Genomic DNA, 72089 nt, shown 5'->3' on the forward strand with positions numbered 1-72089 from the left:
CAAGGGTAATTGAAAAGGGTAGGCTTAATTTGGATGAGTGAGTTTAAACAAATAATGGCCTCAATTATGTGCAAGCATGTAGATATAATAAATATTGGATATATAAGATAAAACAAAATATGGATTACAATTATAGAGAAGTATACACACAAGAATGAAATAATTATGGTTAAATAATGTAACCATTCATAAAGGCTCAAATCTTCCACAGGTTGTGTGTTCTTTAACTCAAATATCATGTTCCAAATACAACTCAAGCAAATTTATCATAAAAATTTTGAAAAATTAGTGAAATTTTATTCTAAAGATAGATTTTTAACCCGATCTATATGCGGAGGGGGGTGAGACGAGGTGTAGCGCAGTCTGGTCAGCGCATCTGTTTTGGGTACAGAGGGCCATAGGTTTAAATCCTGTCACCTTGATGTGAGGTAGTAAACACCTAAAGAGCACCCATCCACCTGTAAACTTTCGCTCTTTTAGAAAGAAAAAAATAGACCGCCCTTGGAAGAGGTAGGGGGCACAATAACCCAGCAGGGTGCAGTTGAGAGGACTTGGCGCGCTGACAAACCAAATCAATCGACAACAAAAGGAGTCACTCGTGGCACACTGACTCCTCAATTCTGACACATAATCGTAATCAGGGTGAGCTTTGCCTTGTCCTTGTGGCTGCTCCATGTCCAGTACCGGTTGGACGTCATTACTGGGGAGCACCTCGCAGGAACCGTCGGTCGTCCCTTCGCCCTCGGGCGGGTGGATGCATTTTGAGCATGCTGCGAACTCCCCCGGGAGTAGCACATCAGTCAATCATTGTCTTTTCAATCAAGTAGAACATGCATGCAACTATCCTAACCTATGCAATTTATTCTATTCTATAAAGGAAGGAAAAATCTAACTAAAATATCCTAATTATTGGTGCCAGAGAAGAGAATTTACCTCCAGAAGTCAGGTACTGACCGACCTCCCCACACTTAAGGCTCTGCACCGTCCTCGGTGCCATCTGTCAGGAACAGGGGTGGGCTGGTGGCAATATCTCCACAGTCGAAACCATCATGGCTCCCTGTGCTAGTAAAGGAAGTGGAGTCTGGGGTGTCTGAGTCTCTGAAGCGTCCCTTGAGTAGCTCCTTGAGGTGTTTGAATCGGCGCTCGTTACGGCGCTCTCTCATCTTTGCTTTCTGTTCTTGCCGATCCAACCGTTCGATTATCTACTGGAGCAATTTCTCAGTTGTAGATGCTTGTGGTGTTGAAGAAGGATTATCTTCAACTGGAGCAGTAGGAAGGCTTGTAGTGGCTGCTGAGAGTCTGAGGTATTTCCCGTTAGGGACATATTGATCATCCCGTGGAAGCATGGCTTTGGTGTCCCCAGCTCTGTAGGAGACTCCGGCTGCTGAGACAAGATCTGAGACCAAGGCGGGGACAGGTAAGTTGCTCGCAATTTGTACGTGTTCCATAGCATTCCGGATATGTCTTGAGAGATTCAGAGGTTGGTCTGTAAGGATGCACCATAGTAGAACAGCCATGTCTGCAGTGAAGGAGGACTCATGAGTGCTCGGAAAGACGTAATGGGACATGATTGTGCCCATACGCGAGCCTCCAAGGTAAGTGCAGAAGCCAAGATTCCCTTAGGGCGGGTACGGTGGTATCCGTAGATCCAACAGCTGCCAGGTAATGCGATGACTCCGAGAACGGAGTCCCAGTCAAATTGGTATCTCTGGCACTGAAGGGTGGCTTCTTGAAAAGCGTCCATTGCTGCTGGAAAAGGGGGAAGACTCAGAGCTTGCTGGATGGCCTCTTCTGTGATGGGGACTTGCTTCTGCCTGACATAAACAGACTGCAGGGTCGGCATGTAGAAGTTGGAGTAGAACTCAACTACCCAAGAAAGATTGACCTGCCTTGGCTGTTTTCATAGAAAACCCCATTGTCTTCGCTCAATTTGCGGCTCAACAAAGGTGGCAATATTGGACGGGAGGATAAGAAGGTATTCATTGTTATAGTTCCTTTCTGCCAGGATAGGGAACATCTGCTCACAGTAGCGATTAGAAAATCGCGCAGCGTCCTTTGCTGGAAAGGCTTTCTCCTTTTCGTCAACCTTTATTATCCTCTTGACTCGTTTTTGAGGGCTTGACTGCGGTTGAAGAAGGCTCTGCCACTAATGCTCTTTTAGTTCCTCTTCTTGCTGGTGGTTTGGAAGTAGCTTTCTCTTTTCCTTTATTGGTGGCCATCCTGAAAGAAGGGAAGAGAAAGAAAATTAAATTTAAAGAGAGATACAGCAAGGAAGGAAACGGAAAAGAGGGTGAATGATGCACAGTAAAATGTAGATGACATTAACACATGCTCTCGAGTACATATGAAAAGCCATCAATGGAGAATAGCTAGTGCATAAAAAGACAAGTGAATGCAAGGTGTTTATTGGCATGCTGGCAAAGGGCATGAGTAGTATAGACCAAGCATTACTTTGTAACAAACCATCACGTTTGTATTGACAATTGAATTCAATTAATAAAATAATAAGGAAAAGTTGTGAAAAGCAAGCATTGAATAGTATAGTAACATAGAGAAGTGCATAATGCCACATGGGCTTTTTCACAAACACATGGCATGCATGTTAAACAAGAGATAAAAAGTATGAAATTGAACATGCAAGCAATCCCTTAAAAATAATAATAATTGTCAAATAAATTGTAACAAGTCACAAGCATATAATGAGGGATAATGACTCAAAAAATTTCTAACACCATGTAAAAAGGGAAAAGAAGAATAAAGAAAATAGGAATAATTAAAAGAAGAAGAAAAGAAAAAGAAAATACATGTAGAACAATAAAAAGAATGATAGAAAAAGAAAGAAGGAAGAAGAAGGTAAAACCTTGTTAATGGAGGAGAGAGAGAGAGAGAGTGTGTGAGGTGAGATAGAAAGGGGAATGGAGAAGGAAGAAAGAAGGAGGGAAAAGAAAAATTAGGATTTGGAGGAAAGAAAGATAAGATAATTTGGCAATTTAGGTTGAGCTGTGTGGCGCATGCGACGCGGCCGGTGGGGCACGCGTTCGCGCGGGTGCGCATCAGGTAAGAAGACGCGATCACGTCAGTCACGCGGTCGCGTGACCCGTGTTGCGCTGCTGGCGCGAGTGCAGCCTCGCTCCAGCACAACTCTCTATTCAATTTATTTTAATAGCCAAAATTGGGTGACGTGATCGCGTGGGTCACGCGATCGCATGAGTGTGCGTTATAAAATGGGTGACGCAGCCGCGTCAGCGACGCGGTCGCGTGACAAGGATTGTGCTTTCAGCACCAATCCAGCATCACTCTCGCACAGAATGTGACTGTGCACCCTTTTACGTCGAAAACTCAGGGCACGCGGCCGCGTGGGGCATGCTGTCGCGTGGGGTAATTTGTGCCATTGGCACGACTCCAGCGCTCCTCCTGCGTAACTTTCTGTTCATTTTTATTTTTCTTTACTCCCCCTGCCACGCGGACGCGTCGCTGGTGCGATCGCGTCGCGCGGCGAAATTTTTTTTTTTTAAAAGAAATATAAGGACATGTAGGTGTAAAAACATGAAAGTATTAATGAAGAGAAGAGTTATTGAAGAAAAGAACGATCATACCGCGGTGGGTTATCTTCCACCAAGCACTTTGCTTTAACGTCCGTAAGTTGGACGCTCCACTAGCTCAATCTGCTGCTATGTGGGGATCTTCCAAGTGGAGGATCTCAAGCTCCTTGCTTTTCTACACCTTTTCACCATGGTACAGCTTCAGGCGGTGTCCATTAACCTTAATAAGTTCAGAGCTTGAAGGATGGCTTAGGTGGTAAACTCCGTACGGTTCAGCCTTCTCTACTCTGTATGGACCTTCCCATTTTGATCTTAACTTACCGGGCATTAGCCTTAGTCGAGATTTGTAAAGGAGGACGAAATCTCCAGGTTGAAATTCTTTCTTCTTGATGTTTTGATCATGCACAGCTTTCATCCTTTCCTTGCAAATTCTGGAGTTCTCATAAGCTTCTAGGCGAAGGTTCACCAGTTCCTGGAGTTGTAACTTCCTTTCAGCTCCAGCCTTCTCAATTTCCATGTTGCACTCTTTAACTGCCCAGAAGGCTCTGTGTTCGATTTCAACTGGAAGATGGCAAGCTTTTCCATAAACTAAGCGAAAGGGATTCATCCCAATAGGTGTCTTGTATGCTGTTCTATATGCCCACAGTGCATCTTGTAGTCTGGTGCTCTAGTCTTTTCTATGAGGCTTCACTATCTTCTGCAAGATACGCTTAATTTCTCTGTTTGACACCTCGGCTTGCCCATTAGTTTAGGGATGGTAAGCTGTTGCAACTTTATGGATTATCCCATGCTTCTTCATCAATCCTGTTAGTCTCCTGTTACAAAAATGGGTGCCTTGATCGCTCACAATCGCTCATGGTGATCCAAAGCAGCATATAATATGGTTTCTCACAAAGGAAACAACAGTGTTAGCATCATCAGTGCGGGTAGGAATTGCTTCCACCCATTTGGAAACATAATCCACAGCTAACAATATATAAAAATATCCACTAGAATTTGGAAATGGACCCATGAAGTCAATGCCCCAAACATCAAAAATTTCATAGAAAAGCATATATTGTTGAGGCATCTCATCCCTCTTGGATATATTACCAAATTTCTGGCATGGGTGACAAGATTTACAAAACTCAGCAGCATCTCTAAAAAGAGTAGGCCACCAGAATCCACAGTCTAAGATCTTTCTAGCTGTTCGTTGAGGGCCAAAATGTCCTCCACTCTTAGATGAATGACAGGCCTCTAAAATGGACTGGAATTCTGATTGAGGTACACAACGTCTAATTATCTTGTCAGCGCCACATCTCCATAAATATGGGTCATCCCATATATAATATTTAGACTCACTTTTCAGCTTATCTCTTTGATGTTTAGAAAAATGTGGAGGAAATGTGCGTCTAACTAAATAATTAGCAACAGGTGCATACCAAGGGACTACCTCAGATACTGCTTGTAGGTTATCAAAAGGAAAATTATCATCTATAGGAGTAGAATCATCCTTAATATGTTCAAGGTGACTCAAGTGGTCTGCTACTAAATTTTGATTACCACTCCTATCCTTTATTTCTAAATCAAATTCTTGTAACAGCAGTATCCAACGTATAAGTCTTGGTTTGGATTCCTTTTTAGCTAATAGATACTTTAGAGCTGCATGGTCTGAATACACTACTACTCTAGTACCAAGTAAATAAGCCCGGAATTTATCCAGAGCAAAAACAATAGCAAGTAGCTCTTTCTCAGTAGTAGTATAATTGGACTAGGCAGTGTCTAAAGTCTTAGATGCATAGGCAATAACAAAAGGATCCTTACCTTCACGCTGAGCCAGCGCTGCTCCTACTGCATGGTTGGAAGCATCGCACATGATTTCAAACGGCTGGCTCCAGTCGGGTCCTCTCACAATTGGGGCTTGAGTTAGAGCAGTCTTCAACTTATCAAATGCTTGTTTGCAATCGTCACTGAACTCAAACTCAATGTCCTTCTGCAGTAATCTGGATAAGGGAAGTGCCACCTTACTAAAGTCCTTAATAAATCTCCTGTAGAAACCTGCATGGCCAAGGAACGAACGGACTTCCCTCACAGAAGAGGGGTAAGGTAAACTAGAAATAACATTAACCTTTGCTGGGTATATAGAAATGCCATTATTAGATACCACATGTCCTAATACAATCCTTTGCTTTACCATAAAGTGGCATTTTTCGAAATTCAATACAAGGTTTGTATTAACACATCTATCTAATACTCTAGATAATCCATCTAAGCAAAGGTTAAAAGAATCACCATAAACACTAAAATTGTCCATAAAAACTTCCATACAGTCCTCAATAAGATTAGAGAAAAGACTCATCATGCACTTTTGGAAAGTAGCTGGTGCATTGCACAAGCCAAAGGGCATTCTCTTATAAGCGTAAGTCCCAAAAGGACATGTAAAAGTAGTCTTTTCCTGATCCTCAGGAGCTATATGGATCTGGAAATAACCTGTGTAACCATCTAGAAAGCAATAGTGTGATTTACCTAACAGGCGATCCAGCATTTGATCAATGAATGGAAGTGGGTAGTGATCCTTACGGGTAGCTTGGTTGAGATGCCTGTAATCAATGCAGACTCTCCAAGCATTCTGAACTCTAGTTGCTATGAGCTCTCCATGCTCATTCTTCACGGTAGTGACTCCGGACTTCTTGGGCACCACTTGTACTGGGCTTACCCATTCACTGTCTGAAATGGGATATATGATACCTGCTTCCAATAGTCTGGTCACTTCTTTTTTGACAACTTCCAAGATGGTGGGATTCAATCTTCTTTGTGGTTGACGGACAAGTCTTGCTCCCTCTTCTAAAAATATTCTGTGCTCGCATACTTGAGGGTTGATTCCCACTATGTCTGCCAAACTCCACCCAATTGCCTTCTTATGCTTCCTTAGCACATCAAGTAACTGCTCTTCTTGTTGAGAAGTCAGTTCTCTTGCAATAATAACCGGAAGCTTCTGCTCATCCTCGAGATAAGCATATTTGAGATGTGGAGGGAGAGGTTTCAATTCTAACTTTTGATCATGGGCAGGCTCTGGATTATCTGGGGCTTGTGAAAATGGCAAAGTGTCCTCATTGTCAGTTAAGAGGGTCCCCACACTTGGACCTTGTCCAGTGTGCCTTTCTTTAAACTCTTCTTTTTGAACTTCAGCCACACTTTCGTCTATGACATCACACTGGAAGATAGAACGATCTTCTGGGGGGTTGTCAATGACTCCATTCAGATTGAAGATTACTATGCGGCCATCTATTTCAAAGGAGTATGTTCCTGAAAAAGCATCCAATTTGAATTTTGATGTTTTCAGGAATGGTCTTCCAAGTAGGATTGATGATAGCTTATCTGAATCATTATGGGGCATCTCCAAGATATAAAAATCAGTGGGAAATGTGAGCCCTTTAATGTTTACCAAAATATCTTCAGCAACTCCAGCCACTGTAATAATGCTTTTATCTGCTAACACAAAACGAGCTGCCGACCTTTTTAAGGGAGGGAGCCTTAAAACATCATATATAGACAAAGGCATTATACTGACACATGCTCCTAAATCACACATGCAATCGTAAATTACTACATCACCAATAGTACAACTAACTATACAAGGACCTGGATCACTACATTTTTCAGGTAATCCTCCCATTAAAGCAGATATAGAACTACCTAAAGGAATAGTTTCTAATTCATTAATTTTGTCTTTATGGATACATAAGTCTTTTAGAAACTTTGCATATTTAGGTACCTGCTGAATAACATCAAAAAGGGGGACAGTTACCTCAACCTTTTTGAATATTTCTACCATTTTAGGATCAGGTTCCAGTTGCTTCCTGGGCTTCCTTGCAAGTTGTAGAAATGGAATGGGAGTAGTGTTTTCTGTGGTGCCTGTGCCTTTTTGTGCTTCTTCCTGTGGTTGAGCTATCTCTTCTTCAGCTATGTCCTGTATATCCTCTTCCTCTTCAACATCTTCGACTTCTACCACCTCTTCAGCTGAGGTGTATTCTGGTGAGCTTGGTTCCTCCTGATTTCTCTCCTGCAGTGTAGTTCCGGACCTCAGGGTGATGGCATTAATGCCTCCCTTTGGATTGGGTAATGGTTGAGAGGGGATTCCAGTGGTGCTTGAAGGTTGATTACTGGAATTTTGTGCTGAACCAAGCTGTGTCATAAAAGCTTGCAGAGTAGAGGTGAGACCATTCAGACTGGCGTTAATAGTGTTCACGATGGTACTTTCCATGGCCAGTTGTCTTTTCTCAAAAGCTTGTAATAAATCTTCATTAGAAGATACAGAAGAATGAGTAAATTGAGATGGTTGCTGCTGATTGTTCGGTGGTCCTTGGTTTTGCCTCAGGTGAGGTACTCGGTAAGGTTGATTTTGCTGCCTGTTGTTGTTATTATTCCACCTCTGATTTCCCTGATTATCTCTGCCTCCCCTGTTATTGTTGTCCCTCCAATTCTGGTTTGAATTGTCCTGCCATCCATGGTTATTATTTCCACTTTGATTGTACCCTTGGTTGGGGCGGTCATAGAAGTTGTGAGTGGATGCCACCATGTTGTCTTCTTGTTGGAGCTACGGGCATTCATCAGTGTAATGGCTGTAATCAGCACAAATTCCGCAAATTCTTTGTGGGACTAGTTGTTGGTTTTGTTGCGGTTGAGTTTGCTGAGCTTGTTGATTCAACTGCATTTGCTTCAGCAGGTTGGTCATCTTACAGATGCTTTGATTTAGAGCAGCAGTCTCTATGCCAGAAGATACTTCTGCAACGGCTTTTGAATGGCCTTGCTTCTGTCTGTGGTTCCGAGTCGATTCAGCTAAATCACTGATCAATTGCTAAGCTTCATCAGTGGTCTTGTACTTCTTCATAGACCCATTGCTGGCACTTTCCAATGTGGTCTTATCTTGGGGCCTCATACCTTGTGTGATATAGCTGAGTAGCACGATCTTGTCAATCATGTGGGAGGGGCATGCTTCCAGAAGATTATTGAAGCACTCCCAGTATTCAAAGAGGGTCTCGTTGTCATCCTGAACAATCGTAGAGATATCCTTCCTCAGTTTATCAGTAACCTCAGATGGGAAGAATTTCTCCAGAAACTCCTTTGTGAGTGTATCCCAGTTGGATACATTTGCTATAGGTTGAGTGTAGTACCACTCTCTTGCTTTTCCCTCAAGAGAGAACGGAAAAGCTTTCAGCAGAATTGAAGTTTCATCAGTGCCATCACGCCTGACAGTAGAACAGGCTGCCTGGAAATCTCTCAAGTGCTTGATAGGCTCTTGAGCAGGTAGGCCATGAAACTTGGGCATCAAATTTAGCAGTGCGGTCTTTATTTCAAAATTCGTAGCTACCGCTGGATGATGCGCTTGAAACGGTTGCATTGTAAAATCAGGAGCTCCTTCCTCCTGAATGGTAACTCTTCTAGATGCCATGTTTTCTGCATGTAAAACAACCGAATCAGTAGAACGGGGGCTGGTTTCTTCCTCAGATTCACTTTCAGATCCGCCCTCAGAGCGGGCTAACCTACGCTGTTCTCGCCTTATTCGTGAAATTGTTCTTTCAATTTCAGGATCGAATATTAGCAAGCGCGGATCAGGAAGTGAACGTGTCATTTGGCGGAAGAAACATGCAGCTCATAGTAGCAAAATTAAATAAAATGCAAATAAATAAATTCTAATTAATAAAATTAGCACTCTATTGCAACTCCCCGACAACGACGCCAAAAATTGATGGGAAGCAGAAGCTGGTAAATTAAAAATTTATTAAAATGGTTACGTTACAAGTATAGTTCTTAACTCACTGAAAATCTGCCTATCAATTTAGAAATATGTCACAGAGAGTTTAAATTAAAATTACTGGGAGTTTTAAGTCCCAGGTCGTCTCCCAACGAGTTGCAGAAAAGTGTGCTGTTTTATTAATCAGATGTTCCAAGAAGTTGAGCTAAGTAAATTGGAATTTAAATTGAGGAATTTTAATTAATATAAATAAAAGCCTTGACTGGGAATTGATTAGTTAGAATCTCTATCATTGATGGAGTGATTTTTAAGATTGATTTATAATTAATGGTTACTCTGTTTGGTTATCCTTTACTAGGTAAGGGAAAGTCAAACAAGTTGGAATGCCAGATCTGTTCACGAGTTACAACCCACTTAATTCAAAGGGATTGGCGTTGGTGACAGGATAGCAATCCAACATTTAACCCAACTACAAATTTTTCCTTCAATCCTTCCAATTCAAGAGTTCCTTTTAATCAACTCCCCATCAAGTAATGAAACTACTCACGCATTGTAACTAAAGAATCCATGGTACATGAAAGGGAATTAAAAGAAGACATGATTATTGGAATTGAAATTGAATTAAAAAGAAATAATCCTTGCATCAATTAATCATAAAAGTATCTGAATGACAAAATTGAACATAACAAAGAACATTGAAGAATAAAACCAAGTTAAGAGAACAAACTAGAATGATGAAGTCTTGATGAGGAAATAACTCTTCTCAATGTTCCAATGCTAAGACCAATTGAAAATCCAAATTCTAAAAACTAGAGAGAAAAACCTAAGAGTGTGAAAAACTAGATCTAAAACTACTGAATGAATATGTGTGTTGTTTCTGCATATTCTCTGACTCTAGTCTGCTGTTCCGGGCCGAAAACTGGGCCGAAATAAGGTCCAAAATCGCCCCTATCGAATTCTGCAGATTATACAGATCGCGCATGTCACGCGATCGCGTCATCCATGCGGACGCGTCGCTTGCGCTTTTTCCTCTCCACGCGTTCGCGTCGTCCATGCTACCGCGTCGCTTGCGCTTTCCAAACCGCGCGGCCGCGCAAGCCATGCGGCCGCGTCACTGCGATTTGCGCTTCTTCGCGCGGTCGCGTGAGCCATGCGACCGCGTCACTTCTCGTTGGTTATCTCCTCAAATTCTTGTGTTCCTTCCATTTTTGCTCGCTTCCTCTCCAATCTCCATCTCATTCATGCCCTATAAAGCCTGAAACACTTGACACACAGATCACGGCATGGAATGGAATAAAGGAGAATTAAAATTAAATAATTAAAGTCTCTAGGAAGCAATTTTCAAACATGTACTAAATTTAGGAAGGAAATCTAAATGCATGCTAAATTGATGAATAAGTGGGTAAGGATCATGACAAAACCACACAATTAAACACAATATAAACTATAAAATAGTGGTTTATCAGTCCTCCTGTTTGGTATTTGTTGTTTACTTTTTGATTGAAAAAGGGCTTTTCTTTGCTGAGAGTTTTGTTGGGATGTTAGTCTCATAGATTTTTTCTGAGTCCTTACTCTGTCACTGCCTCCAAAGGATGCCCCTAGACCTTGTCTTGGGGTTTTCCTTTTACTTGTTTGTATGCTTGAGTCATGCTCTGCTTATGAGTTGATTTTGACTTTTGCCCAAGGTGTTTTTGGTTGGTAATCTATTTTCTTCTTTCTTGCTGTAGGACTAGTTGACCTCATGTCTTCTCGCAAAAATATTGTTGAGACATCTTCCCATGTTCCTGAGGGCATGGCCAATTGGGTGGATTCTATGGTTCTTCTGTGTGTTTCTTTGGTCGACTCCGAGTTTTGTCAGCAGCTTAGGCAATTTCATAGGATTTGTAGTAATGGTAGTGATGAAAAGAATTATGAGCTTGTATCCCCTAACTCTGAAGAAAGGGTTTGTTTTTCTACCCGAATTGTTGGAGAACGTCCCTTTTTCTATGTATACGACTTCTTTTTTAGTCAAATGAATATTACTCTTCCTTTTACCCCCTTTGAGACCAACCTATTGTGGTCTTGTAATGTAGCTCCATCTCAGCTTCACCCCAACTCCTGGAGTTTTATAAAAATCTTTCAATTGCTGTGTCACGAACTAGGTATCCCTACTTCGCAGTCCCTCTTCTTTTATCTCTTTGTTTTGACAAAGCTTGGGGTGGTTAAGAAGAAGGCCGCCTAGGTTTCTTTCCGAGCTTCCCAGGGGAAGAAGGTTTTTTCCATGTTTGATGAATCTTTTCGTGACTTTAAGAATTACTTTTTAAGGGTCCAAGCTATTGAGGGAGCTCGGCCCTTTTTTTTGGATGAAAATGACGAGCCTTCCTTTCCTTTAGAATGGAAAAAGAATGTAATGGTGTCTAAATATACGTGGGAGATGTTAGATGAGGCTGAGCAAGCCTTTGTGACTGTGTTGGAAGAAAACTGGGGGCAGCCTTCCTATCTTGATACAAAGAAATTCCTAGGAAATTCCTCTCTTCTCCGAGCTGAGCTAGGTAGTGGTCGATTTCTCTTTTGTGTTTTTGCTTATTTTGTTGAGTTTATTTCTTTTCTCTTCTTTGATTCATAACCTGGTCTTTCACTGTGATGTTTGTTTGCAGAGATGATTAAAAATAAAGAATCTATGAAGGCCTTTAAGAAGGCGAGGAAAGCTACTGCAGTTCAGAACATCTCGGCCAAGATGGCTGGGGAGGGGTCTTCTCAGGTTCAGTCAAAGCCATCTGTACCAAGCTCTCCTGGACCGACGAGGATAATTCCTACTCCTCGGGTTCATTTGGTTGATCCTCCACAGGCTTCTGTCGTTGCCTCTGGCACTCCTCCGCCGAAAAAGCAAAAAACCGCTGAGCCCTTTAAGTCTTTAACCTTGATGCCCCTGATTTTGATGCTGTTGAGTTTGTGGACCAGCAAATTGGTCCTTATGGCACCATTCCTACTGACGATATTTCTCTCCTTCGCCATTTGGACTTTATTACTCGGAGCAGCGTAAAACTGGCACATATGGGTGTGACTTTATATCGGACTACTCAAGATCTTCCCATTTACGCTACAAAGGCTTTTATGGAGGAGGCTAAGTTGGAGTTCGACCAAATGAAGGGTTTGAAGGAGGAATTTGAGGTAAGGGTGACTAAGTTGGAGAAAGAGTTGGAGGGTGAAAAGGCCAGTTCTATTGCCTTGGCGGCTTCTGCGAAGTTGGCTGAAGACACGGCGTTGAAGTACAAGGAGAGTTATATCACGACTTATACGAAGATGATGGATCTCAAGGATGATTTAGAGTCTGCCCGAGTTGATTACACCGAGCTCCAGGGTCACCTTGTAGGTAGTATAACTGCTGCTTATGAGAACCTGAAGGAGCAGGTCCGGGTTCTTGCACCCAAGCTCGACCTTACTCTCTTCAGCTTGGATAACGTCGTAAAAGATGGTAAGATTGTCCCTGATGATCCTGATGATGATGATGTCGACCCTCCTTCAGTGCCTGCCTCAAAAGCTTCCGTTGTGCCTACTTCTTCAGCTCCTTCATCTGAGGCTGGTCATCCCGAGTCAGAGTCTGATTGTCAAATCTTGATCCGGGATGATGGGACCGTGGATGCGGTGCCTCTTCAGACTCGACCTCCTTCATTCCATGTTGATGCTGCCGAGAAGCCTTCGGATCGTCAATGATTTTTTCTAGATATTTGTGTGAATAGCCCGGCTTGTGGGCTTTTGAACTTTATGTTTTGTAAATGGTGATTCTGACTTTTTGCTACTTCCTGAGTTGCTTGTTTAGCAACTTCATTTTGAAAAACAAAGTAGTTTCCAAGCTCTTGGGGCTAATTTTGGTAGCCTCTTGAGTTTGTTATTATTATAACTTGTGTTTTTTGTAACATATCTGTCTGCATCTTGTCTTGGTACCTTTTTAGGTTTTTTGGGAGTGTTGGAACTTTGTTGTCCGACCTCTTTGGATTGCCTTTGCATTTCATACTTGTGGCTTGATTCCTTTGAGGTTGTGGATGTTTGGATCCACCTTGTATGTTGGCTTCCTCACTTTGGCCTGAATTTATTTCTAGTAATCCGTTTTGTTTGGACCTTGTTCAGGTCTCTGTTAGGAATTTCTTTTTATAACGTCAAGGTTTTTAGGAGGCTGACTTCGTCATGTCGGGATCTTCTAAGTTATTTTAGTAATCCTCTTTCTTGGACCTTGTTCAGGTCTCTTTCAGGGATTACTTTTATAACTTTATGTTTTAGGCCGACCTTATTATGTCGGTCCCTTCTAAGTTATTTTAGTAATCCTCTTTTTTGGACCTTGTTCAGGTCTCTTTCAGGGATTACTTTTATAACATTATGTTTTGGGCTGACCTCCTTATGTCGGGCCCTTCTAAGTTATTTTAGTAATCCTCTTTGTTGGACCTTGTTCAGGTCTCTTTCAGGGATTACTTTTATAACTTTATGTTTTGGGCCAACCTCATTATGTCGGGCCCTTCTAAGTTATTTTAGTAATCCTCTTTCTTGGATCTTGTTCAGGTCTCTTTCAGGGATTACTTTTATAACTTTCTGTTTTGGGCCGACCTCATTATGTCGGGCCCTTTAAGTTATTTTAGTAATCCTCTTTCTTGGACCTTGTTCAGGTCTCTTTCAGGGATTACTTTTATAATTTTCTGTTTCGGGCCGACCTCATTATGTCGGGCCCTTCTAAGTTATTTTAGTAATCCTCTTTTATAGGGCTGGCCAGACCTCTTTCCAGAGATTTACTTTTTATAACTTTGGTTTTGTGACTGATCCGACTTTTTTATGTTGGCCAGTCTTTAAGTTATTTTTTAGCAATCCATTTTATTAAGACTTCGTCAGGTCCTTTCTATGGATCACTTTCGATAACTTCTTGTATTATTCTGTTTTTATCTTTGCCAATTTTGTAGAAATTGGGTTTAATCCCCGTTTGGTCGACCTTTTGACGAATTTTGGTTTTCATCGTTGTTGGTCTTTATCATGATCGTGTAGTGAATTTGGTTTTCACTTTCTGCCGATCTGTAGCTGTATAATCGGAGGATGAGCGTTTCAGATTAATGCGTCTTGAGAATTTGTAGAAGATCTAAACAAATTTTATTCAAAAGAAAATGCAAATATATACATGTGGGAGTTTTATCCCTCTAAGTCGGGCAATTTGTAGGTCTTTGGCTTGGTACCTTATTAAAAAACCTTTTTAGGAAAAAGAGTGTTCCTTGTCCTAAGATCCTTTATCACCCCTAACTATAGGGACACCCGAAGAGGGGTGTAATTGTGATATTTTTTTATTTTTTCCCCATGTTGATCTTCTTTCTTTTTGGATTCTTTATCCTTATCTCGGGAGGAGTAGTTGAATTCGGATTTTGAGGTCTCTCCTAGTCGAGAGGTTTCCTCCATGTTGATGTACTTCTCTGCTCGTTCTTGCACTTTGTTCGGAGATGTGGGGTGTTTTTTCGATATAGATTGGCTAAAAGGTCCTTCTCGTAAGCCATTGATGAGACCCATAATGGCGGCCTCTATTGGTAGGCTTTGTATGTCCAGACATGCTTTGTTGAATCTTTCCATGTAGCTGCGGAGACTTTCCCGATCTCCTTGTTTGATTCCTAATAGACTTGGGGCATGCTTAGCTTTATCTTTTTGGATGGAGAATCTGGCCAGGAACTTCTTGGCTAAGTCGTCGAAGCTTGAGATGGATCTAGGAGGTAGATTGTCGAACCATCTAATTGCTGTCTTTGTTAAAGTAGTCGGGAAGGCTTTGCAGCGAACTGCATCTGAGGCGTCGGTGAGGTACATTCTACTTCTGAAGTTACTGAGATGATGGCCGGGATCTGCTGTGCCATCGTATAAAATCATGTCAGGAAGTTTGAAGTCCTTTGGAATTTTGGTCCTCATAATCTCTTTGGTGAATGGGTCTTGGTCCTTACGGGAGTCGTCTTTGTGACCGGATCGAGTAATCTTGGTCTTGAGATCTGTTTTGAGTTTTAGGAGCTTGTCCTCTAACTCGCGGCGTCGTATAACTTCCCTTCGTAGGTCTCTCTCAGCTTCTCGTTGATGCTCCACATCTTTTTCGAGTTGCTTTAAGCAATCTTGAAGTGCCTCCATGGCTCCCACATTTGGTGAATCGTTGTTTTTGTTAGGTTAAGGGGTATCTTTTGGTGTAGTGTCCGTGTTCTTGTACGACGTTCTATCTTCTAGATCTGAATCATGGTCGTTGTCATGGTCGTCCGCCATGGTGGTGGGATGACTTCCAGATTCCCCGGCAACGGCGCCAATGTTCCGAGGGTTACCTGAAACTGTAGGTTGATCTCAGACGAGATCTTCTGTACTAATCGGCGATGACGTGTCCGGCGTGTGGGTGGTGGCCAGAGCAGTCGCGTCCAACTGGTAATGCTGCTGATCCTCTATCACCAGAGGGTAGTGGTACCTGCAAGGGACTCTGATGCTTAAGTTAGCAAGGGTATTAAGCAGGTTTTTAGTAGAATGAGAGTATGAGTTATACTTGGGTGCTCTAGTGTATTTATAATGGTGAGAAGTGACCTTTTTTAGATAAGATAAGTTAGTTATCTTTATCTTATCTTATCTTTGAGCGAGGTTATCTTATCTTCAAGGGAACCGCCCTTATCTCTATAGGCTTGGACTGCCTTATGATTTGGGTCGTGTTCTTCTATTTGGGCCCTTTATTGGGCTTTCTTGGCAATTTGGCCGAGCTCTTTGAGAAGAGGTCGGATGGTCTGACCTGAAGAGGTCGGCGCTTTGTCGCTAAACATCCCGGATCGGACAGTTCGACCCAGAGTATGAACAGAATCCAAAGGGTACTTCTTCTTCTTCTTCTCCTTCATTTCCTTCTGAGCTTTTTGGTTCAAAAGAGTCTCAACCATCACCTTCTTCTGGAATTTTTGGCTCTATATTTTCTCCTCAGTCACCTAAGGTCAATGAATTTTCCTTCATTTTTCCTTTTTCATTCTTATTTATTTAATTCATTTTGTTTCTATCTTTCTGCATTTCATGCTTAGGTTGATGATGATTTCTCCTATGTAACAGATTTTCTTTTACTTTTGCATTTGCTCTTTGAATCATTATAACAAAGTTTTCATTGCATATATTTAGACTCATATTAATAAGCATCTTTTAGTGTTTTTTTTTAATTTTATTTATTTATTTATTTGTGTTGAGTCAGGTATTAGGCAGAGAATCTCTGAGTCATATTAATAAGTTTTATTTATTTATTTTATTTAGTTACTATGATACATTTTTGAAGAATTACAGAGACCTTGCAAATACACGGAATTGGATTCAACCATTACTTGGTAAGCATTTTGATGGGAAAATTTATGGAAAAACGAATTTCTCCAAAACACCCAAAACTAACCGGCAAGTATACCGGGTCGCATCAAGTAATAAAACTCACGGGAGTGAGGTCGATCCCACAGGGATTGATGGATCAAGCAACTTTAGTGGGTGATTAGTTTAGTCAAGCTAACATTTAAGTGAGATTGGGTGAAATTGTAGCCAATAGAAAGTAAATGACAATGAATTTAAAGTTGCAGAGTGTAAATTGGCGAGTAACTTAAAGAGCAAGAAATGTAAATTGCAAGAATCTTAAATTAAAAGAAAAGTAAAATTGCATTAAATGTAAAGGGGAGTGGGTGCTGGAAATTAAAGAGAGCAATAGATCAAAGCTTAGAGAAAATTTAACTTGCAGGAAAAGTAAATCAGATCATGAACCGAAATGTAAAATGCAGAGCACTTGCAGAAGAATTAAATTGCTTGAAAGTAAATTGAATTCAGTGAGAACAGAAAGCAATGAGAACCAAAGATCAAAATCAAGCTCAATGTAAATTAAATTGTAAACTTGCAGCAAAGGAACTTGTAGTAGAGAAGAAATTAAAATTTCAGAAGAAGAACAAGAGAAATCTTAGACCGAGAGGGAAACAGAATTCCTTCTCCCCTCAATCCAAGATTCAAATTCAAAGAAAGAAAAACTAGAAGAGGGAAAGCTCTCCAATCCTAATGCTCCCTAGTGGAGCCAACCTCCTTAATAAAAATGAAACAGATGCCTATTTATAGGCATTTTTACAAAATAAAAATGAAATTCAAAACAAATTACAATTAAAATGAAATTTCTATTCTAACTATCTCTTGTGCCTTTGAGTGGTGTCAATTGGGCCCTTGCTCTTGATGGAATTGGGTTGACAAAAGCCTCTGTTGATTGCTCTTGGAGTTGGAGAGAAACCCATTGTGAACCGGGCCATGAATCATAAAAGTTTGAGTAAAAGTTTGAGGCAAACTTTTACTCAAACTTTTTATACCAGCTGCCCTTATTTGCTGCTACCAACGTTTGGGCTAAAGTTTGAGGTCAAACTTTTAGCCAAACCTTGGGCCTTCTTGCATGCATGTTGGGGTACTACTTTGTCTGCTTGTCAACGTTGCAAATTTCATGCCCACTATAGACTATTATATATGGTTAGAAAGCTCTGAATGTCAGCTTTCTAACCCAATTAGAGTCACCTCAATTGGACATCTACAACTCAAGTTATGCTCATTTGAAGAGGACAAGGTCGCTGGCCTTGTGGCAGCGTTTGAGATAAAGTTTGCCTCAAATGTGGTCGAAAACGCCAGTTCTGGAGGCTCAAACATATTGTCCACCCCATACTATTATACATTGTTGGAAAGCCCGGAATGTCTACTTTCCAATGCCTTTGAAAGCGCATCAATTGGAGCTCCACAGCTCGAGTTATACTCCGTCGAAGATGCAGAGGTCAGTTGGCCTCACTGCAGGTTGCCACCATGCTCGTTTATGCACATTGCGGGGCAGTTTTCTTCCTCAATTTTAGTGTCCACCATGCAGTGCCATATATTCTTGGAAAGATCTCGATTCCTACTTTCCATTGCTTTTGGAATCACCTCATTTGGAGCTCTGTAGCTCAAGTTATTCTTGTTGGAAGTATACCCCTTCAGGCTGTGAGGTGTGTGGCGCCAACGTTTGCCAAAAAGCTTGAGGCAAACGTTGGCGCAAGCTTTTGCTCCCTCCAGGGTGTAGTCAAGCTTTAGCTCAAGCTTTTTTGTCCTCTTTTGCTCTTTGTTTTGAGCCACGCTTTTCTTCCTTTGGGCCACGCTTCTCTTCCTTGATTTGGTCATGGGTCACGCTTTTAGAAGCGTGTCCTAAGCCTCCAAAGTGTGCTCCAACTTCAAAGTGTGCCCAAAATTCCTCTTTTCTTCTTTTTAGCTTATTTTGTGCTCTTTTTGCTTCTTTTTCTTCTTATTTCCTACAAAGTTTATCAAATCAAAAGATCAAAGAAATATACCATTTAAGCACCAAAGAATGCAATATTTAAGCACTAATCATAAATTTCTTGTATGAAAAAGCATAGAAAAACATGACATGGTGACATGTCATCACAACACCAAACTTAAAACTTGCTTGTCCCCAAGCAAGAAAAGAATCATGCAATAAAGATTGACAAACTAAGGTGAGAAGAATAGCAACTCAATGTTCATGGTAAGCTAGTTTTCTAAGCATGCTACAATCACAAAAGAAATGTAAATGATTGATGCTTCCATCTAGCTCAATTTATGAAATCTTTCTCTTATATTTCTTCCTTGAAACAAGCTTCTGATTTTTTTATTAGCTTCTCTTTTTGGGTGCTTTGCCCCCTGAGTTGATAACAAAGCTACGACTTCTAAATGCTTTGTTTTCAAGTATTACCACTTGATATATAAGCACCACAAGCATTTCATTAGAGGACTTCATTAAGCTCATTTTTTTCTTTTCTTTTCTTGACTCTCTAATCATTGATGCTCAGAGCCTTGAGCTTTGAGGGAGTGCTTTTGCACTTGAGCCTAGCCTTGACTTCTAAGTGTTTTGTTTTCAAGCATTTGGCTTGATACATAAACACCACAAGTACTTAACAAATAAATTGCCATTGGTACTCAGAGCCTTCGGCTTTCTCATTCTTTCCCTTTTTCTTTTCTTGCTTTAATTGTATTTGCCTCTTCAAGGTTTTCATGATTTTCAAAAGATTTCACAAAATGTCCTAGATGAAAACTTCAATTAAATAAAATCCAATGCAATTAGGCAACAATCAAACATACTAGCTTTCCAATACTTTTATGCACATGCTAAATTCTTCTTTAATTCCTTGTTTGTTTATGATCATGATACTTTATTGCTTTTGAATTCACAAAACTCAAGTTGGTAATCATAATGACACAGCACCATGTTGCAATTTAGAAATCAAACTATGCCTTTTCATACACACATGCATACAGAGAAGGTAAAGACAATCATGCAGTTTATAGTGCTTGAAACAAATGAGAGGAAAAGGAACTTTACAACCTTGTAGTTCATCTTCTCTATTGTTGTCATTTTCCTCCCATTCTTCCCCTTCCCTTGCCAAACTCAGAATGCTTGCTCATCCTCAAGCAACAATTAGAACAATGGCTATGGGGCTAAGATGGATCATGAATGTCTTACACAGTGAATTATTAGTAGCACATGTGTTTTAAGCAAGCAAAATTAAAGATAATAATCAAGGCACAAGAAACAGAGACATTGTGATTGCAAACTTAAGAAGGTGAGCACAATACATTGCATAAAAGATAAGTGGCACACCAAACTTAGTGTGACACTTTCACTTGGAATCAATGCAAGTATCCAGTAAAGATTTGAAGCAATTTGTGTTGCATAGCAACACCAAACTTAGAATGCAATCCTATGTCCATTTATCTGAAATAAAACTAAATGAAAGAAACTGTTATATGTTAAATACAATCACCAAGTAAAGAACATGTCATGAATAAGGGTCTCTTGGTGATGTATTAACAAAAACAGTTAATAAAAGAAAGCACTAAAAGCAAGTAAATGAATAGAGCAGAGAGAAAAACTAAATTATCCAAAATGACACTGCAAGGGGCATTATGATTAAGCAGACAAGTAGTGTTGCTTGAATGAATTGCATAGAAAATAAGTGGCACACCAAATTTAGAATCTTGGTGTGTCACTTTCATTTTTTTGATTTGATGCAATCATCCAAAAAAGATTGAAAACAATTTGTTGCAAGGCAACACCAAACTTAGAATGTAACCATATGCCAATTTATTGAAATTTAAACAAAGCAAGGAGAAGAAATGTACCTACTGTCTACCCGTTCTTTACTTTCTTCCTCTTCTTCCAATTTGTTAAGAGAAATGACTTCAAAGGAGGAGAAGTTTTAGCTACTGTCCCTTGCCTTGGCCTTTCCTCAGCAAGCTTCCTTTTGCAAATGGCTTGATTGATCTTGCTTGCTGGATTAGGGACAGAATTGGTGTTCTTGCTAGTTGCCTTCACTTCTTTGGATTCAAGACTTGGTTGCTGTGTGACTATTGGAGTTTTGTATTCATCCAGAGCCTTTTGAACTGGTGGTTCCATGAACTCCTCCTTCATGTACTTTTCTGCCTCACTTGAGTTTGGAATGATTTCCTCACTTTCTTGCTCCTCCACTTCCTCTTTTACACTCAACATTTGTTTTAATAGCTCTTTCATGGAGGAGGTTTGTTGATCTTCCCAACATTTCTTCATCTCCTCTTCATATCTTTTAATCTCAGATTCAATTGTTGAGACTTTTTGGTCCAGGGGGGTTTGAGGAGGTTGTGAGTGTTCAGGTTCTTTTGTCACCTCAAGTGCAGTTTCATTTTCAGCTATTTCCACCACCTCTTTCTTTTTCACTAAGAATTCACTTGACTCAGTAGCCTCTTCCTCTTGTTTTTCCTTCTTCTTCATTGCACTTAACAATTTGCCTAACTGTACTTCCATGTTTTTGATGGAGTTCTCTTGTTCTTTCTGGTATTTCTCTTTCTCCTCCGCAAGTCTTTTGAGCATGGACTCAAGATTTGAGAGTCTTTGGTTCATGAAAGTTTGTGTGGGTGGTGAGTTTTGGCAAGGATTTTGTGTGGAGATAAAGTCCAGTGATGAAGAGTTTTCAGATGAAAAACTAGATGGTGAGGTTGGAAAATTTTGTATAAGTGAATTGATAGTACGTTCGAGTGAAGATGGCTCTTGATAAGTGAAATATGGGCTCTCAACTGTTTTCTGGTTTTGCTCCCCCCAGCCATCATTAGAATAGCAACTTGCATCATTTTGTGGTGGAGGAAGATATCCCATATGATTTTCTTACTCATCTTGTGTCTCTGAAGCAAATCTCCATGAATTGGAGTGCTCAGAATTAGTATTCTCTTGGTGATATTCCCAGCCACCATTAGAGATTGGTGATGGTGGGTCATATCCCATGAAATTAATTTGATCATAAGATGAGTTGAACTCCATTTGAATTTTGGAAAACACAACACCAAGGAAAATTGAAATTCATATCTCAGAGATGAATTTCTTAGTGAGGCAATAACTCAAACACCTTGTTTTCAGCTTAGAATAGAGAACAAAAGTAAAGAAAATGCTTGATCTAGACTTCTCACCCACTTAATCATTGTTGATCTAAATCAATCCCCAGCAACGGCGCCAAAAACTTGATGGGAAAATTTATGGAAAAACGAATTTCTCCAAAACACCCAAAACTAACCGGCAAGTATACCGGGTCGCATCAAGTAATAAAACTCACGGGAGTGAGGTCGATCCCACAGGGATTGATGGATCAAGCAACTTTAGTGGGTGATTAGTTTAGTCAAGCTAACATTTAAGTGAGATTGGGTGAAATTGTAGCCAACAGAAAGTAAATGACAATGAATTTAAAGTTACAGAGTGTAAATTGGCGAGTAACTTAAAGAGCAAGAAATGTAAATTGCAAGAATCTTAAATTGCAAGAAAAGTAAAATTGCATTAAATGTAAAGGGGAGTGGGTACTGGAAATTAAAGAGAGCAATAGATCAAAGCTTAGAGAAAATTTAACTTGCAGGAAAAGTAAATCAGATCATGAACCGAAATGTAAAATGCAGAGCACTTGCAGAAGAATTAAATTGCTTGAAAGTAAATTGAATTCAGTGAGAACAGAAAGCAATGAGAACCAAAGATCAAAATCAAGCTCAATGTAAATTAAATTGTAAACTTGCAGCAAAGGAACTTGTAGTAGAGAAGAAATTAAAATTTCAGAAGAAGAACAAGAGAAATCTTAGACCGAGAGGGAAACAGAATTCCTTCTCCCCTCAATCCAAGATTCAAATTCAAAGAAAGAAAAACTAGAAGAGGGAAAGCTCTCCAATCCTAATGCTCCCTAGTGGAGCCAGCCTCCTTAATAAAAATGAAACAGATGCCTATTTATAGGCAATTTTACAAAATGAAAATGAAATTCAAAACAAATTATAATTAAAATGAAATTTCTATTCTAACTATCTCTTGTGCCTTTGAGTGGTGTCAATTGGGCCCTTGCTCTTGATGGAATTAGGTTGACAAAAGCCTCTGTTGATTGCTCTTGGAGTTGGAGAGAAACCTATTGTGAACCGGGCCATGAATCATAAAAGTTTGAGTAAAAGTTTGAGGCAAACTTTTACTCAAACTTTTTATACCAGCTGCCCTTATTTGCTGCTACCAACGTTTGGGCTAAAGTTTGAGGTCAAACTTTTAGCCAAACGTTGGGCCTTCTTGCATGCATATTGGGGTACTACTTTGTCTGCTTGTCAACATTGCAAATTTCATGCCCACTATAGACTATTATATATGGTTAGAAAGCTCTGAATTTCAGCTTTCTAACCCAATTGGAATCACCTCAATTGGACATCTACAACTCAAGTTATGCTCATTTGAAGAGGACAAGATCGCTGGCCTTGGTGTGCAGCGTTTGAGGTAAAGTTTGCCTCAAACGTGGTCGAAAACGCCAGTTCTGGAGGCTCAAACATATTGTCCACCCCATACTATTATACATTGTTGGAAAGCCCGGAATGTCTACTTTCCAATGCCTTTGAAAGCGCATCAATTGGAGCTCCACAGCTCGAGTTATACTCCGTCGAAGGTGCAGAGGTCAGTTGGCGTCACTGCAGGTTGCCACCATGTTCGTTTATGCACATTGCGGGGCAGTTTTCTCCCTTAATTTTAGTGTCCACCATGCAGTGCCATATATGCTTGGAAAGCTCTTGATTCCTACTTTCCATTGCTTTTGGAATCACCTCATTTGGAGCTCTGTAGCTCAAGTTATTCTTGTTGGAAGTATACCCCTTCAGGCTGTGAGGTGTGTGGCGCCAACGTTTGCCAAAAAGCTTGAGGCAAACGTTGGCGCAAGCTTTTGCTCCCTCCAGGGTGTAGTCAAGCTCCTCCAAAAGTTTGAGGCAAACTTTAGCTCAAGCTTTTTTGTCCTCTTTTGCTCTTTGTTTTGAGCCACGCTTTTCTTCCTTTTGGCCACGCTTCTCTTCCTTGATTTGGTCATGGGTCACGCTTTTAGAAGCGTGGCCTAAGCCTCCAAAGTGTGCTCCAACTTCAAAGTGTGCCCAAAATTCCTCTTTTCTTCTTTTTAGCTTATTTTGTGCTCTTTTTGCTTCTTTTTCTTCTTATTTCCTACAAAGTTTATCAAATCAAAAGATCAAAGAAATATACCATTTAAGCACCAAAGAATGCAATATTTAAGCACTAATCATAAATTTCTTGTATGAAAAAGCATAGAAAAACATGACATGGTGACATGTCATCACATTTATTCCTCCTAAGATGACATATTTTTCTTTGAACCAAATCAAGTCTGCATTAATATCTATCTTTATCAAACAGTGTAACATTATCTTGCTTATGGTTGAACTGGTTTTGGTTTGATTTATAGTAACAATTTGTGGATTATTTATGCAGTTTAAAATTTAAGTGGGTTTGCTAAAAATAGTCAGTTGTGTATTATGCTTTTCTATATTTGTGTGTTTGATAGGTTTTGTGCTGGGATATCTTTGTTTTTTACTTTAAAATTTGAATTTTGTAAAACCACTACTTTGGATCTGAGAGAGCTGAAGTTTGTGTTTGGTGCAATTTGCTTTTGTGCTGTAGGTGGATCCATCAGGTTCTTACTTTTCTTGGAAAGCTTCTGCTTTGGGCAAAAATGTTTCTAATGCAAAGACTTTTCTTGAGAAGAGGAATGGTCACTTTGACTTTGACATCAATGACAATGTTAAGTGCAAAACTTATATCCATAGCATCAGAAAGTATAATGGGATGTGTGCTGGTGTTGAACTATTGATAGCTGTTAAGATACTCGACTATCATCTAAAGCAAACTTGCAAATTCTTTAAATATGTCCAGGCTCAAGTGGACTTGAGGACTTGAAATGGCTAAAATTGATGCATTCAGAATGCATACTTTGAAAAATTTTACATTATAAATATATACCATGTTTATTCTATGAGTTTAAAGTGGCATTTTTCTTTCCCCCCAAAGATTTGCTTTTGGTTTATGTTTCTTTGATGTCCATATCAGAGTCATTCTTTTATCCCCATTTCATTTCAGTGGTTCTTTTCATTCTCCACTTGCAGGTATACTGATGACATGGAACTTGATGATGCGGTGCACACGGCAATATTGACACTGAAGGAAGGGTAGGGTCATGTCCTTTCAAGTTTATGCACTAAATAAAATCATTAACCATCTGACTACCAAGAATCCCAAAATAAGTTTTGTCCACTTTCTTTCAGAGTTACGAATTTGTAGAAGGAAAAGAAATTAATAGTATAGTACAATATTAAGGCTTCCTACATAGGCATTCACTTAGATAGTATTATTATTATCTTTGCTAGGTTCTGTTGGTATAAGGGGCTTTGTATAATCTGAAACAGTTAATTTTTCATTGGTAGTTTACAGGTTTGAGGGACAGATCTTGGGAAAGAACATTGAAATTGGCATAATTGGATTTGGCAAAAAGTTCAGGTGGAAATCTCTTTCTGCAATATTTATAATAATTCGTGTGCTTTGCTTCTTATCTAGTCTGAATGACTTTCTGTTTTGCTTTCTTCAAAACATTACACTACATGAACCTTGCTTTTGATTTTTGATTCTGTTGGATTGTACTTTCTGAATTAAAATAGGAATTCTTAAAAAATACAAAACAGTAAAAAATATTGTTCCTGTGGAACTTGGACACGAAGACTGATTAAGCACAACTGCACAAGCTACCTCAAATCATGCTTACATGTAAATGGGTGACTTAATAGGTTATTAATTTCAAATCATGCTTACAGCTAGATGGTTCATTCTTTAGTTGGTATGAACGTTTTCAGTGCTACTGCCACTTAGGCTGCGTTTGGTTGATGTCTTGAAATAATAAAGACATAGACACAAATACACATGAGTACATAGACATAAAAGACACTCAATTTTTTTTATCTTATTTGGTAACTTAGACACAATAGAATATACAACTCAAAATTTTACTAAAATGTCAATTTTATCCCCATCATTCTTCTCTATCACTATTTTTGTCCAATCCCTTCTTTCAAAGTTATCATCAACATCAATACCACTATAATCGTCAACCAAATACAAAAGCAACAATATGCCAATCTAAATTAAATTTAATAAAATCAAAAAAAATTTTAATTTGTTGCATATCTGTAAAATAAAATATACAGATAATTTTTTTAATAAAGGAATAATAGAAGAGGAAAAGATCAGAGACGTTCTTTCTGAAAAGGATGAACGACGTTGGTAGAGAGAGGATGTGGAGGGAAGCGCCGTCGAAGCTTGAAGTCGCCGGCGAATCTGGATGACGATGGATCTGGACTCCCGTAGCCCGAACCCTTCGAGAGAGAAGGAGGAGCAAAAGCAGCGGTTCTTGATGGAGGAGCAATGGCAATCAACAACAAAAAAAAATGAACACAGAACATTCATCTACATAATAAAATTAATTGCAAAACCAGAACATTCATCTACATAATCCTATAACAAAACAAGATTTACAATATATATTCTGAAAAAATTTAAAAATAAAAATAAAGAAGCACAAGAAGATAGAAATAAAACAATGGTAGTATAATGATACTCACATTAACATTAATCAAATTACAACAAATTTAGTATCAAAATTTAACAGTCAAACTAAACTCAAATAACCAAATCTGTGTTCAAATATTATTATCTAAAAAAGAAAAAGCCTTTGAGATAAAGTTGAAATAGATAGAACAACGGGCACTTGCAGCACCCACATTGATGGCGAGTCCGAAACGGTGAGGCAGGGGCGATGCGGTGAGACCCGTGACAAGGAGGGAAGGAGGCACGGCGAGATACAGAAGCGCAGAGGCAAGAGGCAGAAGGGAGACAACACAATGGTGAGAGGAGAGGTTGAGTCGGCAGAGTTCCAAGTGAGGGATGCGGCTAGTAATGGCGGCAAGGAGATTAAGGAAGGCCGGAGGTGAAACAGTGGTCTAACTTTTAAGAGAGAGAAGAAGAAGAAAAAAAAGAAGAAAGAAAGAAAGAAGGAAGAAGATCTGGAAAGAAGAAGAAGGGGGTTGAGGCACTGACGGAGGAGAAGAGAAGGGCCAAATGGTATGGATAAATCTGGAATTTTAAAAAAATACTAAGGATAAATTTGTCCAAAATTTTAGTTTAATTTGTGTCTCAGGATGAAAATTCGTGTCTCATGATTTGGGAAAGACACAAAATACACATATTTTATGTACTCTTGTGTGTAACGTGTTTCTCTCTTTTTTGTGTCTTACAAAACAAACAACACACATGTACTCCCGTGTCCATGTCTTTGATGGACCGGAACACTAAACAAACACTACCTTAATGCACGGAATTGTGAGTTCTTGTCATAGCCATTTATCAAATTTTCGATTATGCTCCTAATAAGGAATGTGCTTATTAGCAAATGCGCTCTTGTTATGAATAATGAACAATGTTTGGATCCTTGTTGTAACTTGAATATGCAGGTAAACAACAGCAAATCAAGCAGAATCCTTAAATTCAATAGAAGAGAAATCTGTTGGGAAGTCGGAGAGCATCTCCTTCCAAAATTGGAATCAGAGATCATTATTAAGCAAATCTTTCCTTTGCATTGTGTTTTTTCACTTACATATCCATTAATTTTTACTTTAGACATTAACTTGCATTCTCCTCATCCAATTTTCGAATGATCAACTACAGATTGCAATCTATTTTGCTTTTCTTGGAATGTATACACAGTGGCTGCTCTTCCCTGCTGTGGTTGGGCTTATTGTGTACTTCATAGATTATGGGTAAGCCAATATGAATAGTTGGTTTGATAGTTTCTGTTATGATGCACCAGCATGGCGAGGGACATTAGGACACACCAACTTCAAAATTTTGCTGGACTTGAACATGACACAAAACACATACTTGAATGATTAATGACTTTAGACTTCCTTATAACATTTAGGTAAGTGGATTTAGTAGTGCTCCCTGCTTTCTTCATTGCGGTCATACTATGGGCTATTATGTTTTCTCAGTTCTGGAAACGGAAAAATGCTGCACTTTTCTCTGTGGTCTAGTGTTGCAGGTGGCCTATTACCTATGGAAATGCAGTTGATGAAGAATACAAGGTTGTTGGCATGAAGGGTAATGCTCAACCCCGACAGAATCCAATGGACCTCATAAAATTACTCGAGGCTGATAGAGTGAAAGGAAAGAAAGTGTTCACGAAATATAAGTGGTTTAATCATCTCTTGCGAATCAGGAACGATGCACTCAATATCATCAGCATAATATGCCTCCAGTTACCATTTGAGTTGGCATATGCTCATCTTTATGAAGTTCTTAATAAAGATATAATTAAGTAATAATCCATGTCGTTCTTTTCATGCTTCTACTTTTTAGTGTTAATCTATTATTCTCTTATTCAACTTCTTAATTCTTTCTTTGAGTTGTTCTATATTACTTCAATAATTCTTGGTTGTTCCCTTATAACTACTAAGATGACTCTCTTGTCAAATGCTGTGGTTCAGGTTTGGGCTCACTGCTATTTATCTTGCTACCATTCAGTACATTACTAAGCTTGGTGGCAAGGTTTCTGTTAAACTTATCATGTTTGAACACAATGAAAACCCGAAAACACGAGCTGATAGCTTGGTCTACAAGGTAAAAATGGGAAATTAAAAGGTTCCGTGTGCCTTACATTCCTTAGTACTACTAGACATGGAACTTAAGGGATTACTCTCCTCTGCAGGTTTTTGGTCTATACTTTATGCAGACATACGTTGGAATCTTTTATCACGCGTTGTTGCACCGAAACTTTGGTACTCTTCGCAAAGTTCTGATTCAGCAGCTCCTAATTTCTGAGGTTCCATAGAATAATTTCCTTTTGTTATCCTTCTCTTTGATTACCTATTTTTCTTCTACTTCAGTTTGAGGTTTTCCATTTTAGCTTATTTGAACAAAAGAAAACATTTTTCAGGTGGTTCAAAATTTGATAGAAACTTCATTGCCTTATATCAACTACAACTATAAAAAATATGCTGTTCGGTAAGAGCTTTTGTTGCTTTAGACATGGATCATGCAATGTTTACTTTGTTTATGAGATTGCCACTGTGCAGTAGCTAATTACTGTTCATTGTTAAGACAAAATAAGGAGAAGGAGGAGAAAGGATCAGCTGGAACATTCCAGTTTACTTCTAGAGTAGAGAAAGAATTCCTTAAGGCTTCTTACACTGCCAGCACTGGCAAGGAGCTTGAGGATGGGTTATTTGACGGTACTTCTGAATCCACTAGTCTTTCAAATTGCACATAAATACGTAGTTCTTGGTTAATTTCATTTTGGATGATCAAATGTATGCACCAGTAAGAACTCAAAAGCATCACAAGATAAACATTTTGTGTGTATATATATTGGGTTTACAACAGTAACATTGTTCAATGGATTTAACTAGAACATCCTTGTTTGATTGCAGATTTTTTGGAGTTGGCACTGCAGTTTGGAATGATTTTGATGTTTGCTTGCGCATTCCCACCTGCATTCACTATGTCTGCTCTGGTATAAATGCTTTTGTCTACCTTCCTTTTGTATTCTCTTTTCATTTAAATCTCTTTTCATTTAAATGGCCCTTAGTTTAACTATCTTTTATTAAACATTGTTATTGACAACTTAATTCCTACATATTCAGAACAACATTATGGAAATCAGGACAGATGCTTTGAAGCTACTAGCAATGATGAAGCGGCCTGTCCCTCGTGCGTCTGCAACAGTAGGAGTGGTGCACGAAATCGTGATCGTTCATTCCTTGGTAACGGTGCTAAAAACTTAATACGCACGTTCATAATCTTAATTCTTTGTCACAACTTCGCACAGCTAATCAGCAAGTGCACTGGGTCGTCCAAGTAATAAACCTTACGTGAGTAAGGGTTGATCCCACGGAGATTGTCGGCTTGAAGCAAGCTATGGTCACCTTGTAAATCTCAGTCAGGTGGATTCAAATGGTTATAGAGTTTTAATAATTAAAATGTAGAGTAAAGTATCATTTTTGTCCCCAACGTTTGGGGTAAGTTCTATTTGTGTCCCTAACGTTTAAATCGTCCTAGTTGTATCCTTAACGTTTATAAAAGTGATTCAATGTTATCCTACTATCAATTATACTAACAAATCAGATTATATTTCTCAATTATTCTCACTTGGATGTATTCATTCTCAAATATGTCTCATTTGGATGTGTTCGATTTTAATATTATACCCACTATTTGTGTTTAGATTCAATTATGTCCCTAGAAAAGTGAATTATGTAAATGTTGTAGGAATTAGTTTCAACTTTTGATGAGCTATTTTTCGGAGTGGATTATCGATTCTATCCCAGACATTTGTATTCTAACTTCAAGAAGAGATTTTTAAAACTCAAACTAAAGCGTTCATGATGTGTAATTTAGGGCAGGATAACATTGAATCACTTTTACAAACGTTAAGGATATAAATAGGACGATTTAAACGTTAGGGACACAAATAGGATTTACCCCAAACATTGGGGACAAAAACGATACTTTACTCTTAAAATGTAATTAAAATATAAAATAGGATAGAAATACTTATGTAATTCATTGTTGAGAATTTCAGATAAGCGTATGGAGATGCTTTAATTCCTTCTGAACCTCTGCTTTCCTACTGCTTTCATCCAATCCTTCATACTCCTTTCTATGGCAAGCTGTATGTTGGGCATCACCGTTGTCAATGGCTACTTCCCGTCCTCTCAGTGAAAATGGTCCAAAATGCGTTGTCACCACACGGCTAATCATCTGTCCGTTCTCGATCATGCTGGAATAGGATTCAGTAATCCTTTTGCGTCTGTCACTACGCCCAGCACTCGCGAGTTTGAAGCTCGTCACAGCCATCCCTTCCCAGATCCTACTCGGAATACCACAGACAAGGTTTAGACTTTCCGGATCTCAAGAATGTCCGCCGATAATTCTAGCCTATACCATGAAGACTCTGATCGTAAATCAGGAGGCTAAGAGATATGCATTCAAGCTTGCTTTCATGTAGAACGGAAGTGTTTGTCAGGCACGCGTTCATAAGTGAGAATGGTGATGAGCGTCACATAATCATCACATTCATCATGTTCTTGTGTGCGAATCAATATCTTGGAGAAGAAATAGGCTTGAATTGAATAGAAAAACAATAGTACTTTGCATTAATTCATGAGGAACAACAGAGCTCCACACCTTAATCTATGGTGTGTAGAAACTCTACCGTTGAAAATACATAAGTGAAGATAGGGTAGACATGGCTGAATGGCCAGCCTCCCATGGAGGTCTCAGAACATAAAATTTACATAATGTGTTCCAGAGATGATCAAAAGATGATAGTAAAAAGTTCTATTTATACTAAACTAGTTACTAGGGTTTACAGAGATAAGTAAATGATGCAGAAATCCACTTCCGGGCCCACTTGGTGTGTGCTTGGATTGAGCATTGAAGCTTTCATGTGTAGAGGTCTTCCTTGGAGTTAAACGCCATTTTGTAACCTATTTCTGGCATTTAACTCTGCTTTGCAACCTAGTTTTGGCGTTTAACTCCAGAATAGGGCAGAAAGCTGGTTTTGAACGCCTATTTACGTCGTCTAAACTCGAGCAAAGTATGGACTATTATATATATCTGGAAATCCCTGGATGTCTACTTTCCAACGCAATTGAGAGCACATCATTTGGACTTCTGTAGCTCCAGAAAATCTACTTTGAGTGCAGGGAGGTCAGAATCCAACAGCATCTGCAGTCCTTCTTCAGCCTCTGAATCAGATTTTTGCTCAAGTCCCTCAATTTCAGCCAGAAAATACCTGAAATCACAGAAAAACATACAAACTCATAGTAAAGTCCAGAAATGTGATTTTTACTTAAAAACTAATAAAAATATAATAAAAACTAACTAAATCATACTAAAAACTATGTAAAAACAATGCCAAAAAACGTATAAATTATCCGCTCATCACAACACCAAACTTAAATTGTTGCTTGTCCCCAAGCAACTGAAAATCAAATAGGATAAAAGAAGAGAATATATTATAAATTCCAAAATATCAATGAAACTTAGCTCCAATCAGATGAGCGGGACTAGTAGCTTTTTGCCTCTGAACAGTTTTGGCATCTCACTTTATCCCTTGAAGTTCAGAATGATTGGCATCTATGGGAACTCAGAATTCAGATCTTGTTATTGATTCTCCTAGTTCAATATGTTGATTCTTGAATACAGCTGCTTTATGAGTCTTGGCCGTGACCCTAAGCACTTTGTTTTCGAGTATTACCTCCGGATACATAAATGCCACAGACACATAATTGGGTGAACCTTTTCAGATTGTGACTCAGCTTTGCTAAAGTTCCCAATTAGAGGTGTCCAGGGTTCTTAAGCACACTTTTTTCTTTTTTTTGCTTTGGACCTCGACTTTAACCGCTCATTCTCAAGCTTTTGGCTTGACACCTTCACGCCACAAGCACATGGTTAGGGATAGCTTGGTTTAGCCGCATAGGCCAGGATTTTATTCCTTTGGGCCCTCCTATCCACTGATGCTCAAAGCCTTGGATCCTTTTTATTACCCTTGCCTTTTGGTTTAAAGGGTTACTAGCTTTGTGCTCTTGCCTTTTGGTTTAAAGAGCTATTGGCTTTTTCGGCTTGCTTTTTCTTTTTCTTTCTTTTATATATTTTTTTTTGCCAATTTTCTTTTCTTTTTTTTTTCGCAAGCTTCTGTATTCACTGCTTTTTCTTGCTTCAAGAATCAATTTTATGATTTTTCAGATTATCAAATAACATTTCTCCTTTTTCATCATTCTTCAAGAGCCAACAATTTTAACATTCATAAATAACAATTTCAAAAGATATATGCACTGTTCAAACATTCATTCAGAAAACAAAAAGCATTGTCACCACATCAAAATAATTAAACTAATTTCAAGGATGAATTCGAAATCATGTACTTCTTGTTCTTTTGTGATTAAAAGCATTTTTCATTTAAGCGAGGTGATGGATTCATAGGACATTCATGGCTTTAAGACATATACACTTAAATACTAATGATCATATAGTAAAGACACAAACATAAATAAAACATAATGCTCAAAAACCGAAAAACAGGAAAATAAGAACAAGGAGATTAAGGAACGAGTCCACCTTAGTGAGGGTGGCGTCTTCCTCTTCTTGAAGAACCAATGGTGCTCTTGAGCTCCTCTATGTCTCTTCCTTGCCTTTGTTGCTTCATCCCTAGTGATTTTGGTGCTCCTATCCTTAGTTGCTACCAATAGTTGTGTGGAGGAAAATGTATCCCTTGAGGTATCTCAGGGATTTCTTGGTGAAAGAATTCCTCATGCTCTTGTTGAGGTCCATGAGTGGGCTCTCTTGTTGTGCAGTCAAATGCTCTACTACTGAGCTATGGACCCTTGAGATGAATCTCTCCATCTCCTATGACTCGGAGGTGGAAGCTTTTGTCTTCCCTTTCATCTTTCTAGAGGTTTCTCCGGCCTTAGGTGCCATAAATGGTTATGGAAAAACAAAAAGCAATGCTTTTACCACACCAAACTTAAAAGGTTTGCTCGTCCTTGAGCAAAAGAAGAAAGAAAGAAGGGGAAGAAGAAGAAGAAAATAGATGAGATAGAGAGGTGTGAGTGGTTCGGTCAAGGGGGGTTTTAGGTGGTTATAATGTGTGAAAAGGAAGGAGTGATAGTTTGAATTTGAATTTTGGAGGTAAGTGGGGTTTCTGGGGAAGAGTGGATGGATGTGAGTGGTTAAGGGTATTTGGGAAAGAGGTAATAAGAAGGTGTGAAGAGGAGAGAAGAAGAGGTGTGGTAGGTTGGGATCCTGTGGGGTCCACAAATCCTGAGGGGTCCAGGACTTAGCATCCCTGCTCCAAGTAGGCGTGCAAAACGCCCTTAGAATGCTTGTCTGGCGTTAAACGCCAACTTGCTGCTTGTTTCTGGCGTTTAACGCCAATTCCATGCTCTGTTCTGGCATTAAACGCCAGTCTGGTGCTTGTTTCTGGCGTTTAATGCCAGCTTGATGCTTTTTTCTGGCGTTAAACACCAGTTTGATGCTTCTTACTGGCGTTTAAACGCCAGTAAGCCCTTCCTCCAGGGTGAGCTGTTTTTACTGCTATTTTTCATTCTATTTTTGATTTTTCAATAGTTTTTGTGACTTCACATGATCATCAACCTAAAAAAAACATAAAATAATAATAGAAAATAAATAGATATAATTAAATAACATTGAGTTGCCTCCCAACAAGCGCTTCTTTAAAGTCAATAGCTTGATAGTGAGCTCTCATGGAGCCTCACAGATGTTCAGAGCACTGTTGGGATCTCCCAACACCAAACTTAGAGTTTGAATGTGGGGGTTCAACACCAAACTTAGAGTTTGGTTGTGGCCTCCCAACACCAAACTTAGAGTTTGACTATGGGGGCTTTGGTTGACTCTGTAGTGAGAGAAGCTTTTCATGCTTCCTCTCCATGGTTACAGAAGGAGAACCTTGAGTTTTAAATACAAGGTAGTCCTTATTCAGTTGAAGGACCAACTCTCCTCTGTCCACATCAATCACAGCTCTTGCTGTGGCTAGGAAGGGTCTTCCAAGGATGATGGACTCATCCTCATCCTTCCCATTGTCTAGGATTATGAAATCAGCAGGGATGTAAAGGCCTTCAACCATTACTAGCACGTCCTCTACTAGTCCATAAGCCTATTTTCTTGAGTTGTCTGCCATCTCTAATGAGATTCTGGTAGCTTGCACCTCAAAGATCCCAAGTTTCTCCATTACAGAGAGTGGCATAAGGTTAATGGCTGACCCCAGGTCACACAGAGCCTTCTCAAAGGTCATCGTGCCTATGGTACAGGGTATTAAGAATTTATCAGGATCCTATTTCTTTTGAGGTAATTTCTGCCTATCCAATGCATTCAGTTCATTGGTGAGCAAAGGAGGTTCATCTTCCCAAGTCTCATTACCAAATAATTTGGCATTCAGCTTCATGATTGTACCAAGGTGCTTAGCAACTTGCTCTTCAGTAATGTCTTCATCCTCTTCAGAGGATGAATAGTCATCAGAGCTCATGAATGATAAAAGGAGGTTCAATGGAATCTCTATGGTCTCTAGATGAGCCTCAGATTCCTTTGGTTCCTCAAAGGGAAACTCTTTATTGGTCAGTGAACGTCCCAGGAGGTCTTCCTCACTAGGATTCACGTCCTCCTCCTCCTCTTTGGGTTCGGCCACACCAAGCAAGGTAATGGCCTTGCACTCTTTTTTTTTTGGATTCTCTTCTGTATTGCCTGGGAGAGTACTAGGAGGAGTTTCAGTGACTCTTTTACTCAGCTGGCCCACTTGTGCCTCCAAATTTCTAATGGAGGACCTTATCTCATTCATGAAACTTAAAGTGGCCTTAGATAGATCAGAGACTATATTTGCTAAGCTAGATGGACTCTGCTCAAAATTCTCTGTCTGTTGTTGAGTGGATGATGGAAAAGGCTTGCTATTGCTAAACCTGTTTCTTCCACCATTATTAAAGCCTTGTTAAGGCTTTTGTTGATCCTTCCATGAGAAATTTGGATGATTTCTCCAAGAGGGATTATAGGTGTTTCCATAGGGTTCACCCATGTAATTCACCTCTGCTATTGCAGGGTTCTCATGATCATAAGCTTCTTCTTCAGAAGATGCCTCTTTAGTACTGTTGGATGCAGCTTGCAATCCATTCAGACTCTGAGGAATCATATTGACTTGCTGAGTCAATATTTTGTTCTGAGCCAATATGGCATTCAGAGTATCAATTTCAAGAACTCCCTTCCTCTGAGGCGTCCCATTACTCACAATTCCTTTCAGAAGTGTATATGAACTGGTTATTTGCAACCATGTCAATGAGTTCCTGAGCTTCTGCAGGTGTTTTCTTTAGGTGAATGGATCCACCTGCAGAATGGTCCAATGACATCTTTGATAATTCAGAGAGACCATCATAGAATATATCCAGGATGGCCCATTCTGAAAGCATGTCAGAAGGACACTTTTTGGTCAGTTGCTTGTATCTCTCCCAAGCTTCATAGAGGGATTTATCTTCTTTCTGTTTGAAGGTTTGAATATCCACTCTAAGCTTGCTAAGCTTTTGAGGAGGAAAGAACTTGGCTAAGAAAGCCGTTGATGCACGGAAACTTGTCTCTCAACAATTTCCCTCGGCAAGTATACCGAATTGTCGTCAAGTAAAAACTCACAATAGAGTGAGGTTGATTCCCACAGGGATTGATTGGTTAAGAAACTTTAATTGGGTGAATGTTCTAGTTGAGCTAAGCAGAATTTGATATGAGAATTGCAGGAAATTAAATGGCGAGAAAGTAAATGGCAGAAAATGTAAATACTGGAAATAAAGAGCTGAATATAAATGACGGAAAGTAAATTACAGAATCTTAAATGGGGAATGGGGAATTTAGCATGAAAGTAAATGGCAGAAAATAAAGAGAATGGGTAAGATCAGAAATGGGGAATTCATTGGGCTTAGGAGATGTTGCATTCTCCGGATCAAGTTCATTCTCATCTCTTCCTCAATCAATGCATTCATTGATCTCCTTGGCAATCTTAAGTGATTGAATTCCAATTCCTTGGTAACTCAATCTATCAAATCTTGATCAATAGCCAATTCCTTGGTCTAATTGCTCATGAGAAGAGATGAGGTGCAGTCACTGATTATACCACATGTATTTCCAAATCAAAGTATTGGGAGAATTATATGTCACCAGATCCGCCCAAACCCCAATTTGGTCCAACATGAGAAAGCATTTCTAGCATGATCTCTTCATTCCTCTTCCAAGGTTCAGAAGAGATCCAAGTATGAATAGTTTCTTTTCCAAGAAAACTATCCAATTGGATGAAGATTGAAAGATTTCAAGTAAAATCAAGAGAAAAGAAAGAAGAAGAATAATGAAAACTATTATTGATCCATCAAATTACAATAGAGCTCCCTAACCCAATGAAAGGGGTTTAGTTGTTCATGGCTCTGGGAATGGAAAGCAAAGATGGAGAGTACATTCTGAAGTAAAACTAGAAGTTGCAGAGAAAGTAAAAATTATACAGAGAGAGTAGTCCTCTCAATCCAAAAGCTCATCTCTAGTTCAAAACTATCCCTATATATACTACTCTTCTGATCTTCCAGTTGGCTCTTCAAGTCTTGGATATGGGCCTTTGGATCTTGAGTTGAAGCAGTTTGGGATCTTCAATGGGCTCAGCTTTACTTGCAGAGAAAGTGTGAAGTAGGCATGGACTTTGTCTAGGACTTTAGTGGCGTTAACGTTAAGTAAAAATGTGGGTTCGAGAACGTTAGTGACAATCACCTTTTCACTAACGTTCCTAGCTCAAGATGAGTTACGTTAACTTCAACGTTAGTGGCACTAACGTGACTACTAACGTTGCCTCTTGATCCATCGCGAGCGTTATTGGCGTTTACCTTTGCCAATAACGTTGCCCTTGGCCCCTTCTTCCCTACGTTAGAGTTCACGTTAGTGTAGCTAACGTGACTCTTAACGTGGGTATGCCTCAACTTCGAGAGCGTTAGTGACACTTACCTTTGTCACTAACGCTCCAAACACCCTTCTTCCCACGTTAGAGTTCACGTTACTTAGGTTAACGTGACTTCTAATGTGGTAGTGATAGCCATCTCCAACGTTAGTGACAAAGGTGAGTGTCACTAACGTTGGCTCATAGAGGCTTAGCCCAACGTTAGTGACAAAGGTGAGTGTCACTAACGTTGGCTCTTCATTGCTTCTCCCACGTTAGAGTTCACGTTAATGTAGTTAACATGATTCTTAACGTGGCTAGGTGTGCCCCTCTCCCCAACGTTAGTGGCATTCACTTTTACCACTAACGTTGGAGCTTTACTTTTCTTCCACGTTAGCTTCCACGTTAACGTAGTTAACGTGGACACTAACGTGGGCTATGATGGCTCACGAAAGCGTTATTGGTGTTCACTTTTCTCGTTAACGTTGTAAGCTAGCCTCCTTTCCACGTTAATGGTCACGTTAGTTGGACTAACGTGGCTATTAACGTGGCATCTTCCTTGCTTCCTTTGTCCTGAAATCAAGCAAATAAAGTGCATCAAAGCTAGGTTCTAACCCATGAGATCATGCATCATTCAATTTATCATTCAATTCATGCATAATTCTCATGAAATCATATAAAATTCACAATGTTTGCTTAAATCAAGATGTAAATGATTATTTACCCAAAACTTACTTATTTCCTAAGAAAGTGCATGAAACTACCCTAAAACCATAAAGAAAAGGTCAGTGAAACTGGCCAAAATGCCCTGGCATCACAACACCAAACTTAAAGCTTGCTTGTCCCTAAGCAAGTACTGGAACAGGAGAATGATGAATGAAATGATAAGAGAAATGAATCATTATTGTGGAAGTCATGTCCTTGGTTTTATGGGGTTTCATACATAGCAACTTAGGTTCATTCCTTTATTGGCTTTCATACCTTTATCATGCCCTGGAATACTCACTTGATTGCACCCTTTGAGACTTTTATTTATTGATCCCTTTGTCTTTCCACGATTTATTGCATCCTTAGGCTAAGTGTTCTGTGAGGGGGCGACTCTTTAAGATAAGCTTTCGGCCAACACTCCCGAACCAGTTGGTTCAAGGTGCTAGGTGTTGAAACACCCTTAAGGACTTACTCCCTGAAGTCTCTCTCCCCCATACATACACACCACAGGCACATGGTTTGTTATTTTCTTTCCTTGAGGCCTTGGTGTCCAGCACCTCTTTGGGTTACTAAATGTTCTGTAGCAAAGTTGCTCTTGATAGTGGATTTTCAGTTGATAATCTCGGGTTAGTTAACCCAAGTTACCAAGTGATGAAGCACTCCTAAGAACTTATTCATCCAAGCAGATACTTGGTACAAGAGCACCACAGACATATCCCTCAAGATTCAAGCCCTTGGTGCCTAGCCTTATTTCTTATTACTTTTCTTTCTTTTTCAACTCTTATTATTCTTTTCATTTTTCTTATTAGGATCTTGTTATTTAGCTAGTCTCATGGAGTGTGTTTCAAGCATATGATTCAGGACAGATAGTTGCCTTCCTACCTTGTTGGTGAACCAACTTAGCTAAGTGATTACTACACCACAAATTTAAGGACCTACTCCGCAACTTGAACATCACTCTGGTCTTTCATACCATCTCCTCTTATTTGGTTTAAAAGGACAAACATACAATAAGCAAGATGCAGATTAAAACAGGTAACTTGAACCAGCACACATATGACAAAAGCAAGGAAAATACTAAAGACAGAATTGAAAATCCTAAACTACCATGGAAGCATGTTCTATTTCATACATGATTTTCCTTATTTAAAACTTGAAAAAGATGGGACAATAAGGGAACTCCACCACCTTTTACTCATGGGGTTGCTCATGCCCTCCCTCTTGTTTGTCCTCTTTGTGTTTTTCTTGAGTGCTTGAACTCCCACTTCCCTTGCTTTCTCCAATCAACTTTTTCCAGAAGCCAGCATCTTCCATCTTCTTTTTCAATGTTTCCTTCTGCTGTTTCACCTTCCTTTCCTCTTGTTCTGTTAGCTCTCTTTGGACTTTATCATACCTAGGGATTGCAGAATGCAGATTATGCATATGACCAGACATATAGTTCAACTTGGCTTGAGTGTTTATGTTGAACTCCTTCCTATGTAGTTGCCGTCCTTCATTCAGTACGCTGAACTCATTGAATGCCTTCGTCTGAGCTAGCTGTCGTTGGTTGAGTTCTTGAAGGCATTTGTCTTGACGCTCTTGCCTTTCAGTCACTTGATTTATGGCTTGAGTGAGCTGGGAGTAATGTTCCATTTGCTATTTCTACCACTCCTCTTGTTGATTTATCCAAGTAGAAAGTAGTTCTTCTTGATGATCCATCCTTTGGGCTTGAATGTGCAGTTGTTGTTCTTGTCCCTCCATATAACTCCTTGCTAGCTCCTCAATGGCTCCATGAATGTGATTCAGGTTGATGTTGGTTGGATCATAGTACTCCTCTTGCTGGTATTCTTCTTGATGAGATTCTTCTCGGTGAGGTCCCTCTTGTGCTGTTCTTTTCCCTATTTGAGGCCTTCTTTGTTGTTGGGCGGGTGCCACATAAGTTATTCGCTGTAGCGTGACTGACCTTCCAGGGTTCACCCAACTTGGATTGTTGTCCTCGAAGACTACCTTGGCTTTCGTGCACAGTCTAAGGATGGTGCTGGGGTACCAAAGTCTAGCACCTGGATCATTCTTCTCGGCTGACTCTTGAATCCCCTCAGCTATAATCTCGTGCACATTGATACCTCCACCCTTTATTAAGCAATGTACCATAGTAGCTCGAGTAGTGTAAACCTCCAAATTATTTGCAGCGGGGAGGATAGATCTCTTCACGAGCTCAAACCATCCCTTGGCTTCCGGGATGAGGTCTCCTCTCCTGATGAACCGGGGTCTCCTATCCGAATACCTTTCCCACTCAGATCCTATAACACACATATCGTTCACAATTTCTTCAAGTTCATCATTGTCGGGGCCATTACTTATCCTTACATGATAATTGGGCTCATCAAAATGTGGTAATTTCAGCTGAAGGGTCCTTGTTATGGCATTGGGGCTGAAGTCCACCTCTGTTCCTCTTACATAACTTTTAAAGGTGGGGGCCTTGGTTTTGTCTTCTCTGACCACATTTTCATAGAACTTTTTGATGAGGTTTGCATTTATCTTTACTTCTGGGTTCGTGAGCCTTTGCCAACCCCTTTGTTCAATCTTTTCTTGAATCTGTGGGCACTCATCCTCGTTGAACTGGAATGTTAACTCAGGCAATATCTTTTTGAGCTTTATCCGTTTAAATTCGAGTTCATGGAATGCAGTTTTGAATCTTCCTTCATCGAAAGGGATGCTCTCCACCGGTTCCTTCCTCTTTTGCCTCTTGGAGCTTGATGACGCCATAAGTGACTCTTGAGATGTGAATGTGTTGAGAATTATTGGTTAATAATGGGATTCGTCCGGTTAAGGTGGGGTGTAGTGAAGGGAGTGAGTGAGAGTGTTTTTGATAGGGTAAGAGGTATTGGGTTCCGAGAGTTAGAAGTACAAAGAATGAGAATTTGGAATGTGGAAGGGTATGGAATAAGAACCACTTATATAGGGAAGTGGGGAGTGAATGAAAAGTGTGGATTGATGGAGTGGGTGTATGATGAATGGATGGGGTTTAGCATGGAATGGGCACAAAGATCATCACTTTTATGAAGGGTGGTTGGTTTGATTTCCAAGCGTGTCATTCTTCCAATGTTGCATGGCAACATTTCCCAATGCAATCCCCTTGAAGACACGTGCATAGTCCTCTCTTTTTGTGGTGGCCGAACCCTCCTTTAATTGTCCCATCAATTTTCCTACAAAATAAAAGAAATGTGATTAATAAAATTGTGGAGAGTGGCGGCAAAATTTAAAAAGTGGGGTAACTACTTTTTAAAGATTTTTGTTTCTAATTACTAAGTGCTATTCATGAGTGCAAACCAACTAACCAGCCAAATATCCATGTATGCAACATTGGTGACACCAAACTTAGTTTGGGGCTATGTGGTGTAAATGACTTGTTCAAGGCTCTAAGAGTGACATGATAGGAGTTACATTTATGTTCTCTTAGTGTGCCTTGAACACCAAACTTGTTCTTCACTATATGTTGCATAAAAGGATTCATTCAAGTGCATGTCAAAGTTGATTTGAAATTCATGAACCTTTCTTTATTAATTACTTTAAAAGCATGTAAAACATGGGTTGCCTCCCATGAAGCGCTTCTTTAGCGTCACTAGCTTGACGTTCTGCCTTTGTCAGGGTGGTTGGTAATATTTCAGATCTTCCCCTCTTGCAGTAAACCTATATCCATTGGCTTCATCAAGGATCTCCACATGTTCTAGGGAGAGAACTTTGTTGATGGTGAAAACCTTAGGTAACTGAGATGGGATGGTGGGGAGATGAGGTGGAATGTCTAGGAAGTAGGCTGAGATCACTTTATCCCCTGGAGAGAAATCCTCTGTAGGGATCTTCTTGTTCCTCCATCTCCTTGGTGCCTTCTTCTTTGTTTCTTTTGTTGTTGCCTTGCTCTTTGTGGTGTCTTTTCCTAGGGAGACTTTGTTGCTGGTCTCATATGATTCTGGTGATTTTGGCTCCACTTGAGTTTCCTTTAGCTGTGGTAACTGCTGACTGTCTTGTTCATTAACCAAAGGAATTCCATGTGCTTCAATGCTTGTTTCTTCCACCAGTGCTTTGTCGTGCTATTTCCTTGGTTCCTTGTTTTCCTGATCTCCCTCTTGTGAGGGTTTGAAGACATTGAATGCGAGTTGTTCATCATGTATCCTCAGTATTAGCTCTCCTCGCTCCACATCTATGAGCGCTCTGGCTGTAGCTAGGAACGGTCTTCCCAATATGATTGGGTGGATGTGACTTTCTTCCATTTCCAATATGACAAAGTCTGTAGGAAGGAAGTAGTTCCCAACCTTTACTAACACGTTTTCAACCACTCCCACTGCTTGTTTTTGAGTTTTGTCAGCTAGCCTGATGACTACGTCTGTAGGTATTAGCTCATTGATCTGCAGCTTCTTCATGAGAGATAAAAGCATTAAGTTGATGCTTGCTCCCAGATCACAGAGTCCTTTGTCAAACGTTGTTTCTCCTATGGCACAGGGGATGTGAAAACTCCCTGGGTCCCTCCTTTTTGTAGGCAACTCTGGTTGAATGAGAGCACTGCACTCCTTATTCATCACTATTGTTTGCCCTCCTTTGAGTGAGCTTTTCCTGGTCAGCAGCTCTTTCATATACTTAATGTATGAGGGCATTTATTGGAGAGCCTTGATGAATGGTATGTTTACATGGAGAGATGCAAACATATCAAGGAACTTTGAGTATATTCTTTTTTCTACACCACCCTTGAGTCTTTGGGGAAAAGGTGCATAGAGTTTCAGTAGCTCCTTTTGTGTAAGTGTGGTTTCTTGGTGATCCTCTTCTTGTGTCTCTACTGAGGTATCTCCAGGTTGTTTTAAATGTTTGTTCAGCTCTTCCTCAGTACCCTTATCACTTATAGTGACCATCTTGCAATCTTCCCATCTGACCTTCTTTGCTTCACCTCTCGGGTTCTTCTCTGTGTCACTTGGGAAGCTATCAGTAGGTTTAGGAATCTTCTCAGAGAGGTATCCCACTTGAAACTCCAGCCTCTTGATGGTGTCTCCTTGGTTTTTGATATTGGCTCGCACCTCCTCCTTGAACACCTTGTTATCTTGGATTTCCTTACATATGCCTTCAAGTAGAGTCTCAATCCTTGTTAGTCTTTCTTCCGATGATGGAGAGTTGAGATTGGAGGGATGAAGGGCCATTTTGGCTTTGGTATGGATGTTGAGATGTGTTGTTAGGTGAGTGCTGATATGATCTCTGTGTGGGATGTTGGTGAGCTGCATTGTTGTTGGGATTGTGGCGTCTCTGATCTTGGCCTTGGTCTCATTGATTTCCCCACCCAAAGTTTGGGTGGTTCCTCTAGCCAGGATTATACGTTTTGGAGTATGGGTCATGGTTCTGCCTAGGTGAATTTTCAATGTAGTTGGCTTGCTCCTGACTACCCTCTGCTGCTTCATTCACTCCTTCTTGAGTTGCTGCTGAAGTGGTGATTACTGCTACTTGATTCCTCTCCATCTTCTTAGTGAGGTCAACCAATTGCTTGGTAATCATCTTGTTTTGAGCTAGCAGTGCATCCACATTGTTTAGCTCCATCACTCCTCTAGTGTTGCCTCTTTCAGAAGCATAGAAGTAGTCATTCTCAGCTATAGTCTCAATGACATCTATGGCTTCTTCAATGGTCTTCTTCTTGTTCAGAGATCCCCCGGATGAGTGGTCTACTGCCTTCTTTGATTCATAAGAAAGACCTTCATAGAAAATGTGCAGCTGCACCCATTCATTGAACATATCTGGCGGGTATCTTCTTGTCAAGTCTTTGAATCTCTCCCATGCTTCATATAGAGTCTCACCATCTTGCTGCCTGAAAGTTTGAACCTCAGCTCTCGACCTGTTGATTCTTTGAGGAGTATAGAATCTTGCCAAGAATTTGTTTACCACATCTTCCTAGGTTGTTAAGCTCTCCTTCAGGAAGGATTCCAGCCATTTAGATGCCTTGTCCTTGAGTGAGAAGGGGAGTAGAAATAGTCTGTAGGTGTCAGGATGAACACTATTAGACTTCACAGTGTCACATATCCTCAGAAAGGTGGTTAGATGTTGATTGGAATCTTCTTGAACACTTCCTCCGAATGAACAATTGTTCTGAACAAGGGTGATGAGCTGTGGCTTTAGTTCAAAGTTGTTGGCATATATGGTTGGCTTTTGGATGCAATTTCCACAGTTTCCTGGGTTTGGATTGATGTAGGATCCTAGAACTCTTCTCTCTTGCCCAGCATGATGCGCTGGACCTTCTCTGCCATGGTTGTGAGCCTCTTCTTCATGATGGTTCTCCATATTCTCATCCATGTCTAGTTCAAAGTACTCTTCCTCTTCCTCAGCACCAACTACTCTCTTTCCTCTTGCTTCCCTCCTTAATCTAAGAAAGGTCCTCTCAGGTTCAGAATCAAAGGAAGTTGAAGCCTCGCTTCTTCTACCTGTCATACAACCAACAAGGCAAAAGCAAGAAGGGTAGATGCAGACAGTATTTTCTACAGAAATGCTGTTAGTGTGAGTGATGCAATATATCAAACAGTTAGTGGGTCAGTGGACCAAATAGTAAAAAAAAAATGATATGCAGATAGCACCACAAATGGCTGAGAGGTAAAGGGAAGGAAATAACTAAAACTGAAAGTAAATTACTCAGGTGGAATTAAATCAAACAAAAGAAAAGTGCTCAATCTAGTTATCCACCAATTTAATCATTGTTGATACAAAATCAATCCCCGGCAACGGCACCATAAACTTGATGCACAGAAACTTGTCTCTCAACTCCCTCGGTAAGTATACCAAATTGTCGTCAAGTAAAAACACACAATAGAGTGAGGTCGAATCCCACAGGGATTGATTGGTCAAGCAACTTTAATTGGGTGAATGTTCTAGTTGAGCTAAGCAGAATTTGATATGAGAATTGCAGGAAATTAAATGGCGGGAAAGTAAATGGCAGAAAATGTAAATACTGGAAATAAAGAGCTGAATATAAATGACGGAAAGTAAATTGCAGAATCTTAAAGGGGGAATGGGGAATTTAGCATGAAAGTAAATGGCAGCAACTAAAGAGAATGGGTAAGATCAGAAATGGGGAATTCATTGGGCTTAGGAGATGTTGCATTCTCCGGATCAAGTTCATTCTCATCTCTTCCTCAATCAATGCATTTATTGATCTCCTTGGTAATCTTAAGTGATTGAATTCCAATTTCTTGGTAACTCAATCTCTCAAATCTTGATCAATAGCCAATTCTTTGGTCTAATTGCTCATAAGAAGAGATGAGGTGCGGTCACTGATTATACCACATATATTTCCAAATCAAAGTATTGGGAGAATTATATGTCACCATATCCGCCCAAACACCAATTTGGTCCAATATGAGAAAGCATTTCTAGCATGATCTCTTCATTCCTCTTCCAAGGTTCAGAAGAGATCCAAGTATGAATAGTTTCTTTTCCAAGACAACTATCTAATTAGATGAAGATTTAAAGCTTTCAAGTAAAATCAAGAGAAAAGAAAGAAGAAGAATAATGAAAACTATTATTGATCTATCAAATTACAACAGAGCTCCCTAACCCAATGAAATGGGTTTAGTTGTTCATGGCTCTGGGAATGGAAAGAAAAGATGGAGAGTACATTCTGAAGTAAAACTAGAAGTTGCAGAGAAAGTAAAAATTATACAGAGAGTAGTCCTCTCAATCCAAAAGCTCCTCTCTAGTTCAAAACTATCCCTATATATACTACTTTTCTGATCTTCCAGTTGGCTCTTCAAGTCTTGGATATGGGCCTTTGGATCTTGAGTTGAAGCAGTTTGGAATCTCAATGGGCTCAACTTTACTTGCAGAGAAAGTGTAAAGTAGGGATGGACTTTAGCTAGGACGTTAGTGGCGTTAACGTTAAGTGAAAATGTGGGTTCGAGAACATTAGTGACAATCACCTTTTGCCCTAACGTTCCTAGCCCAAGATGAGTTACGTTAACTTCAACGTTAGTGGCACTAATGTGACCACTAACGTTGCCTCTTGATCCATCGCGAGTGTTATTGGCGTTTACCTTTGCCAATAACGTTGCCCTTGGCCCCTTCTTCCCTACGTTAGAGTTCACGTTAGTGTAGCTAACGTGACTCTTAACGTGGGTATGCCTCAACTTTGAGAGCGTTAGTGACACTTACCTTTGTCACTAACGCTCCAAACACCCTTCTTCCCACGTTAGAGTTCACGTTACTTAGGTTAACGTGACTTCTAACATGGTAGTGATAGCCATCTCCAATGTTAGTGACAAAGGTGAGTGTCACTAACGTTAGCTCATCATTCCTTTCCTCCACGTTAATGCAATTAACGTGGCTAATAGAGGCTTAGCCCAACATTAGTGACAAAGGTGAGTGTCACTAATGTTGGCTCTTCATTGCTTCTCCCACGTTAGAGTTCACGTTAATGTAGTTAACGTGACTCTTAACGTGGCTAAGTGTGCCCCTCTCCCCAACGTTAGTGGCATTCACTTTTACCACTAACGTTGGAGCTTTACTTTTCTTCCACGTTAGCTTCCACGTTAACGTAGTTAACTTGGACACTAATGTGGGCTATGATGGCTCACGAAAGCGTTATTGGTGTTCACTTTTCTCATTAACGTTGTAAGCTAGCCTCCTTTCCACGTTAATGGTCACGTTAGTTGGACTAACGTGGCTATTAATGCGGCATCTTCCTTGCTTCCTTTGTCCTGAAATCAAGCAAATAAAGTGCATCAAAGCTAGGTTCTAACCCATGAGATCATGCTTCATTCAATTTATCATTCAATTCATGCATAATTCTCATGAAATCATATAAAATTCATAATGTTTGCTTGAATCAAGATGTAAATGATTATTTACCAAAAACTTGCTTATTTCCTAAGAAAGTGCATGAAACTACCCTAAAACCATAAAGAAAAGGTCAGTAAAACTGGCCAAAATGCCCTGGCATCAGCCGTGACCAGATTATCCCAAGAGTTCAGGCTATCTTTAGGTTGAGAGTCCAACCATATTCTAGCTTTGTCTCATACAGCAAACGGGAAAAGCATGAGCCTGTAGACCTCGGGATCAACCCCATTGGTCTTAACAGTATCACAGATTTGCAAGAATTCAGTTAAGAACTGAAAAGGATCTTCTGATGGAAGTCCATGAAACTTGCAATTCTGTTGTATTAGAGAAACTAATTGAGGCTTTAGCTCAAAATTGTTTGCTCCAATGTTAAGGATTGAGTTGCTTCTTCCATGTAAGTTGGAATTTGGTGCAGTAAAGTCACCAAGCATCTTCCTTGCATCTCCACCATTGTTATTAGTTTCGACCATATCTCCTTCTTTTTCAAAAATTATTGTCAGGTCCTCTCCAGAGGGTTGTGCCTTAGCTTCTCTTAGCTTCCTCTTTAGAGTCCTTTTAGGTTCCAGATCGGCTTCAACAAGAATGTTCTTGTCCCTGTTCCTGTTCATATGAAAAAGAAGAGACCAAAAAAGAAGAAGAATCCTCTATGTCACGGTATAGAGATTCCTTTATGTGAGTAGAAGAATAGAAGAGTAGAATGAAGAAAAGAGAAAATGAAGAATTCGAACACAGAGAGGGAGAGAGGGTTCAAATTTTAAATTAAAATAAAAGGAAAATATTTTTGTTTTTATTTTAAATATTAGTTAAAATTCGAAATTAAGAAGGAAAATAAAATTAAAATGAAATTTAAAACAATTAGTTAATGAAAAGTAATGTTGAAAAAGAGGTTAGTAATTTTAAAAAATTGGAGAGAGAAAGGTAGTTAGGTGGTTTTGAAAAAGATATGATTGAAACAGAAAACTTTTAAAATCAAACAAAAAGTCAAGTAGTTAATTGAAAAAGATTTGAAAATTTGAAAAGATAAGAAGTTAGAAAAAGATTTTGAAATTAAAATTGAAAAAGATATGATTGAAAGATATTTTGAAAAAGATTTGAAAAAGAAATTTAAAAAGATTTGATTTTGAAAATTAAAGTTGATTACTTGACTAACAAGAAACAAAAAGATAAGATTTTAAGATTTAAAGATTGAACCTTTCTTACTAGGTAAGTAACAAACTTAAAATTTTTGAATCAATCACATTAATTGTTAGCATTAATTTCGAAAATATGAAATAGAAATAAGAAAAAGATTTTTAAAATAAATTTTGAAAATTTCAAAATTATGAAAGAAAAAATGAAAAAGATTTGATTTTTGAAAAAAAGAATTGAAAAAGATAGAATTTTTAAATTGAAAATTTGATTTGACTCATAAGAAACAACTAAATTTTAAAAAGTTTTGAAAGAGTCAAGTCAAATTTTCAAAAATTTATGAGAAAATAAGGGAAAGATATTTTTTTGATTTTTGAATTTTTAATGAAGAAAGAGAAAAACAACCCAAAGACTCAAAACATGAAAATTATGAATCAAAACACATGATGCATGTAAGAACACTTTGAATGTCAAGATGAACACCAAGAACTTATTTTTGAGAATTTTTAAGAAAAGAAAAATATGCAAGACACCAAACTAAGAAATTTTCAAACTTTAGACACTAACAAATTGAAAATGCATATGAAAAACAAGAAAAGACACCAAACAAGAAAAATTTAGAGATCAAACAAAGAAATTCATCAAGAACAACTTGAAGATCATGAAGAACAAATGCATGAGTTTTCGAAAATTCTAATGAAATTAAAAAGATGCAATTGACACCAAACTTAAAAATTGACACAAGACTCAAACAAGAAACATCAAATTTTTTTGGTTTTTATGATTTTATTAATATTTTTTTTGTAATTTTTCAAAAATTAATTGGAAAAATAAAAATAAGGATTTCAAAATTTTTAATGAGAATTCCAGGAATCATGCAATGTCAGTCTAAAGCTCTGGTCCAGGAATTAGACATGGCTTATTAGCCAGCCGAGCTTTCAGTGAAAGCTCCAGTCCAAAACACTAGACATGGCCAATGGCCAGCCAAGCTTCAGCATACATAGTTCAAGCATGTGAAGAGGAAGCCTCAGTCCAAAAGAAATTAGACATGGCTTTACAGCCAGCCAGGCTTCAACATGTTATCTTGAAACTCTAGAATTCATTCTTAAAAATTTTTGAAGTCATAGAATAATTTATTTATTTATTTTTTTAGTTTTTTCGAAAATAAAAACAAAAAAAGCTTAAAATTAAAATAAAATTACCTAATCTGAGCAACAAGATGAACCGTCAGTTGTCCAAACTCGAACAATCCCCGGCAACAGCACCAAAAACTTGGTGCACGAAATCGTGATCGTTCATTCCTTGGTAACGGCGTAAAAACTTAATACGCACGTTCATAATCTTAATTCTTTGTCACAACTTCGCACAACTAACCAGCAAGTGCACTGGGTCGTCCAAGTAATAAACCATACGTGAGTAAGGGTCGATCCTACGGAGATTGTCGGCTTAAAGCAAGCTATGGTCACCTTGTAAATCTCAGTTAGGTGGATTCAAATGGTTATAGAGTTTTAATAATTAAAATGTAATTAAAATATAAAATAGGATAGAAATACTTATGTAATTCATTGGTGAGAATTTCAGATAAGCGTATGGAGATGTTTTTATTCCTTCTGAACCTCTGCTTTCCTACTGCTTTCATCCAATCCTTCATACTCCTTTCTATGGCAAGCTGTATGTTGGGCATCACCGTTGTCAATGGCTACTTCCCGTCCTCTCAGTGAAAATGGTCCAAAATGCGCTGTCACCGCACGGCTAATCATCTGTCGGTTCTCGATCATGCTGGAATAGGATTCAGTAATCCTTTTGCGTTTGTCACTACGCCCAGCACTCGCGAGTTTGAAGCTCGTCACAGCCATCCCTTCCCAGATCCTACTCGGAATACCACAGACAAGGTTTAGACTTTCCGGATCTCAAGAATGGCCGCCAATAATTCTAGCCTATACCACGAAGACTCTGATCGTAAATTAGGAGGCTAAGAGATATGCATTCAAGCTTGCTTTCATGTAGAACGGAAGTGTTTGTCAGGAACGCGTTCATAAGTGAGAATGGTGATGAGCGTCACATAATCATCACATTCATCATGTTCTTGTGTGCTAATGAATATCTTGGAGAAGAAATAGGCTTGAATTGAATAGAAAAACAATAGTACTTTGCATTAATTCATGAGGAACAGCAGAGCTCCACACCTTAATCTATGGTGTGTAGAAATCTACCGTTGAAAATACATAAGTGAAGATAGGGTAGACATGGCCGAATGGCCAGCCTCCCATGGAGGTCTCAGAATGTAAAAGTTACATAATGTGTTCCAGAGATGATCAAAAGATGATAGTAAAAAGTTCTATATATACTAAACTAGTTAATAGGGTTTATAGGGATAAGTAAATGATGTAGAAATCCACTTCCGGGCCTACTTGGTGTGTGCTTGGGCTGAGCATTGAAGCTGTCTTCTGTAGAGGTCTTCCTTGGAGTTAAACGCCAGTTTGTAACCTGTTTCTGGCGTTTAACTCTGCTTTGCAACCTGTTTCTGGCGTTTAACTCCAGAATAGGGCAGAAAGCTGGCGTTGAACGCCAGTTTGCGTCATCTAAACTCGAGCAAAGTATGGACTATTATATATTGCTGGAAAGCCCTGGATGTCTACTTTCCAACGCAATTGAGAGCACGCCATTGGGACTCCTGTAGCTTCAGAAAATCCACTTTGAGTGCAGGGAGGTCAGAATCCAACAGCATCTGCAGTCCTTCTTCAGCCTCTGAATCAGATTTTCGCTCAAGTCCCTCAATTTCAGCCAGAAAATACCTGAAATCATAGAAAAACACACAAACTCATAGTAAAGTCCAGAAATGTGATTTTTATTTAAAAACTAATAAAAATATATTAAACACTAACTAAATCATACTAAAAACTATGTAAAACCAATGCCAAAAAGCATATAAATTATCCGCTCATCAAGGAGCCTGTCTTAACATTTTTCAGGTATTTGGTTAATAATATTGGGGTTATCATAGTTCTATACCATTGTGTTGAATGTAGAACATTGGACAAAACTATTTCAAACTTAGAGATGGAGTTAGCTGCTGCAAAGGCAGCTCAGGAGTCGATTCTCAATAGCTCTCTTTTATCAGAAGAATACACTAAAGTTTATGTTTTGAATACATGATAAATTTAGTATGGTTGAATAATACACTAAGTTTAGGTTTTGAATTATAGTTGATTTATCAATATACTTTGTTGATGTATGGTTGTTACTTATTATTATAGTTGATGTATAAATACATTTTGTTTATATTTTGTTAATGTATGGTTGTTTATAGTACTTTTCTTTTAGTTTGATAATGATGAACTTGTTTAAATTTACATTTATTTTGTATGAAATCAGATTTATTTTGCAATGAAAAAATCTATAAAAATGATGTTTTATCTTACCAACAGATTTACAGATAGAAAATTCGTCTGTATTCAGAGTTTGAAATGCTTTCCCTTTTAATTACCGAGGGAAAATCTGTCTCCAATTACAGACGAAAAATCTGTCAGAAAATCCATCTGTAATTATAGACGGGAAATTCGTCGAAAAATCTGTTTGTAAATTACAGACGGAAAAATCCGTCGAAAAATCCGTCTGTAATTACAGACGAAAAATCTGTCGAAAAATCCGTCTGTAATTAGCGACGGAAAATCCGTCGTCTTTGAGAAATGGATGGAGAATTTACAGAGTGAAAATCCGTCGGTAACTGGTAAAAATCCGTCGGTAATTTTCCGACAGAAAAAAATCCGTCGGTAAATAATTTCTGACGAGGCTTTTACAGACGGACAAAATCCGTCGGTAATTTCGTCAGTAACTAAAAATCCATCTGTAATAAAGACCAAATCTGTCTGTAAATCTGTCTGTATTAATCTATTTTCTAGTTGTGTCATATGGTAAGTGTAGAACTTTATGGCAGCTATGTACACTTTCTTATGGCAGCTGTGTACACTATTGATTCTACAATGTACACTCTATTGAAGCTACAATGGTCGCAACGGCAGCAACTATGCCTGCCACGGATACTACAGCATGCAACTGAGCATTATGAGTCCTAATTTCCTATTTTTTCCTCTCCTTTTGATCCTTCAGCCATCTTCCCATTGTCCTTCCTCTTAGCAAACTCCTGTAAAGCTAGTATGCAAAAGTTTACAAGAAGAATGACAAAGAAAAGAGTAATGAATGATTGAGCTTTTATTTTTAGTATATAATCATGAGATTGAGTGTAATGTATCCCATTTCTAAACAAGTTTTGACTGGAAAGAAATTCTGGATTGATTGCTTGATGGGGGTAAAAATAAGTCCTGCACATAGTGATTGACTGTTCCAAATGACATATGAAGTCAAAAGAATCAATTACCGTATATCTTGATCCTTTGTCAAGAATATATTTGAGCACTGCAATAGATGTGGAGAAAAAGATCAACATAGTTTCTCAATGATTTATATGATTTGTATGACATCACGATGCAGATTAGAAATTAGCTACCTATATGCACTGATCAGAACTCAACAATTTCTGTGTCACCGTGAGAGCAATATAATGCAACAACAACAACAACTGCTCCTAATAAAAAACTAAATTTGTGATGAGACAAATTTGTAGAAGCAACTTGCTTTGTTTATTTCTCTATCTACTAATCTGGATCCCTTAATTTTTATATACTAAGTAAAAATCAGGGACTTGAGTCATCAACTCCATTAGTTTATTTTTTTTCAACTTTGAAGTGAAAAGTTGAATCTAACTTCAGCATTTATATGAAAAGCATACTAGTATTATACTAGCTAGCTAGCCTCTTTTTTCTTTATTTATTTATTTATATTTCCCCTGGTATAATACATTCCCAAATGCCTATTATTTAATACGCAATTCCTGACATACTTTTTCCAAGTAGCAATAACTTATTTTTATTGTAAAAGCATGTACCTTTTCATTGTTCCTATCTAATCTAATATCTATATATATATAACCTTCTCTTCAACAAACACAAAGCACTACTACATGGTATTTGGAGGTCCATTAATCTTTATTCTCTCATCACATCACATAAGAAAAAATCTTCAACAAGAACAAATAATTGTTTTTACACTCTTCCATTATATTATCTACCAAAAAACTTTTCCATTATATATTAATTGTATCTTTTGCCTTTTCAGTACACACAAAAGCCAATTAACTTATGTGATCCTAATTTTTTTTCTAAACTATACTCCAAAGAACAATGAAACAGGAAATTGTACCCAAAAATAAATAAATATATAAATAAAATACACACCTTTGGATTGTGCTAAGTCCCCTGCTTCCCAGTACAATTGAGTCCAATTTCAGATCTTCAATAGTCTAGAAGTTTCTCTCTTGCATCACCCTAATAACTTTTTGCAACAATGTTCACCTGAATCAAAACATAACTTCACTCATAAAGGTACCTCTAGAACAATCTATGCCAAATAAAAAGAATAATAGAGATGGAAGCATGCATACCAGCATTCTTAGGCAAAGCCCTCCAAGAACCTTTTTTATTGGCTTGAATGTAGTTGGTCAAGATTTGATCCTCCTCTTTTGTCCAGCAGCCTTTCTTAAGTCCCACCTTGTCACATCAGGAGCCCTTCCCATCTTTCTATGCCTCCTGCAACTATAGTAATAATATAATGAAATTGGAATTATACCAATTGAGGACAGGGAGGATGGCTAAGTGGGAAAAAAGTAACAACAAATAATGTGGGAAACAAAGATAGTGCAGTGAAAGGAAACACCAAAAATTGAAAAACCATGAGGAAAAAAGTTTCAACAACAAATTTAAATCAAACTAATTACTAAAATCAGAAAAAACAAATCTAACTAAACCTAATCTAATCAAGTTGTTAATAGTAACTATACTTAAAGAAATTGTTAAAATAGCAATATGAAGTTGGATAAGCTCTAAAATAACAGCAGTTTGATGCGGGGAAAACTTGTCTCGCAACAAATCTCCCTTCGGCAAGTATACCGAATTGTCGTCAAGTAATAACTCACTATAGAGTGAGGTCGAATCCCACAGAGATTAACGGATTAAGCAATCAATGGTTAATTGATTATCCTAGTTAGACGAATCATAATGGAGTGATAAGTAACAAGGAATGTAAATTGACAGAAAAGTAAAGAAAGCAATAAAGTGCAGAAAAGTAAAATGACAAGAAAAGTAAATGTAAGAACTAAAAATAAAATGAACATTGGGATCAAGAGATATTGCAATCCTCCAGATCATGTTCATTCTCATCTCTTCCTCAATTAATGCACTCATTGATCTCCTTGGCAATCTTAAGTAATTGAATCACAATTTCTTGTAATTCAATCTCTCAAACCTTGATCAATAGCCAATTCCTTGGTCAATTGCTCATGAGAAGAGATGATGTATGGTCACTGATTATACCACATGCATTTCTCAAATCAAGTGTTGGAAGGATTATAGTCACATATCCATCCACCCCCAATTTGGTCCAGCATGAGAAAGCATTTCTAGCTTGATCTCTTCATTCCTCTTCCAAGGTTTAGAAGAGATCCAAGTATGAATAGTTTCTTTTCCAAGATAACTACCCAATTGGATGAAGATCGAAAGCCTTCAAGTAAAATCAAGAGGAAAGAAAGAAGAAGAAGAATAAGAACTACACTTAATCCATTGAATCACAATAGAGCTCTTTAACCCAATGTAAAGAGTTAGTTGATCATTGCTCTACGAAAAGAAAGAAAGTGCAGAAAAGTAAAGATGAAGATTAAAACTAAAACTGAAACTTCAAAATTCATAAATGAAAATTACAACTAAAATGAAACTACTCCTAAGGAAGAAAAGAAGAGAAAAGGAAGAAGAGTGGTTGAGGGGAGGGGTCCGAAGACCCACTCCCCTTGGAGTGTGCCAATTCACAGAAGTTCAAATTGGTCTTCACTCTCTCCCCCTTCCTTCAATTCTCCAGAATTCCAGAGTATTTTGAATGTAAAAACTAAGGCCTTTATATAGGCTCTCCTAAATTACAAAATGAAAATAAAAGCAAATTACAATAAAATGAAAATTCCTATTCTAGATGCTTCTTGTGGTCTTGATTGGTTGACAATTGTGGGCTTGCTTGCTTGAGCTTTGAAGTGGACTTGAGAGAGAAGTGAGTTAGGTTGAGGCCCAGGTGCTAAAGTTAGTGCTAAAGTTAGCCACACTAACGCTACAAGTGTGGCGTTAGTGCTAAAGTTATTGTGGCTAACGTTGCACTTGCTGCCCAGTTGGTGTTTTTAGGGCTTAAAAGATGCCTCTTGTTTGTGATCAAATTTCATGCCCAATATAGAGTATTATATATCGTTGGAAAGCTCAGAATATCAGCTTTCTAACGCAACTGGAATCATCTCAATTGGACATCTGTAGCTCAAGTTATGCTTCTTTGAAGTGGACATGGTCGCTGGCATATATGCCAACGTTACTGGAAATGTTGATTGCCAATAATGCTAGCGATTTTCCTGTTTCTGAAGCTCAAACTTAGTGCCCACCCCATAATATTATATATTTTTGGAAAGCCCTAGATGTCTACGTTCCAATTCCTTTGGAAGCGCATCATTTGGAGCTCTACAACTCGAGCTATACTTCTTGGAAGGTGAAGAGGTCAGTTGGCCAAAATACAGGCTGATACCATGTTCATCATTACACTTTCGGGGCAGGATTTATCCCTCAAATTTAGTGTCAACCATGTAGTGCCATATATGCTTGGAAAGCTCTGGAATCCTAATTTTTAATGCCACTGGAATCACCTCATTTGGAGCTTTGTGGCTCAAGTTATGCGTGTTTGAAGAAGGCATGGTCAGGCTGCCAGGTGGGACTTTTGCCCACGTTAACTACCACGTTAACTAAGTTAACGTGGGAGTTAACGTGGCTCTTTGTGGCTTGTGTTGGCAACGTTAGTGACAATGTTTGGTGTCACTAACGTTGTCGATAACTAGGTTAACGTGGGAGTTAACGTGGCTTCTTGGGGATATGTGGTTGCTTCCAACGTTAGTGACAATGTTGGGTGTCACTAACGTTGTCGACCACTCTTGCCTCTTCACGTTAGCTTCCACGTTAACCAAGTTAACGTGGGAGTTAACGTGGCATTGTGCACTTAGGCCAACGTTAGTGACAATGTTGAATGTCACTAACGTTTGCTTCCTTTCCCCCTTTTAACGTTAGAAGCCACGTTAACTAAGTTAACGTGGACTCTAACGTGGCCACTTGTGAGCATTGGCCAACGTTAGTGATAATGTTAAGTGTCACTAACGTTGGCTCAAATTCCCTTTCTTCAAAGTTAATGCCACTAACTTTTCTCACTAACGTTGGGGCTTTCCTTCCTTCCACGTTAGTGCCCACATTAGTGTAACTAACGTAGCCACTAACGTGGCTTCTTCTCTTCTTCTTTTGGCCTAAAATCAATCAAACAAAGTACATCAAAGTCTTGCTCTTAATCATGGGATCATGCATCATCCAATTTATCATATAATTCATGCAAAATTCTCATGAAATCATGTAAAGTGCACAATGTTTGCTTGAATCAAGATGTAAGTGAATATCTACCCAAAACTAGCTTATTTCCTAAGAAAATGCATGAAACTACCTTAAAAACAGTAAAGAAAAGGTCAGTGAAACTGGCCAAAATGCCCTGGCATCACAGTTTATCGAGTTATTCCATGCACCACGCATCTAAAACGAACTTTTTTCTTTATATATATAGAAATAGAATTTATAAATTAGTATAAAATGAAATCTCATGTTTCATTGCCAAGAAAAACTTAGCAAGGGATGCATAAAGTTAATGTTAATCTTCTCAATAAACGAAGCAGGGTAACATTGGTAAGTCTGCTCAAATGATGTCTCATGATATTCATATCCAGAGTATTAAAACTTGTCTAATCAATATCAGATATTGAAATAAGAAAAACTTAGAACAATAACCTTGAGGAATATAGGAATTAACTCTAGAAACATACTGTTATCAGGTTGAAGTTCAAAACACTCAAGAACCTAATCAACAAATATCAATAGTGAGGTAAAACATAAAATGAGAACATAAATAGGCAAGTAAGTTAACTATAAAACAAGAAAGAAAGAAAAAAAATCAATGTTAAAAGGAACATGTAATGAAGAGAAGAATGAAAATACAATAAAACTCTAAAACTCTAAAAGCCAAAGCCTAAATGAAGAGAAGAATGTTTTCCTCCACACACAACAAGAAAAACCACATGATTACAAATTTTTTAAATATATGGACTTATTTGAAAATTGGTTACTATCCAAACCAAATATTATTCTATCGTATATATGCAGGAGGAATTAAGTAGAGATAAGCTTGCCTTGGTTAGCTTTATCATCAGTAACAAAATTTGTCTTTCTTCTAATGGATTTATCACCAATAGAAAAATTGCAGGTGATTCATTAGTAAGACATATGGAATAGAAGAATTGCAGCTAGCAGAGCTCGATAGGGTATACGGATGTACCAGATCGGGTGGTCCACCACAGGACCGTGCTCCTCATCAACGAAGAAATCATCACGCGTATTATCCTGTGTTCGAAGACTCAACGGTGGTGATAAGGATCTTCTCCTCCTTCTGAAGATCCTCGCGAAGATTGCACAGCAAATAACAACGAAGAAAGCAGCTCTGATAATGGAGAGAGCAAGGACCAAGTAGGGCAAGAGCACGTGGCTTTTTCCATGGTCTGATGTATCGTCTAAGGGGAGAGGAGGAATCGGTGGCGGTGGCGGTGGTGGTGGTTGGGAATAATAGTAGTATTGGTGGTTGGTGATGCAGATTTTGAGGCAATCATCACAGTTTGAAGAACAATTCTGCTCCACGTGGCAGAGGGACTCGCAGATTTCTGGCATGAGTTTTCTGCGATGGTGAAACACCATTTTTGAGAGAAATTGTGGTTAGTTAGGGTTTTAGGGTGTGAAAGAAGAGGGAGAAAAAGAGAAGGAAGGAAGAAAAAGAAGAAATCTCCATAGGGTGGGGATGAAGTTAGGTTTAAATTAAAATTTTCTGACGAAAAATTTTAAATTACAGACGGAATTTTCCGTCTATAATAATTTAATAAAACGCAGCATTTTTGTCTATTTAATTACAGATGGATTTTTCATTTGTAACTATTTTCCACGAAAAAAAAATTAATTTTACCGACAGAATTATCGACGGATTCTGTTTTCTGTTTGTAATTTATGCTAATTCATTTTTTTTGTGTTCCGACAAAAAAATCCCTCTGAAATTCCATTTGTATTTCCGTGGGATAAAATCCGTCGGAAATATCCGTCTGTAATAACTAAGTTTCTAGTAGTGAGTTATAAATGATATAATATACAAGAGTATATATAAGTGCTAGAAGAATCAAAATAATAAAATATAATATTTTATAATAAAAATACAGATAAGCTAAATAATTTTAATTGATGATAACTAATTAATGCTAATTGTTTCTAATTATACTCTAACATCATCCGTTAAATACTACAAGAAATTCGCTGAGTACTGTTAGATTTATTGGGGAATTTATGTAATAAATCCACTAGTAAATATATTATTGTCGAATTTTGTATCAAATATAATCCGACAGTGATAGCCTCGCTGGTAATAGTTTATTGTCGGATTTATAAATCCGACGGTAATTTGCAGTGAATGGCACTATAAAGGCAACGAAAATCTCCTTACGATTATTGTCGGATAAATTTCAATAGTAAAATTGGCGCCATATAATTAGGGTTTGTGCCATGTAATTAAGGTTCCCGCGATGTTACCATCGGATTTATCCAATGATAAATTGGACGGTGCGTTTAATTTCATTTTAAATTTAAAAGTTACCATCAAGTTTATCTGACAGTGAATCCCATAATAGTCTTAATTTTGTGCATTTAATTTTATTTTAAATTTAAAAGTTACCATCAAGTTTATCTGACAGTGAATCCCATAATAGTCTTAATTTTTTATTCTTTTTTAAATTTTTTCTGAACCTGATAGAACTTGATAGTTAATAACTAGTCGTAATCCCAATTAGTAAAAATGAAATAATAATTTATCTGAAAATATGTCATAATCTAATTAAATTTTAATAGAGAAATAGACAAGATAGAAGTAGGCTAGCATGCACTGTAATTTTATAATCTTACAAAGTTTAAACATATAAGAAGCTAGTTAACTATACTTAGGTTAACCTTATTGATGACATGTCATCTTATGCTAGCTTTTCAAGCATTTTTCACTTGTTTCATTAGGTTTTATGCACTTTTTTGCACAATAAGTAAGTGATTTGGAGTGGATTTTCATGATTATGTTAAATCAATCAACCATCATTTATTTGACATAAAATCATAGGATTTATGCTAGAATTAGTTGATTTTATGAATGATTTAGAAACCTTGTGAATTTGGTGATACTTTGATATGTTTGTTTGGTTGCTTGCAAATGAAGAAAGGAGGGCAAGACACCAAGGGGAACAAGGAAGGAAGGCCAGCGCTCAACCAAGGGAGCGGTCAACCAAAGCAGCACTCAACCAAGGGAGCGCTCAACAAAGGCCAACGTTCACAAGGAGTGCTCAAAGAAGTGAGCGCTACGCTCACAAGTGTGAGCATTTTCAAGCACTAACCTAAGGGAAGCTGGGTGCGCATTAAACCAAGGAAGGCACATATCAAAGGCTGGCGCTCAAAGAAGTGAGCGCTACACTCACAAGTGTGAGCATTCTCGTGGCCCTCACCAAGGAAATAAAGGAAGCGCAGCACTCACAAGAGGGAACACCAAGGCTCGAAAGGGGTGCACCCAAGGGAGTGCTAGACATAGCGCTCAATTAAGGAAGCATAGCGCTCACTAAAAGGAGCGCCAAGGATTGAAGAGGGGGCACACATTGAAGCAATAAGGAGTAGCGCTCAAAATTTGAACGCAGGGCTCACTTAGTGAACGCTAAGAGAGCTAAGCCCACGAAGGAAGCATGCTTGGCCAAAGGAAAATGAACGCTACGCTCACAAAACCCAACGGAGCGCTCTACTGGAGCATGCCTAAAACCCAAAATTCAATCAATTGCCATCTTGGATCCATTTCTTCACAAGTCAAAAGGCCCACTCAAAGCTTCGAAGACAAAAATAGAAAGTGTATAAATAGGAGTAGATTTGATTTAGAGAGGACTTTTGAACTTTTAACTTTGGGGGACTTTTTCACTTTTTGGCTGGCCTTTGATTTTCAATTTTCATTGGGAACTTTCTCTAGGGATTTCTTAGTTTTTAGAACTTTGTAATTGAGATCGGATCTAAATTTGGCTTTCTGGTTTTCATTTTCTTTCTTCTACAACTTCTACTTTCTCTTTGATTTTGATTTTTTGGAACTCTGATTAGAGAATTCTTCTGGATCTCTCCATCCTTGAGTTTCCTTTTGATTTCTTTGTTTCTGTTTTCATAAATTTGAAGATCTGATCTCAATTGTTTCTTTAAATTCCATCATGAAGCAAGTTTTCATTTCTGTTTTAGTCTTCTATAAATCTACACTTCTATTTAGATCTTCTGCAATTCTCTTCATCTCTTACTTCTCTGATTTTACTGCACTTTACATTTTCATCTTTGTTTAGATCCTAGCACCCAATTCCTTTAAATCTTCAAACAATTTAAGTTTCCAGCAATTTAGATTTATCAATTTAAGTTTCCTGCACTTTAAGTTTCAGTCATTTATATTTCTTGCGATTTTAGTTTCTGTTCTTTTACTTTTCTTGCAATCTAAGTTTCTGTTCTTTTACTTTTCTTGCATTTTAAGTTTCTGCTCTTTTACTTGCTTATACTTTATGTTTCATGCAATTTACCATTCCAGCACTTTAAGATTCTGTCAATCTCCCCTCTCCCTTTTGTTTTCATGCAATTTAGCTTCTGTTATTCAAGTTTCACCCAATTCATCAACTGTTTGCTTAACTAAATTCATCACCTAACTAAAATTGCTCAATCCATAAATTCTTGTGGGATCGACCTCACTCTTGTGAGTAATAACTACTTGATGCGACTCGGTACACTTGCCGGTGAGTTTTGTGTAGAATCGTAATTTCCACCCGTCAAGTTTTTGGCGCCGTTACCGGGGATTGATTCAGATTGACAATGATTAAGAAAGGTAATAATCTAGATTAAGCACTTTTTCTTTGTTTTTGTTCCTTTTCTTTGTTTTTTTAAAAAGCACACTAACTGTTTGAGTTTTTGTTTACGGTAACCACAATCTCACTCTAGCAGTAGAGGGATTTGCTTTTGTTTTCTGGTCTTGTGTATGTTTCTTGTTGTTTTATTTGCATGTCACAGGCAAGAAGAGAGATCCCCAACTTTTGTGATCAAGATGAGAGGACTCTCCGAAGATTAAGAAGAGAACCAAGAGGAAAAAGTATTGTTGGAGAGGAAGGATCAGAGGAAGAGAATCAAGAGATGGAAGATAATCCACCTAACCTATTTGATAGAGTAGCCAACAACAATGGCCAACCTTAGAGAAGAGTTTTAGCCTCTTACACCTTCCCCAACCCAAGGCACTATGGGAGTAGCATTCTTACGCCCAATGTTAATGCAAACAACTTTGAATTGAAGCCTCAACTCATCACTCTCGTGCAGAACAATTGTTCCTATGGAGGAGGCCCACTTGAAGATCCAAACCAGCACTTATCCACTTTTCTGAGGATTTGTGACACTGTCAAAACTAATGGTGTGCATCCAGACATTTACAAACTACTGCTGTTTCCATTTTCCTTGAGAGACAAAGCTGCTCAGTGGTTGGAAGCATTTCCCAGAGAAAGCATCAACAATTGTGAGGATTTGGTAGGCAAGTTTTTGGCTAAATTCTAGCCACCTCAGAGGATCATTAGATTGAAGACAGAGGTGCAAACCTTCACTCAATTGGATGCAGAATCACTCTATGAGGCTTGGGAGAGATACAAAGCCTTGATTAGGAAGTGTCCCCCTGAGATGTTTAATGAATGGGACAAGCTTCAGAACTTCTATGAAGGATTGACACTGAGAGCTCAAGAAGCTTTGGATTATTCAGCAGGTGGATCATTACAACTAATGAAGACAGCTGAGGAAGCCCAAAACCTCATAGACACAGTGGTGAACAATGAATACTTCTATGCTCATCAAAGACAACGCAAACCAGCTCAAAGGAAAGGAGTATTGGAGTTGGAAGGTGTGGACACTATTTTGGCTCAAAACAAGGTGATGCATCAGCAAATCCAGCAACAAATGGAAAAAATGGCAAAGAGGATTGATAGTCTTCAAGTTGCATCAGTAAATACCACCAATCAACCACCAGCTGGGTGGGGACAAAATGAGGACAATTGTGAAGATTAGCAGCAGGAGCAAGTGAACTATATGCATAACTAAGGAGTAGGACAAAATGAATTTCATGGTGACACCTACAACCCCTCTTGGAGAAATCACCCTAATCTGAGATAGGGAGACAATCAAAACCAGCAGCCTTGGCAGAAGAACTCAAACCAGAACAACTCAGGAAACACAAACCACCACAACCAGCAAAATAATAACCAAAATCCATATAGAAAACCCCAAAACAACTACCCCAATTCCAGCTACTATCTACCCAATAACCCAGCCACTAACCAAAATAACTACCATCCACCCTCAACATCCCACAATCAGCCACAGATACCACAAGAAGCTCAAAGGATCTCCAACTTGGAGATACTAATGGAAAAGATGATGAAACATCAGGAGCTCACTAGCAAGAACCATGAAGCCTCAATGAGAAATTTAAAAAGGCAAATTGGACAACTGTCCAAGCAAGCAGTGATTGAAAGACCAACCAGCTCACTCCCAAGTGATACCATTCCAAACCCCAAAGAAGAATGCAAAGCAATCCAATTAAGGAGTGGAAGAACCTTGGTGAATAACAAAGGAGCCAACAAGAAGCCTATGGAGAATGACAAGACCATCTGCAAGAAAGACAAGACCAGCAGCAAGGAAGAAGCTATACTTGACAAGCAAGATCAAGAAGAACCCAAACAGAAGGAGGAGCAGCCACAAGCTTCAAGGAAAGGGAAGCAAGTCATGAAGGAATCATCACAAGAATAGAGGAAGGTTGTAAAGGCTTACACACCTCCTCTGCCATATCCTCAAAGATTTCAAAAAGAGCTCAAGGATCAACAATTTTCCAAGTTCCTTGAGGTCTTTAAGAAGTTGGAGATTAATATCCCACTTGCTGAAGTATTAGAGCAGATGCCTCTATATGCTAAATTCCTAAAAGAGCTCATCAACAAAAAGAGAAGCTGGCATGAGAAGGAAACAGTGCTTTTGACACAAGAATGCAGTGCAGTGATCCAAAAAGGGCTTCCACCAAAACTTCAAGACCCTGGGAGCTTCTTCTTGCCTTGTACCATTGGTAATATAACCATTGACAAGGCACTGTGTGATTTAGGAGCCATCATCAATCTAATGCCCTATTCTATGATGAGAAGGCTATGTATAGAGTAAGTAAAGCCTACACAGATGTCGTTGGAGCTTGTGGATAAATCACTGGTACTTCCCAAAGGAGTGATTGAAAACCTCTTGGTTAAGGTGGATAAATTCATATTTCCTGCAGATTTTGTGATCTTGGATCTAGATGAGGAAGGAGGTGAATCCATCATACTGGGAAGACCTTTCCTGGTCACAGCAAGAGCCATCATAGATGTTGAACAAGGAGAACTGACCTTAAGGGTACATGATGAGAGAATTACTCTGAATGTCTTTCCTGAAGCACAGCATACTGATAAAGAGAAAAGCTACATGAAGGTTGAAGGAGATAGCTTAAATTGGAGAGAAGAATCTAACAAAACAGTCATTAGCTCACTTCCAAGGCAAGAGGCAAGCAGCAGAAAAGAACAAAAGGAGAATGAGAATGCACAGGATGAGAAGAGAAAATAAGAAGAGAGTGAGGAGTTGACCACTGAGAAGATAGATCCAAAAACTCAGCCTATTGTCAAGATAGAAGGATCATCAAAAAAGGGAAAGAAAAGCAAGAAAAGGGTTCCAAAAGGTTGGAAAAACAAAAAGATCCCAACTGAAGGATTCTCAAAGGGAGACAAAGTACAACTGATATACCAGCAGTGGGGGACAGATCCACAATCTAATGATTACTACACTATCAATAAGATACTCTCACTGGAGCACATAGAAATTAATCATCAAGGCAATGGAAGAAGGCTCACAGTGAGGGGAGACAAACTGAGGCACCACAATCATCAGCCACCCTAATAAAGAATCAATGTCAAGCTAGTGACAATAAAAGAGCGCTCCATGGGAGGCAGCTTGATAAATCCATATTTTACGATATATCTTGATTTGATTTGAGTAGATTCCATCACATAAACCCATATTTATTCACCTAAATAGCATGCTTTTGTGAATTCTTTCCTAATTGTGCTTAATTGTGAAAAATATGCTTTTCATGCTTAAATTGCTAATTTTAATTCACTATTCTCCCATCCGATGCCTTGATATATTTGTTTGAGTGATTTAAGGCTTTGAAGGCAAGAATGGCTTGAGAAAGTGGAATGGAAGCATACAAAGTGGAAGAATTCAAGAAATGAAGGATTTGGAAAGCTGCCAACCCTGACCTCTCTGTACTAAATTGGTCATAACATGAGCTACAGAGGTCCAAATGAGGCGGTTCTAGCGGCATTGGAAAGCTAACGTCCGGCACTTCAAAATGATATATAATTTGCTATAGTGGACATAAGTCTACCTATGTGTACGCACAGGTACTTGTGCATCTGCACAGGTCAATTTTCAGCATGTGTGCGGATGCACGCGTCTGTACGTCCGCACAGGTCCCTGTACGTGAGCTCATTAATGCAAATCGCTGGGAGCAAATTTTGGGCCTCCAAAACCCAATCCAACTCATTTTCTGAAACTATTTAAGACCAAATTGAAGAGGAATGAAGGGGGGAATTAGGGCTAGCTTTTATGATATTTTCTCTTAGTTTCTAGAGAGAGAAGCTCCCCCCTTTCTCTAGAATTAGGTTAGGTTTAGTTAATTTCTCTTTAATTTCTGTCTTTAATTATTGTTTTAATGTAGTTTCCTTTATGTTTTCATGCTTTTCTTATCTTTCTCTTCTTTATTTCTCTTGTAATTTCCTTTCTTTTGCCATTTTTTATGTTATGAACACTCTATGTTAATTTTACTTTCAATTAATGCAATTTATGTTTCATGTTCATTTATTGCTTTCTTTTGCTGTTGTTATGATTTTCTTGCTTTGGTAGTTATAGATTTATTTTTATTGCATTTTAATATTATTTTATTTTCATGCACACCAAGTGTTTGATAAAATACTTGGCTTAGTTTTTACATAGTTTTTCTTCACTCTTGGCTTGGAATTGTTGATTTTGGTGATCCTTGAGTCATTGATGTCCATTCTTGCTTGATATATTAGAGTAGTTAGTTAATTTGGTTTCCCTTGACTCTATGTGACCCCTTAGTGTTGACATAGGACTTAGGGATTGAAATTAACTATGCCTATTTGACTTATCTTCGATGTAAGGTTGACAAAGTAGGATTAACTCTTCATAATCATCATGTGTTTGTGGTCAATGACTAGGATAGGTAGCCTTAGTCCTCAATTGCTTGCCAAGAGGTTTCTTGTATTTGAAGATTTATTGCTTTGACTTTTACTTGCTTTCATTTACTTTCTTACATGTTAAGTTACTTGCTTGCCATTTCTTTCCCTTGCATTTAATTGCTTTAACTTTTATTGCTTTGATGTTTAATTTCTTGCATGTTTAATTTTCACATTCTTGGTTGAGAAATTGGATGTTTGGGTGGAATTGAGTTGTGGATGTCCATTCCGCATTGTGTGAGAATAGTTAATTGATTTGATTTCCATTGACACTAGTCTTTCACTAAGTAATTAGTGAGTTGACTAGGACTTATGGATTGAGATCAATTTCACCTTTTGACTAATTCTCAAGGAGGATTGACTAGTTTGTATTGCTTCCACACAATTGCCATGTTTGTGGTCCACAACTAGGATAGGAAGCCTAGATTACCAAATTCTTGCCAAGAGTTGCCATTTATATTCCTTGCATGTTCATTTACTTTCTTGCTATTTACATCTCTTGTTCTCTCTTGCTTTCATTCCCAATCCCCCATGCTCTTGCTCTCTCATAGCCAATAATTATACATTTCATTGCAACTCCTAGGGAAGATGATCTGGGAGCTAAATACTCTCGGTTTATATCTTGTATTTGATTTATTATTTGATAGTGAGAATTCATTGTTGGTTTGGACTATGCTACCAACGAATTGATTCTAGTTTTGATTGATTCCAAACTATACAAGAATTCTCCTTATCAAATTTGGCGCCGTTGCCGGGGAGTTGCAATAGTGTAAAGTTAGTGGCTATTGTATATATGTGAATATTGTAAATAGCTTGCTTTTTGGTTGTCTTTGTTGATGGTTAGGATTGGGATCCTAGAGGACATTGGACATTCAAGCATTGGTGGAGAAGTCAAGCACAAGCCACCATAGCAAAGGCTCTCCCAATTGTCTAACTTAAAGACATTAAATAAAAGTGCTTGGTAACATTGCTCCTACCCTTCTCTTTTTGTATATATTTTTCCTTAATTGCATTTTTGTTTGATTGATTAGCTTAGAATTAGTTTAATTTTGAGTTAGTTATGTTAATTTTGGTTTGGATCATGAATTTATGGGTTCTTGCATGTTTTGGTGTTGAGTTTTGATTGAACTAAGGCTTGGTACTTTAGAATTTTGAAGAAAATTTTTTGCAAAACAGGGCATTTGTGTGTACGAACGTACCTGTGCGTGCGCACAAAACTTCTATTTTCTGCGACCTGTGCGTGTGCACCAACCTGTGCACACGCACAAGTATGATTTTGCCCTCTGCTCGCAGCGCCAGCACGCCTTGTGCGTGATAAACCCCAATTTTGTGGTTTATCTTGTGTTTAATTTGGGGAATTTTATCAACTTTTCTCACATATATTCAATGAAATAGCATGGTTTTGCAATTCCCCCTTGATTTGTGTTTAAATGTGAAAACATGCTTTTTAGGCCTTAAAATAGCTAAATCAATTCACTTTAATTCCATTCGATGCCTTGATGTGTTTGTTGAGTGATTTCAGGTTCATAAGGCAAGTATTGGATGGAAGAAGTGAGGAGAAAAGCATGCAAAGTGGGAGAACTCATTAAGAAATGAAGAAACCGTAAAGCGGTCAAGCCTGACCTCTTCGCACTCAATCGATCATAACTTGAGCTACAGAGGTCCAAATGAGGTGGTTCTAGTTGCGTTGGAAAGCTAATATCTGGAGCTTCGAAATGATATAAAATTTGCTATAGTTTCCTGACGTATAGGGGTGTGCACGCGCCATGTACGCGTGTGCACCGATGCAGCACGTGGTTCACTAAAAGTGAAATCATGGCCAGCGATTTTGCAGCTCATTTTGGGCCCAATCCAACCCATTTTTGATGCTATTTCATGAAGAATTCAAGCTTGGGCAAGGAAGGAGCAATTATTTGGTAGTATAGCATCATGTAGGTTAGTTTCTAGAGAGAGAAGCTCCCTCTTCTCTCTAGAATTAGGTTAGGTTAATCTCTCCTAGATCTAGGTTCAATTTCATGTTTTCATCTTGTTTCCTTTATGATTTCTTGTTCCTACTACTTGATTCTCTTAGTTTTCTTGTTAATTTCCCTTTTATGCTCTCTTTTGTGATGATGAACTCTTGATGGATTTGGATCTCTTTTATGAAATTTATGTTTGATGTTCTTTTAATTGATGATTTGAGTTGTGGATTTACTTTTCTTGCAATTGGTAGTTGGTAGATTTATTATTCTTGCATTTTTACTATGCTTCCCTTTTATGCCTTCCAAGTGTTTCACAAAATGCTTGGTTGGGCTTTAGAGTAGATTTTGAGCATTCTTGGCTTGGGAAAAGTAATTGGGCAATTTTGAGTCATTAATACCCAATTTAGATTGGTGATCTAGAGTTGTTAGTTAACATCATTTCAATGACGCTAATCTCTTGCTAATTCAATTAGCGAGTTGATTAGAATTTTTGATTTGAGGTTAACTAATCTTATTTGACTTTCTCTAATAGAAGATAACTTACACCTTCTTCCAACATTAGGGATGATGAAATAAGATAAATTCTTGTTAAGTGTTATGATTAATGACTAGGATAGAAAGCCTATGATCTCAAACCTTGCCATGAATGTCTCTCTTTATTAATTGCTTTCTTTAATTGCTCTCTTTACTTCTTTTGCCATTTGCTCTCTTGCAAAAATATAAAATCAAACCCCCTTACATCTTCATAGCCAATAATTAAACACTTTGTTACAATTCCTTGTGAGACGACCCGGAGTCTAAATACTTCGGTTAATTCTTATTGGGGTTTGTACTTGTGACAACTCAAATTTTTTATGTGAGAATTGTTTGCTGGTTTGGAGCTATGCTTACAACGAAGTTCTTATTTCTATAAGAGGAATTCTAGACCGACACGACAAAACTTATCATCAAAATGGCGCCGTTGCCGGGGAGTTGCAATGGTGTTATGTTATTGGCTATTGTGAATATGTGAATATGTTTGCCTTTTGCTTATTTGTTAGTTTTTGTTAGACTTAGGACTTGTTGCTTATTTTTGTAGCTTTTACTTTTATTTGCTATTATGAATTCTCATCTTCACTTTGGCTATGAGTTTGGCTCAAATTATGTTATAAGAAATGGGAGCTACAATGAGGATGTGCATCAAGGATGGAACAATCAAAGATGGGAGGAGTCTCAAGGGATTGATCAACCTTCTTGGCAACAACAACCTCCGGTTTCTTATGGGTATAATTCTAATCCTAATGCATATCAATCTAATGGATGTGGTGACCCTTATTGTGATTGTCAACAACCACCACCACATGCCCATGAACCACCTCCCCAATATAGTTTTGAGCCACCTTACTCACAAGCCCCTTTTCACCAAACACCTCCATATGACCCCAACCCATATCCACCATACCAACCACCTTGTGAACCATATAAACCATATGAAGAACCATCCCAATTTCACCACCAATACCCTCAAGAACCACCACCTCACTATTCTTACCAAGATGAATCACCTCCCATGTATGATAACTTTCAACCACAAGATGAATTCCCCTTTCCACCATAACCCTCTATGGAAGAATACCCATATCCATCAATCCAAGAGCAATATGATCCTACTTATACTAGCCAAGTGGAACAAGAGCCAATGGATCGTCTCAAGGAAGCAATGGATTGACTTCAAGCAATAATCCGTCAAAAGGAGAAAGAGGAAGCCCAAAAGAGACACGAAACTATCGAGGCTAACCTTGCCAAAATTAAAGCCAACTTGGACTCATGGGACTCATGCAACAAGCAAACATCTCCACGGATGAATGTGAGAAATCAACCGAAGAAAGGAGCATGAAGGAGATTTTAGAATCTCAACATGAGGACAAGGAGATGGGGTATGTCTTGCAACAAGTGGAGAGTGAAGAGATTGTTGATGAAGAAGAAGTGGTTGAAGAGCTAGGCGAAGTTGAGCAAGAGGTGGATTCCAAGCTTGAGAAAACTTCCACACCAAGTGATGTTGTTGATGATCTTGTGGAAGTTGTTGAACTTTCTTCCATTGAACTTGAAGATGATGTTGAAGGGGATAATGCGCAACCTCCTAAGCATATAATGAATGATGAAGAATTGGAAGAATGTGAGCAAATAACAAACCTTCCTCTTGGAGATGAGCCCACACCAACACATGATCCTTTGGTATTTGAGGAATCTTCTCCTATTGATATTGAGGTAAATGTTGAGATAAGTTCCATATTACCTCCATGTTGTGACATGAAGAGTGGGGAAGAGCTAGAAGAAGTTGGTGAAGAGGTGGTTGAATGTGAAGAACTTTGTTAAGAGGAAGAGGTTGAAGTTGAAGAAGCTTGCCAAGAGGTGGAGGTAGTCAAGAAAGAGCACAAGGGAGTAGACCTTGTATTGTCTAAGTGTGGGGAGGTTCCCCTTCCTAAGTTACCATCCATCATAACATTCAAGTGGGTAAAATTCTTATCTCTAATCTTTACTTTCCCACTTGAATATGGTTTGATTGAGACGGATGGGCAACTTAGAACTCTTTATGGGGTTAAGAGCAAAAGAGAATTTATTAGTGGGTGGAAATGCCAATCAAGGTTTTTTATGGTTGGAAACTCAAAGTCTAAGTGCAATGGTTGGTATAGTTCTCAACTAAAGGGGTCTAGGAAGATGCTTTGGTGTTTACTTAAGAATTTGGATCACTTCTCACCTAATTGGAATTGTGACGATCAACTTGAAGATGGGTGTAGAAACAAGATTTGGGATCCGAAAATAGATGAAGATCAATTTTGGAAGCCCTTAGCTTGTGTGGAACTTCATCAAATCTTGGTGCCATTGGTTTTGAATTTTGAAGCTTACTTGAGGTCCAAGCATTGGTGGAGGTTTCAAGATGAGTACAATCATAAGCCACCATAACAAGGAGCCTTCCAAATGTCCAACTTAAGGACTTAAACTAAAAGTGCTAGGTGGGAGACACCCACCATGGTAAACTCTTTTCATTTTTCCCTTTTGTACATATTGGTAATTAGTTTAATTTCATATTTTGTTGAGTTTGTTGAGTATAATTGGTAGTTTAGTAGGCTAAATAAGGCTTTATGGTGTTTTGGTAGCTGTTTGGAGGTTTAGAATGCTTGGTTTAGTGCAAGAACTTGGAAAAATTTTGAAAAATAGAGCACCATCCACGCGTATGCGAACTACGTGCGTACGTGTGCATTAAGCATTTTCACCCCTCCACGCGCAGGCGCCATGTGCGCGTACGCGTGGATTGAAAAATTCATCCCTCTATGCATTGACCCGAGAGTTGTGCCTACACTGCGCCAACACCATGCTTGAGGCACAAACCAACCCGCGCGTACGCGCACCTGGCGCGTACGCATCCATAAGCTAAATGCGCAATGCACGCGCACGCACGCTGTGCGTGTGCACGTCGATAGCGCCACCTGCCCTCCTGGTACATGTTCCAGAGAATTGGGCCAACCTTGGGCTGACACTGTGCCCCGCGCATAATCTCACCTACACGTGCGCGCACCTGGCGCGTACGCGCCCTTCGGGCAAACTGCGCATCGGCACGTAAGCGTGCATGACGCGTCCGCGTTGGTAAAAAAAAAGAGTTTTTTTTCTCATCTTCCATTTTCTTTTGTCCATTGCATTCGCATACTTTTATTCTTCGCATTTTTATTTTGTTTTTTATAGCCTGTTTTTACTTTAATTTTTTCGAGTTTCTTATTTTAATAATGGTGTTGAATTCTCTTACTCAAGTGTTAAGAATTTCTTGGTTAATCTTAGTGCTTCTTGACTTGTTTGATATTGTTGGGTGATGAAACTTTTAAATCAATGCTTAATCTTGTATGACTCTTATATTCTTTGTGCATTGATATGAACTTGCATGTCCTTCATGACCCACTCTTTCTGGTTGAACTTAATGCTTTTGAGTACTCTTCATGCTTTGACTTTACTCTCGCATCAAGTGTTAGTTAATATGCCTTAGCTTATATTATTTTCTCACTCACATGTTGTAGCTACCATGTAGTGAAAACCTTACTCTTATTTGGCATTAGCCCCCGCCTATGCTCTATTTGCTTTGCTATCTTTGTTGTAGGCTTAATTTTCTTTCTTTTCTCTCCTTTGAGGTTGGCCACCAAGAAGGAAAGGAATAGAAAAGCTTCTAATGGGGTAACAAACAAGTTCACCCGCACAACCTTTTGAAGAAACTCATCAATTGCAGCAACCCATCCACCTTGCTCTTCTTTGCATGCACCGAGGATGGTGCAAATTTCTAAGTGTAGGGAGGTCGTCCGACCGATCTCCATGGGTAACAATTTGTTTCTTTCAACACCAATTCTTGATTTCCCTTGTTAAATTAGTTGTTGCATTGCATGACAGATTGCATGTTAGTTAAAATTTGTACATATTTTTACCACTTCCTTTTTATGTTAGGACTACTTGGTTAAGGTGATGATTTCTTTTCCAAGAAAACTGTTTTTAGGGCACCCCACCAATTTGAAAAAAATTTTGTTGAACTTGCTTGAAGAATTTATTTTGGAACATGGTTTTTGAGCTAAGAACACAAGCATGTGATTTTTGAGCCTAATTGTGTGGTTACATTATATAACCACTTATTTTCATTCTTGTGTGCATTATTCTCTTTCTATGATTGTAATCTTTGATTTGTTTGATTCTTTATGTCCATTGTTCCATGTATAG

The 72089-nt window shown here is 38.6% G+C and overlaps 2 non-coding genes and 1 pseudogene across 2 annotated transcripts; all 3 read left to right on the forward strand.

Moving 5' to 3' along the window:
* Nucleotides 1–15623: 15623 nt before the first annotated feature.
* LOC107615532 (anoctamin-like protein At1g73020) lies at nucleotides 15624–29439 on the forward strand (annotated as a pseudogene).
* Nucleotides 29440–35622: 6183 nt separating this feature from the next.
* Nucleotides 35623–35730, forward strand: LOC148545365 (small nucleolar RNA R71). The gene has a single exon (XR_015900626.1). It is a non-coding gene; the product is annotated as a small nucleolar RNA R71 (small nucleolar RNA).
* Nucleotides 35731–43569: 7839 nt separating this feature from the next.
* LOC148545366 (small nucleolar RNA R71) lies at nucleotides 43570–43676 on the forward strand. The gene has a single exon (XR_015900952.1). It is a non-coding gene; the product is annotated as a small nucleolar RNA R71 (small nucleolar RNA).
* The last annotated feature ends 28413 nt before the right edge of the window (nucleotides 43677–72089 follow it).

The sequence above is a fragment of the Arachis ipaensis genome, chromosome B9, assembly GCF_059453495.1.
Source record: "Arachis ipaensis isolate K30076 ecotype BB chromosome B9, ASM5945349v1, whole genome shotgun sequence".
In the NCBI taxonomy this organism is placed as follows: Eukaryota; Viridiplantae; Streptophyta; class Magnoliopsida; order Fabales; family Fabaceae; genus Arachis; species Arachis ipaensis.